Consider the following 72089-nt stretch of genomic DNA (forward strand, 5'->3'; position numbering starts at 1 on the left):
TTGTTGGCTGATACACTTTATTTGTTGGCTGATACGCTTCATTTGTTGGCTGATATATTCCTTCTGTTGGCTTATATGTATCATTTGTTGGCTGATATACTGCTCTTATTTGCTTATATGTATTTTTTTTAGCTGATAGATTTCTTTTGTTGGCTGATACTTTTTTATTAATATCTTATAAGTCCCTAATGTTGACTGATATAAGACATTAATTGGCTGATATGTTCATTTTAATGGCTAATTTATATAATTTGTTGGCTTATATGTATCATTAGCATTAGCTCCAATAACATAAATGTATAAGCCAACCCAAAATAAGCCTATACATCATTTTCATTTCATTCTCTCTCCTCTTTCCCCACTTCCTCTCTTTCTCTTTCACGTGAAAATGGAACAAATCATTTCACCAAAACTCCTCCTTTAATTCATTACTCACTCCCCCTAATTTCCTCCTCCACCGCACCCACCAACCATAGCACCACCGAACCCACAACCACCGTCCACCGAACCCACCTCTCGCCACCAATAAAAGCAGCCACCATCAGTCCAGTCACCAGCACCGAACCGCCACCACCAGTCCCACCCACCACCACACTCGATCTCGATCTCTTCTTCTCCTGCCGCAGCCCCTATCGACCACCACGCAGCCACGACCAGCCGCGCATCCAGGCAAACCAACAGCCACGGCCTTCGCGAATGCCATTACCACCAACGAATTTCGAAACGTAGCAAATCATCAATTTTAATTTGTTTCAATAGCAAATTTCGAAACAATACCCCTTTGGATTAATTATAATTGTTTATGCAATCGATGTAAAAAATCTGATTGTAATTTAGATCTAGAAAGGAGGAGGATAGGAGTGAGAAAGAGAGAAGGGAAGAGAAGAAGGAGAGAGAAAGAAAAAGCAAAATAACACTGGACGCACAAACACTTGGGTGCGGGTGTCCGCAACTAATAGTTTGTGTTCTTTTAAAATATTCAATTTGTCTTTACTTTTAATTTCTTATAACTACTTATGTTTTATAAGGTACTTTCTTATAATATTTTTTTAAAGTAATATTATCACAATTTTTTTTTTCTTTTTTTGTTTTTGGAAAATCAAAAGGTGCCTTATATTATTAATTTATCCATCAAAATGTATGGAGCAACCTCACATAGACTATGGTTCTCCCAAATCTAACCTACACCAAAAGACACAATACGGACTAAATTATGAGCAATAGTATTACCCTTCCGCATAATATGACACCAAGAGATAGAATCGAAATTAGAGCTAAAACAAAAAATCCTCAAGCAACAAATCTAAATCAGAGAAGTAGATGGTTCCCCTGAAAAGCCTATCCACTAGTACTTGGCAATCAGATTCAAGAATGATGTAAGTGATGTTGTAGCACTTAGCCAAGCGTAGAGCCATAGCAGCAGCCTTACACTCGGCAATAACAGGAGGCCAGTAGGCCTTCACTCTTCTAGAGGCAGCAAACACCACATCCCCTGACAGTCCCTCGCCACCACCCCTAGACCAACCCAGCCATCATCTCGCAGCGAGGCATATCACAAAAAAAAACTTTAAATTTAAGTATAAAAGCTTAACCAACATGTTAGCACTTAAAATTACAAATACATGTCGATTTATACTAGTCTTATGGTCATCAACATACTAGCAAATCTAAAAACCGCCCGCAAATTCAAACGTTGACAATTATTTAGAAAATGAGAAAGTCCTATTTCATTTTACTTGCAACACTTTTCATATCAATATATATCATGCCTATCATTGTACTATTTCAATCAACTTTTTTTTTTTAATCAATAAGTAAAAATTATAAAAATAAAAATTATAAAAATCTTATATTATGAAAGTATAAACCATATGAATCTAATAAGATTCATATATTTTTCCTTAAATGTAATTAACTAAAGCTAGTTAAAGTGAACTATGTGAATACTCCATAGTAATTAAAATTAAAGTGTTACAAGTAAAAAGAAAAGGATGAAGCAATTTGTATAAGATATTACAAAGAGAACCTAGTCGTACATCACGGCTGTTTTATCATAGGTTTTGTTCCTACTCGTCTAGTCATTTAGTATTTCTAATGGTTAGAGCCCGAGGTTTTGGGAGCCTAGTCAGCTAAGGGCATGTTCACATTTACTGAACTGAATTGATTGGAGTTGGACTGAACTGAACTGAACTGATTGGAGCTAAACTGAATAGAACTGAGCTGAAATGAATATTTTATAAAAGAGGGAAATTAGAAGCTAAATTGAACTGAATTGAAATTAAGTAAATGTGAACAGACCCTAAGTAATGAATGTTACTTTCAAGCAATTCAATGCCTATTGACTATCTTAATTTTTAGTGTTAATGGTATTTTGTTTTTGCAATAATTTCCAAGGAAGTGAAATTGAAAAGGAAAGGATGTTTGAATTATCAAATTATGCATAATTTAAGTGAATGGCTAGGAAAAAAAATAATGCAAGTTGTACTACATACAGAGTACGTTTGTATAATAAATATACTACCTCCGTTTTATGTTTTTTACAACTTTGAGGTATTATTTGTGAGACATGAAATATTCCAAAGTTGCAAAAAATATGAAACGGAGGTCGTATAAAATATGTAGATTTTTCAATTTTTCATATATGGTATTGATTTTAGTATTTTTTTTTTTTTACACAATTATTCGGTAGTTAGCTTGAATGAAAACCACAAAATGTATGACTAGACTAGAATTGTGTCTAATATGGGTTCAGAAACATGAAACAATCTATCAATTCTTCTCAAGGTTAAGAGTTTTGGGGTTGTTTTACTAAACAACAACAACAACAAAAAAACAAAATCAGGAGTTATTGCTTAAGAGAAAACAAATAATAAAGAATATGTTTCATAAAAAAATAATAATAAAAGAATAAATCATAGCATTATATTAAGGAACAAATTTTGATATCAAATACGATAGCTTTTAAATTCCAACACTTAGGTTAGTTGTTACTAACCTAAAGTGTTGGAATTTAAAATATTTAGACGAAATTTGGAAATTATATAAATCATAATACTCAAAATTTTTATTACATATAAGATAGAAAATTATTGATATCATTCTTTTTCCTCTCAGTTTCAAGCTCATAAAAATTCAATCTGAATTCTTTTCTTTGAGAGTTTGGGTCTTAGGGTATGTATTTATCATCAACTAGCTAATGCCTGACCTATGCTTTTGTTTGATTTTTTTTTTTTTTTTTTTTTTTTTTTTTTTTTTTTTTTTTTTTTTTGTTTTTGTTTTTGTGGAAGATCTATGATAATTTACTTAGTCAATCAAGAATATCTTACCCATTGCTTTTAATGGTTTGTTATAATACTTTAACTCTATCATTAGGTATACTTACTAATAGTCGATTGCTTTTTAGGTTTTAATATGCTTTCAAATAGATTAAATTAACAGATACATAAAATAAAATCAAATATTATTAGTTCAATTGTTTGTTTTTTTTATTTATGTATGTCGTCAGAAGCTAATGAGAACAAAATCTTCCTTAGGGTTGATACCTCATTTATGTATTTATTAATTTAGATTTCATTTCTACATGTTGTATGACTTTCTATTTTTAAATTGTTTTAGTTTTTAAAAAAATCCAAAACATATTATAAATAGCCATAAACTTATTTTGAAAGATAAATGTAAATGATAACTGCATTTCCCTTTGGGATTTCAATAAGGTCATACATTTTCTCTTTACAACACAGCACATTACACAGGCCTAGAAAACAAGCATATGTACGAGAAATATATATATGCATTTCCCTCAATTAGAGCTGGGCATGGGCCGGGTCAGCACGCGGGCGGCCCGGGCACGGCCCGAGGATGGCCCGGCACGGCACGGCCCGCTGAGTGGCCCGGCCCGGCACGACGGCACGCCCCTCGTGCCTCGTGCGGGCTGCGTTTAAAAAAAAGCAAAAAATGGCACGGCCCGGCACGAGCCCGTGAAATGGCCCGCCGGCACGGCCCGCCGGCACGGCCCGCAGGCACGGCCCACGGTGGAGGCAATATGTTATATTGTTATTTAATTTTTGTCTAATACTTATATAGTTATATGAATAATATGATATATAGTAAATTATGAATGAACAATAAATATTAATATAATTTAAACAATATTTAATATAACTTAACTCCATAAAAAATTTAATAATTATTAAATTCAAATATTAAATTGTATAATTATTCAATTCAATTTTTTCTTTCATAAAAAAAATTCAAGTTTTTTTAAAGTTTTTTTTAATTTTTTTTTTTAAAAAAAAAAAAGAAAAAAGGGTAAGCCGTGGGCCGGCACGGTGGCCGGCACGACGGGCGGCCCGGCACGGCACGACCGGCACGGTGGGCCGTGCCGTGCCGTGGACAGGGGAAGCTTGAAGGCCGGCACGGCACGGCACGGCCCGCCTCCACCGTGGGCCGGCACGGCCCGGCACGACACTGTTCATGGCCCGCCTAGGCACGGCCCACGGCAGGCCCGGCACGGCCCATGCCCACCACTACCCTCAATCTCTTTAAGATTGGGACACTTGGATAATTTACACACTATCCTTTAATAACGTTGTAAATCACTCCAAAGACATAATATAAGGAGTACAGATAAGTAAATGCTATCTATTTAGATTGGTCTCGATAACATGTTTTAAAAGTTAAACTTTTAATAAGTTTTATCAGAAAAAAAATTGTGTAATATGCAACAATAAACCAACCCCATTTTAAAAAAGGAAAAAATTGTTATGAACTACTTGCTTAACAAATTAATAAGTGACAACTACTCGCTAAAAAGTATATATATATAAAAAAAAATACCCTCAAATTTAAAAAGTTAACTTAGCACTACCTTTTTCATTTTCTGGCAACTAATTTCGATGAATGGACCCATTTGTAATTTTTCGTCCGAAAAAACATACTCACCCTCTTATATTTTAAACCAACCTTCTCTTAATTGCAAAAACTCAACCAAAAAACCAAATTTTTGTGAAAACCAAATCGTTTTTCCTTTTTAATTGGCAATTTTCACAAAAAATTGATTTTTTAGGTTGAGTTTTTGCAATGAAGAGGAGAGTTGGTTAATATACACAAGGATGATGATGTATTTTTTGAAAAAAAATAACAAATGGGCCCCATTCGCCGGAATTAGTTGCCGAAAAATGAAAAAGGATAGTGCTACCCAAACTTTTTAAATTTGAGGGTGGTTTTTTTTTATAAAACCTTTAAGCGAGTAGTTACAAATTAACATCTTAAGCAAGTAGTTCCTGACAATTTTACCTTTAAAAAATAGATAAATGATAAACAAAAATTATTCGAGCCCTAACAGATTGCAAACCTACCCATGAGCTAGTCATGAGAAATTGTTTTATACACTCGGGTGCACGGTATACCCAAGAGTATTTTTGCTCATTTTGATGATTATTACTTATTTTATCATCAAATGAACAAACAAGTACCCATGAATGTACCGTACTCCCGGGTGTGTATAACAATCTCTCATGAGTCATGACATGATTGGTATCTACTATGACATTATATTAAATATAACTAGCTTTTATATGCACGCGATGCGTACGTTACACAAATCAAATAATTTGCATCATTATTTTTTAAAAAAGAATATTAAAATACCAAAATCTAATTTGTTAAAAATAGAGATGGTCCAATATATAGAAAAATTTAAATAAAACAATAGATAAAATTAAACCAACTAATTGTATGATAATTATTATCAAATAGATCGATCCGAGTAAGATTCAATCGTCACAATATATATATATATATATATATATATATATATATATATATATAGTTAGTAACTGTTCAATTAAAATAACCAACAATAATGTTTGATCAATCTGTTATTATTTGGGGCTGTTAAACGATGCCCACATTTTACCATGTAGCACCCACATTTTAAACATTAATTAACGAACATACCCTCACGTGTTTTACATACTATTCACCCCTCTAACTCAATTTATCTTTCTCTTCTCCAAACCAACCACCACTGACCGAGGGAAAGATTATTGCAGGATTTAAAGACGTGTATAATCCTAAGGGGAAACGCCTCGAACTTTCCAAATTCCAAAAGAAAAATAATTATTCCAGACGTTTCTCTCAAAAGTTTTAGACGTTTCTTTTCAGTTTTTTGCGGTTTTTATTTTTATCGTGACTTTTTATCCCAAAATAGTGTAAGGGTGTCGGTTTTAGATCGAATTTTGTATTTTGACAATTATTTTTATCCTAAATTTTAAAATGATTTCAAATATTAAGCATTTACTTATTACTTCCATAATGTTGACTTTTGCTGATCACGAAAAGCATAAACTCTTAAATGGATCAGGTCTACAATAATTTATTGTGAACCACTAATATCAGAGACACTATAGTTGTTTTATTAATAAAAAAAAAGTCACTATATATATATATATATATATATATATATATATATATATATATATATATATATATATATATATATATATATATATTTATATATATATAATTTTGAAATAAAAGTCATTGTAATATTATAAAAGCTACATATAAGAGGTTATTTTATTTTTTAATGAAATTTTTATATAGTGATCAATAAAGGTTACTATCTTAAAATCTAGATCCATATGTTTAACACAACGTTGTAGTTTAACCTCACAACAATATTAAATGTTAAACAAGTTATAATTAAGGTTACTATATTAAAAATAGGGTTACTACGTTTCATATAACGTCAATTACAAGCATATAAACCTCGAGTTTACTACAATAATATTATACATCAGGTCCACATAAGATTTTTTGCACGAAAAGTAACAAATTGGGTTAATGCCCGAGATACAAAATAGCTGGAATTGGGATTATAAATAAATACAAAAGTACTGTATTGTTTTTCATCATTGCTTGGGCTTTTGCCCAAAGATCTTGGACCCTTCATGCCAAAAATAGTTACCCAATTCAACTAATTTTAGGTTGGGCTGGCTGGTTCGAGAATTTTGAGGCTAAGATGAAAAAAAAAAAAAAAAAAAAAAAAATATTGGGCTAAAAAATCATGCTTAACACGAATTATTTAATAACCCCAAACTTAATTAGGCGAAAGTTTATGCCCAAATCATGTCGGGCCAAGATGATGAGCTTTTAATTAGTTATTGTACAAATCTACTTCGTATATGATTATTGATTCAAGGACATATAATTTGGGCGATGCTGGCGCCATATCTGGTCTTCTTTGAGAGCTCTTTCGATTTAGTCTTCTACTTCTCTTGCTTGAACGCATTAGGACTTGTTCTCTTCACCTGAAAAAAAAGGAGATTTGGTCTGATTTTCATAGAGTCTGATATGGTCTGATCTGATTTAATAATTTGACTAAATTTTGACCGCATTTTAATACTAATCTATAAAGAAAAGAATTATCAAAACGGATCTTGTTAGATTCGTCTCATTATGAACTTTCAAATATCTAATTTTAATCTTTTGTAATACGCAATTAACGATATTTAGCAATAAGTAAATGATAATTAAAAGTTCTGATCTAGTCTATCTGATCTGGTCTGAATTTATTAAGGAATAAGTTATAAGTACCTAAAAACAGTTGAAGAGAACATGTCCTTAATCCACAAGTAAGGTCGGCTACATGAATCAACGAGAGGAATTTTCAAGAGGTCACTCATTCTAGTATTATTCTCAATCATGTTAAACAACGTGACAAAGTTTTACATTGATCGTCACTAGCCTACCGTAACTTTCCTCCTTTATGCATGCTTGAGACTGGTAGTAGGAAACCAACTGGCGGAGTTTTTTCGATTTAGTCTTATGTCACTAATTAAGTTGTTGGCAGTATTGATGAACAAAATTATGTGAACAAATATTTTTAAGGCCGGGCATATAGATGCTGACACATTTTTCTGAAAATTTCAAAAAAGAGGCATTACCATTAATGATGTCAAATAAGTAAATAAACATTTTAAAGGTATAATGGTTCAAACACTTATAAGAGTTATCTCAAACTTTTTAAAAGATAGGGATTTGATACTAATCTATTCCAATAAATACGAAGTGTCATTTTTTTGAACGAATGCATCTAATAAATTTAAAGCAACGTCATTATATTAAGATTAGAGGTGTCAATTCGAGTATCCGGATCAGGTTCAATGAGGTATTTCAATGTTGAGTGATGCTTAATTATTGTGTGATTGTGTCTATACGAGTCGAAATTTAAATTGATTTTTATTTTCGAATCAGACCTGATCGGGTTAGTTTTGGACACTTCATTCAAAATAATATACATTTGATTTATCCTATATATATTGATGCAAAATTTTACAAAAATATTGTATTAAAAATATTGTTGAACATTAACTTTCTAAATTTAATTTCGATCAAACTTACAATTCGAGACTTCGCCCGGCTAATAACTAGTTAAAAACAAAGGCACACCTATTTTTTCCTACAAATATCTCACATTCAATTCAATGATCTAGCCCGATCCCCATGGGTGCTCCCTCAAGACATCCTCCAGGGAGACAAAGCTAGGCACATGAGCAATGACCGGAAAGTCGAAAATCTTGACTGTCCGAATCCGCCTCTCCCGGAGATTATAAGCTTTCACAAAACGATTAGCACACAACATTAGTATCTCATCATTGTCAAGAATATTGATCACTTGAATACACCGGTACGGGTTGCACCAATCGATGAAAAAGTCCCTAATCGAGAGCCTTAGAGCCCATGATTCTGGCACGCCGTATTTCTCCATCACCCAAACTTGTATATCCGGCCTAAATGCCTTTGCATCAATCGCACATATTGAAAGGAAATTGCCTATGATCCCCAAATTTGACCAATGATAATTGTTTTTCGTGTGTAATGAAAATATTGGTGGTGCTTTAATCGCCTTGAAATTCTCCTCTACAAAGTCAAATCCACAAATAAGCTCATTTAGACTATCATTATTGTCAGCATTAACATCATTTTGTTTATTATTTTTGTCCAAATTCCAATGAAGTGTATTATTGATGAAAAAGCCAGGAATTGTTGAGGGGATTGTAATGAGAATCATGATCAAGATGATCGTGATGAGCTTACAGCAGAAGATCAAGATCATTCATTGCAGCATACAGTCTTTGATCAAGCTGAAGATGATACATCAGCATTTCCTTAAGAACAGAATTAATGAGCTGGCACCTTTCAGTTACAATTCTGTTACAAGTTGTATGAGCTGGCAATATTCTGTTATGATTAGATTCCCACGCTTTGGGTGATGCATAGAGTTTGTTAGAGATTCTTTTTCCTGATGTATGCTATATATATCAGCTAGCTTGTATGAGATCATCAGATTTTTTCTAATAAAAATTTCTCTCCTATCTACTCTATTTTCTCTGTAATTTTTCAGAGTTCTGAGTTCAAGAACTCGAATATGGTATCAGAGCAGAAGAATTCCTGCTAATTTTTCCGCATATTTTGTTTGATCAACAATCATCAAACACTTTTCCAGCATCAATTTCTATTTTCCAGCCAAAATTCAAGGAGTTTTGTGCTAAATTCTTACTCAGATTTCCATTTTTTTGATCAAATTGTTCCTATTTTTCGTCTGATTTTTTAAATTATGGGAGAATCAGTCAATTCTACTCCAAATGTTACTGCAGATCCAAGCTCAGTCTACTATATTCATCCGAGTGAAAATCCAACAGTTTCTCTAGTTTCTGAAAAATTCAATGGTGAAAACTATGCAGATTGGAAGAGAGGCATGGTTTTGGCTCTTTCTATGAAGAACAAGATGGCTTTCATTGATGGTTCTTTGCCTAAACCAGATTCTACTGCTGCAGAATTCAATGCTTGGACCAGATGCAACAACATGATTATTTCCTATCTGTTGAGATCTTTGGACAATACTCTTGCTAAGAGTGTTCTCTATTTTACCACAGCACATGAGATCTGGAAGGATCTGGAAGATAGGTATTCCATTATCTCATGACCTCAATTGTATTCTCTTCAGCAATCATTAGGTCAGATCAGTCAAGATAATTCATCAGTTGCAGAATATTTCACTAAAATCAAAGGTGTTTGGGATCAGATTAGTGCAGCAAATCCTATACCTGTATGTTCATGTAATGGTTGCTCCTGTAACTTGACTAAAAAGTTTTTGAAGACACAGCAGGATGAAAGGTTGATTCAATTTCTTATGAAACTGGATCCTAAGCATGCAAGTGTTAGAACTAACATCTTGATGATGAATCCTCTACCTACTATCTCAGCTGCTTACAATTTGTTGATTCAAGATGAAAGGCAGAAGGAGATCACTGATGTGTATAATAGACACTCAGGCATGGCTTTTGCAACCGGTGATAATCAGAGATTTCATACATCAGTTGGTTCTGATGTGAGACAGACTTATGCTGGAGGTTACAGGAAAGGCAATTTGTTTTGTGAACACTGTAAAATGACTAATCACACCATTGACAAGTGTTACAAACTGAAAGGCTATCCTCCTAGGCCAAATCAAGGAAGGTTCTCAAAAGGAAAAAGAGTAGCTGTTGTGGTTTATGGTGAGGATGGTTCAGATACTGAAGATTCTAATACAACTCACATCTCTAAGGAACAGTTTAATCAGTTCTTAAGTTTCATTAAGCAGAACAAAAATGATGATGCTGGAAATATAGCTGGAATGGCTAACATGGCAGGTAATAATACTTGTCTTATTACTTGTCTAGATTCTAAATGGATCATAGATAGTGGAGCTACTGATCATATATGCTCAAGCCTAGATCTCTTTGATTCATATGTTCCTTTTGATAAATTGCCTAATAAGATCACAGTAGCAGATGGCAAAAAGGTTGAGGTTCTTCATATTGGAACTGTTAGGTTTGGTAATGGCATAATATTGAAAAATGTTTTGCATGTTCCAAATTTACAGTTCAATTTAATTTCTACACATAAACTGTGTAAAGATATGAGTTGTGAAATTGTTTTTACTCATGACAAATGCATGATCCAGGATTCTCAGAAAAATTCCCTGGTTCTTGGTAACTTGGAATCTGGTCTTTATGCTGTTGATAAGGATAATGTGGAGAGCAGTTTGACTGTGAATATGGCAGTTGCTGAAGAAGCTAAACTCTTGCATCTAAGGCTAGGACATTTACCATTCAATAAGCTGCATTATTTGAATGCTAGTCTTCCCTCTAAGTGCTGTATAGATTCTGTTTGCCAGATTTGTCCAATGGCTAAACAAACTAGAAAATCCTTTCCTATTTCTAGTTCTAAGTGTAGTCAGTGCTTTGATTTGTTGCACATAGATGTTTGGGGGCCTTATAAGGCTATGACACATGACAGATGTACTTATTTTCTTACTGTAGTTGATGATATGTCAAGACATACTTGGACATTTTTAATGAAAAATAAAACTGATTTTGTTGACATTTTGGATTATTTGTTTGGAATTGTCCAAAATCAGTTTGAGGTGAAAGTCAAGTCTATAAGAACTGACAATGCCAAAGAATTGTGTGAGGGTAGAATTCTTTCAATTTATCAGAAGTATGGGATATTTCATCAATCAAGTTGTGTAGACACACCACAACAAAATGGTGTCGTGGAGAGGAAACATAGACACCTTTTGGAGACAGCTAGATCTTTGTTTTTCCAGTCCAAATTACCTATAAGGTATTGGGGGAATGTCTTTTGACAGCCACACATTTGATCAATAGAATGCCTTTGAGTAGCATTGGTTTTGTCACACCATATGAGAAGCTGCATTTGTCAAAGCCTAGTATTGATCATTTAAGAGTTTTTGGGTGCCTTGCTTATGCTAATACTTTGAAAACACATAGGTCTAAGTTTGACCCAAGGGCTTCACCTTGTGTTTTCATTGGCTACCCAACTGGACAGAAAGGTTACAAGTTACTCAATCTTGAAACAAACAAAATAATTGTTTCTAGGGATGTTACATTCCATGAGAAACATTTTCCCTTCCATTTCACATCTTCTACTCAACAACCTGATCCTATTTTCTTACCTGCTCACACACCCTTCAATTTTGCCACAGATCTTGAAATTCCTGATATTTTTGTCCAAAATACAGACAACAGCCCAGGAACAGGACAACACAATTATTCTGATCCAACTGTTCCTATTTCAGAATCTAGCACCCCAACTCAACAAAATGACCAAACACAAACCCAAACACATATCCAAATACCTAAACCCCAAACCAAAACACAAAAAACCCAGCCTGTTATACCAGAAAGACAGTCATCAAGACCTATAAAGAGACCTAGTTGGATGGATAACTTTGTTTGTGTTGTTACTGGTTCCCCACATTGGTGTAACTTGGTTAGTTTTGAGGAACTACCTACACCTTGTAAAGCTTTGATAAGTGGTCTTTGTTCTTACACTGAACCTGCAACATACTTTGAAGCTTCTCAACATCCAGAATGGATAGCTGCAATGAACAAAGAACTTGAAGCTTTGGCAGCAACTGGAACATGGGAAGTGACAGATTTACCTAAGGGTAAAAAGGCAATTGGCTGTAAATGGGTGTTCAAGATCAAGTTAAAAAAGGATGGGACAGTTGAAAGATTTAAGGCAAGACTTGTGGCAAAGGGATATACTCAGAAATATGGTTTAGATTATGATGAAACTTTTTCACCTATGGTTAAAATGGCTACAATCAGGTGTTTGTTAGCTGTTGCAGCAAGTAAAGGATGGCCATTGTTACAACTTGACATTAACAATGCTTTCCTACATGGCACTCTTGATGAAGAAATGTATATGAAGATGCCTCAAGGTCTTCCTAATCCTCAGAACAAGGTTTGCAGACTGCTGAAATCACTGTATGGGCTGAAACAAGCTAGCAGACAGTGGTTCTCAAGACTGAATTCAGAACTGCAGAAGAAAGGATTTGTCCAGAATAAGAATGATTACTCACTGTTTATTTACAAAACAGATGTTGATATATGCATTGCTGCAGTTTATGTTGATGACATCATTTTGACAGGCACAAATAGTTCTGTTTTGGATGATTTGAAGCTGCATTTACATAGTGTGTTCAACATCAAAGACTTGGGTGAACTTAGTTACTTCCTTGGTATTGAGATTGCTCGGGTTTCTAATGGACTCATTCTTTGCCAAAGAAAGTACACTAAAGAGTTACTAGAGAGCTGTGAGTTTGATGTCTCTAAGTCTGCTAAAACACCCTTGCCTGTCAACTTAAAGATGTTTGCTGAAGATGGTGATTTCTACAGTGATCCAAGCAAATACAGGTGTTTGGTTGGAAAATTAAATTTTCTAACACACACTAGACCTGATCTTTCATTTGCAGTATAATCTCTTAGTCAATTTTTACAGTCTCCAAGGCTTCAGCATGTTCAAGCTTTGATTCATGTTTTGAGATATGTAGCTGGTACTGTTGGTCAAGGAATTTTGTTAGCTTCTTCTCAACAGCTGACTCTACAAGGGTATTCAGATTCTGATTGGGCAGCTTGTCCCAATACAAGAAGATCTGTCACTGGATATCTCATGTTACTTGGCAAAAGTCCTGTTTCCTGGAAATCTAAGAAGTAGACTACTCTTTCTATGTCTTCTACAGAGGCTGAATATAGGGCTATGGCTGCTGCATCTTATGAGATCACTTGGCTTGTCAGGTTATTGGAAGATTTAGGGGTTACAGACCTCAAACCTGTTAAGCTGAATGTTGATAATCTTTCTGCTATTCACTTGGGCAAAAATCCTATTCAACATGAAAGAACCAAGCATATTGAGCTTGATTGTCATTTTACAAGGGATAAAGTGTTGCAGGGCCTTATTGAGCTTACTTATCTCCCTACTAAAGATCAGCTTGCAGATCTTTTCACTAAGTCTTTGCCTTCTCCTCATCTTCATGAGCTTTTGTCCAAGCTAGGGATGACTTTTTCTCAGCCACCTCCTAGCTTGAGGGGGGGTAATGAGAATCATGATCAAGATGATCGTGATGAGCTTACAGCAGAAGATCAAGATCATTCATTGCAGCATACAGTCTTTGATCAAGCTGAAGATGATACAGCAGCATTTCCTTAAGAACAGAATTAATGAGCTGGCACCTTTCAGTTACAATTCTGTTACAAGTTGTATGAGCTGGCAATATTCTGTTATGATTAGATTCCCACGCTTTGGGTGATGCATAGAGTTTGTTAGAGATTCTTTTTCCTGATGTATGCTATATATATCAGCTAGCTTGTATGAGATCATCAGATTTTTTCTAATAAAAATTTCTCTCCTATCTACTCTATTTTCTCTGTAATTTTTCAGAGTTCTGAGTTCAAGAACTCGAATAGATTGGAAATGGGGCATCCCCAATTTCTCTCCATTTATTCCCCGTTCCAAGATCATATATCTCGACCCGTCGTTTCGACGGCGGGTCTCTTTTCTTGTGAAAGATGCGGAGCACTTTGTAACGATTGGTACGCCCGCAGAGCCCGAAACCCGCCACCACGTTATTATCGTCTGCAGTGGTGGCGGGTTTCGGGACGACAATCACTTGACGCGTGATTGGATTCCAAATCAAACTCGGCTCTCCGGTTTTCACCCCCCTCAAACAGATCAACCCATTACACCCATTTCCGAGTTGAATGTTCATATTTCGAATACCAACCATATGATCACGAGAATTCGTTGTAAGCTGCATCTTAGCAATGCCACAACTTTGCCGATCGATTACAGAAATTTTTTCTAGTTTTTGCAGCGAAGATGACGTTTCTTTAACTTTAAGGAATACAGTTGTTGGCATATGATGAGAATATACTTGGTAGAAATAAGAATCCGAGATTAAAGATCGCCATGATTTGCAGACAAACTTGCAATTGATTACCGTTTTTAGGGGTAATCTTCCCAAGATGTTGATCAATATGCTACCTGGTAGATCTGATACTTTTGCAACCCCAGAATTTGATGATGATGATTCTAACATCAGAAATTTGAATTCTGAATCTTGTTTTTGTTTTTTATTTGGAAACATATGATAAAAATATATATATATACGACTGTGTTTATTTACAATCTATTAATCTGATGATAAAGTAAAGGTGTTATAACAAATCACTTTTTAATTTTATGTCTATGTATTCATAAACGGCTAGTGTATGATACAATTTGAAAAATATTTTTTTAAATTGGATGAAATACTAAGATATACAAAGTACATACTAGGAGACTCTTATAAGTTATATAGCCTTGGTAATTTTATATATGTAAGACAGTTTAATTTCTTAACTAAACACCAACTCATAATTAGACAATAGTAAAATAGGAAACTTACACAGTTTTAATACGATTACAAGTCGTAGTCCTGATATGTTGCAAAGTCCCAAAAGATAAAATAATGAACTAATTTAAGAGAGAATTTATATATATATATATTTTTATATATATATATTTTTAAAAAAAAAAAAATCTTATATACTAATGTACTATGTATTAATAAACTGTACTAATGTATTAGATTTTAGGTAACAATCAACCACTTTTTATGATTCAATTTGAAAAATAGTTTTTTAAATGGGATGTAATACTAAGATATACGAAGTACATACTAGGAGAGTCTTATAAGTTATAGCCTTGATAATTTTATATATCTAAGATGTTTAATTTCTTGACTAAAGACGAACTCATAATTAGTACAGTAATAGGAAACTAACACAATTCTAATACGATTACAAGTCGTATTCCTGATATGTTGCAAAGTACCAAAAGATAAAATAATGAGGATTTTGAGGAATTAATTTAAGAGAGAATTTTTTTATATTTTTTTTTTTAAAAAAAATTCTTTTGGTTGGTTGATGGATGAAGAGACAATCTTCCGATTTATTTGTATCACATATTTTTAAAATTTATTAAATTAACTTTAAATTCTTAACTTACAAACATATTTTTAAATTAATCCATTAAAATTAAATAAAATTTTAAATTTATCTACTAAAGGAATTTTTTATTAATTAAATTAATTAGGATAATAAAAAAATAAACCCTCATAAAAATAAAAATAAAAATAAAAAGACCAAATTATTATCACTCGTATTATTATTTTATTATTTTTTTTTGACAAGAAACCAAATTATAATTAAATACACACGAAGAGATATATAATACAGGATAATATACTACTATAGATTAAGTAATGCGTAGTAATTACCAAATTAGAGGATAAAGTTACAGGCAAAATAGAATTCTATGTTGATGTTTTATCTAGTTGGATAAATTATCCAGGTTTATATGCTAATAAAAGTAGATAGATATTAAGGATAATATTTATAAAAAAAATCTTATGATATCTAACTGCCTATAAATATTAGCTCAAAATTCCTTATTCTTCATCGTTCAATCATCAATTTTACGTGTGTTTTCTCATCAAAAGAAAAAGATGAAGATTCATACGATTTCTCTTCTCTTAGCAATTGTCACGATTTTTAGTGTTACACCTTCAGCATTAGGTACGGTTGTTTCTCATGACGGTCGCGCTCTTCTCATCAATGGAGAGCGTAAGATCATACTCTCGGGTTCCATCCATTATCCTCGAAGTACTCCTGAGGTACACTATCAACGTGACAATTAATTTTCTTTTATATATATATATATATATATATATATATATATATATATATATATATATATATATATATATATATATATATTTTATAAAGCTATTTTATGATGATTTTATTGATGTTTTTTTGGGATAGATGTGGCCGGATTTAATCAGAAAAGCAAAAGAGGGAGGTCTTGATGCCATCGAAACGTATGTGTTTTGGAATGCACATGAACCAGTTCGAAGGCAGTACGATTTCACTGGTAGGAACGACCTTATAAGGTTCCTAAAGACCATTAAAGAGGCTGGACTATATGCTATTCTTCGTATTGGTCCATACGCTTGTGCTGAATGGAATTACGGGTAAATACATATCTATAAATATTAGGATATATAGACATACATTGTTTTTACTATTAGAACTAGTAATGCGACAACTAAATCTTATTAATAGGAGTATTGAATAATTTATATTACGACTCTAATATATGTTACATGTCTTGTTTTAAATAGAGGGTTTCCCGTATGGTTGCACAACTTGCCTGGGATCCAGCTTCGAACTGATAACAAAGTGTTTATGGTAAACCTTAATTAGTCAATTTATCATGCATATTCTTTTTTAGACATGCAAATATTCTTTTCTTTGGCTATAATTATCACAAATTTTAACAGGATGAAATGCAAACTTTCACAACATTGATTGTTGATATGGTGAAAAAGGAGAACCTTTTAGCCCCTGAAGGTGGCCCGATTATCCTAACCCAGGTTCGTTTATCTATGGACTAACCCGAATTTATTAAAGGATAAAACATGGTCTCAATTAGTATATATCCTTGTTAGACCGTCTAATATAAGAATTTGTAGATTTTACATGCTAAAGAATTGTTTTATTTCTCTTTTAATGACGATAGATTGAGAATGAATACGGCAATATTATGGATCCTTATGGAGATGCCGGAAAAAGATACATCAATTGGTGTGCAAAGATGGCCGTAGCTCAAAACGTTGGAGTCCCATGGATTATGTGCCAACAAAGTGACGCACCCCAACCAATGGTACACATTATAAAATCTTACCAAATCAACAAATTTATTATTTCCAATTTAATAGTATGATTAGCATCTAATCTCATAATCACATTACATTTATTTCTCTAAAATCAGATTAATACTTGCAATGGATGGTATTGTCACGATTTCACTCCAAACAATCCCAACAGTCCCAAGATATGGACCGAAAATTGGACCGGCTGGTTAGTTGATTATATAACTTATTATAATGTTTAATTATGTTATATACTATACTAAATAATGTTCAAAATTAAAATATGAATTATATTTTTATGTTAATTTAACGTGAAATTATAGGTTCAAAAATTGGGGAGGTAAACTTCCACACAGGACAGCTGAAGATGTTGCCTATGCAGTTGCACGGTTCTTCCAAACAGGAGGCACTGTACAAAATTACTACATGGTAAATAAACGATTTCTCGAAAATTCGTACGTGCTCGAAAATTTAATGAATTGTTACCATATATAGCTAATAACTTGTGATTCTAATTTTAGTACCATGGTGGAACAAACTTTGGAAGAACTACCGGTGGTCCGTACATCACTACGAGCTACGACTATGATGCACCCCTCGATGAATACGGTATCTAACCCTAATTCATGAACAACATAATACATGTCTAGTAATTCTAAGAAATCAATTGAAGAATTAACAATTTTATGTGTTTAATTTGTATGATTCGTAATGTAGGAAATTTGAATCAACCTAAGTGGGGTCATCTCAAGGAACTTCATGAAGTGTTGCACTCGATTGAAAAAGTTCTCACTTATGGAGATATTACCAAAACTGATTTGGGCAACAATGTTACGGTACACAAATAATTAAACCTAAAGTTTACTAATATGAATTGCATTAGAAATTAGACCTATATATTTAACTTTGTTGTAATTTTAATATGTTTAGGTGACAACTTACAAGACTAGTGTGATCTCGAGTTGTTTTATTAACAACGATAACACATCCAATGATGCAACAATAACATACAACGGCAAAAACTTCACAATTCCTGCTTGGTCCGTTAGTATCCTTCCTGATTGCAAGAATGAAGTGTACAATACCGCTAAGGTGAGACTTTACTAACGTGCACATTCACATATAGCGCGAATTTTATAACTATTAGGTCAAATTAGTTAATTAACATCGATTTGATTGATTATAGGTGAATACACAAACTAACATCGTGGCAAAAATACCTAATGGAGCTGAAAAAGAACCAAGTGCTCTTACTTGGAGTTGGACGCATGAAAGAATTGGTAAGTTTGCCAAAGGCGGTAAAGGTGACTTTGCCAGGGATGTTCTCCTTGAACAAAAGGCGGTTACTAACGACTCAAGTGACTACTTGTGGTACATTACGACGTAAGTATTGTACAAAAATTAAATTTCGTTGTGATATTATCTAGATCTATCGATATATATTGGAACTAATATATGCTTTTGTGGTTCGAATTGTGATTGCTTAGTTTCCACCTTGAGAAAAATGATCCACTTTTGAGTAATGGCGACGTGAAGCTTAATATCAATTCAAGTGCTCATGTTCTACATGTTTATGTTAATGGCCACGAACTAGGTAAAAATTGATACTAATTTCGTTACATGATGATTATATTCACTTGATTTTAAGCCGATATAACTATGTAATGCAATCTAATTGTTTCTTTTCTAATTTTCGTGTAGGATACGAATATGTTAACACTTCTAACTATGTCTACACTTTTGAGAAGAAGGTCAATTTGAGAAGTGGGAAGAACATAATTGCACTCCTTAGTGCCACGGTTGGACTTAAGGTGTAGTACACATTTTATTAGCATACAAAATTGCAAATATATATAGGTTGTTGCATGTAAATTAAACCTAAGTTTGTAAATCTTTTGCTTGTAGAACTATGGTTCATTCTATGACTTGACACCAGTCGGAATAACCGGTCCAGTGAAGTTAGTAGGAAAGCAAGGGGCTGTGCTCAAGGACTTATCTAACCATGCTTGGACATACCACACTGGTTTGGAAGGCCTCGATCATGATCATCTCTATAGCGAAAAATCACTTTATGTCAATAAGTGGAGGACTAGCCATGGCATGCCCATTAACACTCGAATGATATGGTACAAGGTAATAATAACACGCGCAATCCTTTAATTAATTAATTCGTCTTATCTATTCTAATTATTATTGTTACATGTATGTAACTTGTCATGTGAAATATAACTAATTGTGCTTGATGATCGTGTTTAATTAGACGACATTCAAGCCACCATTGGGAACAGACCCCGTCGTGGTGGACTTAAGTGGCATGGGCAAGGGAGAAGCTTGGGTGAACGGATTGAGCATTGGGAGGTATTGGCCTAGCTATGTATCGGACAATGACGGTTGTACACTCGAACCTTGTGACTACCGCGGTGAATATGATAACAACAAGTGCCTCACCAATTGTGGAAAACCCATCCAAACAGAGTAAATTTGCGTCTTTCTATCTAGTATACCACTTATGTATAGACGTTCATTATGTTAATTGTTTTATTTGTTACATATATGTAGGTACCATGTACCACGGTCTTTCCTAAGGGGTGACGTGAACACCCTTGTTCTATTCGAGGAACTCGGAGGTAACCCAACAGGAGTTAACTTCAAGACCGTCCGTGCAGGAGGAGCTTGCGCGAATGCATACGAGGGAAATTTGCTAGCGTTGTCGTGTGAAGGCAGGCCAATTTCTGGTATAAAATTCGCTAGTTTTGGTGCACCTCAAGGACTTTGTGGCTCTTTTGAGAAAGGTTCTTGTGAAAGTGCCAATGATGCTAAGAGCATCCTTACTAAGGTACAAATATTTTTCACGTTACATATCATAATACGAATTAGAATTATTATTATTATTATTAATTATTATACGAGTTTTAACTTCGGTTTTTAATTTTGATAGGCTTGCGTTGGCAAAGAGTTTTGTCTAGTGGATGTCTCTGAGAAGACTTTTGGTGTGGCTTCAAGTTGTGGAGACAAAACCAAGAGACTTGCCGTGGAGCTCGTTTGTTAATTATAATTTTTGCCAATTATTTTTAGTTTTTAGGAGTTACAAATTATTCTTTAAGCAATTATAAGTATGAACCATATTAGTATTTACTTTCGTCATTGTTATTAGAGATATTAGCGGGTTAATTATATTTTTATAGAATGTTATTGTCTTTTATTTAACATCATCAAGCTTATTTTCGTTAATTTCTTGATTTGTCATATTTACGATGCTTTCCTATAGCCTTGAGTACAAGCAATTACATAACTCCAATACTCGTATTAGAGTTTCACTCAAAATAACTAAGTTGTATAAACATCCTTTAGAATGTTCTTTGTGGAAAATCTTTGGAAGATATCAAAAAAATAAAAATAATAATAAAAAAATAAATCATCTAAGGTGTACGATTTTGAGAAGATATCTATGATAAAAGTTTAAAAACTTAGAATAAGATAGAACAAACCACATCTCTAATATAAGATGAGATCAAAGGCCTAACTATTGGTTGGAAATCGGCAGCAAAAAGGATAAATTTGATCAAAGGCCTAATCATTTCTCTAAAATTACTCCGATCCCTTTAACCTAAATAAAAGTCTTAGGCCCTTTTCAGTAAAAGTAAGTTCAATTCAATAAAATTCAGTTTTCTTAAAGAATAATTATAATAGAAAACAAAAATAATTTAAGTTCTTCATATAAGGTGAAGTGAACAGGGCCTTACTCTAATTTTCTTTTAAAAACTTTGTTCTTAAATAAAATTGTCATTTCACATATATCTATTTAATTTCTTTTTTACTTTTAAAAAAATCAATTCCTACTCCTTGTAATGTTAACTCAAATAAAATTTTATCGAACCTGTTATTAGTCAAGCCTATACAAATCTAGGTGAACTCGTAATTTCTTTATTCAAACTTGACATAGACCCCTAGACTTTTGAGATTCCGACCTTGATTCAAAGACGAGGCTTTTTTCAATCTTTAAGTTTATTTATAAACATACTCTCACAGCCTCGGCCGTTCAAATTCGATCTAACTTAAGACACGCTACCTAGAGTGACTCAAAGTACTCTAGTCATGCAATCAGAACTTGATACTCAACCGATCCGAATTCGACCCAAATCCTAAAAAAAAACTTGGCCCAACTGATGCAGACTCAAACCAAACTAAGATTAACCCCCTAACATAACATGAGTTGAAACCGACTCTAACCAAAATATAATTAAAAATTTTATCTTTTTACACCGAATATGAACTGACTCGAAATCTCAAACCAATCCGATTCGATGTAGACCAATCATTACACAAATCCGATGTGACCGATCCATCCATAACCAATCCAAACCCGACCAATTCACTATATTTTCGTATGATGTGCCCGTACAACCATACCTCCAATGGATGTTAAATAAAATAAACAATAAGTTGAGAATTGGACAAGAAATGCAAGCCCATCCAAAGACCAATTAACATTAACCCATCTATTAAAACCATTCAACCCACCCACCCAACGTTACAATTCTAGAACTCTCTTCTTTAACCAATTTTAAAACATAAAAACAAAACAATCTCCTTGAAACTTCTAGGGTTTCATTCATTATCCTTCCATCATCTAATCTATCACACTCTCTCTCCTTCTCAACTCACTCACTTCGCTCTTTCACATCTCTGTTCATCAATTAAAGAGGTTTTTAATCATTCATTATATATCAATTACATGTTTAATCATCTGTTTTTCTCTTGGATGAAATTGTTGCACAATATGCATGAATTTCTATGCTTGTTTTTGTTAATTGATTAATGAGGATTTTTTAATCAGCTATGTTTGAATTCTGGGTGTCATTGTATAGTATGTGCTCACTAATGTGTATTATTTGAGCTAATTTCAATTTTTTCTGCTCATTCTTGCTAATGGGTTAATGGGGTTTTTAGGCAATTTTATGTTGTGGGTAGTATTGTTCGATTACAAAGTATTTGCTACCTATTATTGTTAGTGGGTTAATGGAATTTTAATTTACTAATTTCAGAATTGTGGGTTGTATTGTATTGTATTGTATAGTAATTCTCTTCAATTTTTTTGCTAGTGGGATGGTGTGTTTATGCTGAATTTCAATTTTATCTGCACATTATTGCTAATGGGGTTTCTTTTTTGGTAAAATTGAATTGTGGATTGTATTGTATTGTATATGCTCTGCATTATTGTTGGTGGAATAATGTTTTTTGTTGCTATTTTTGAATTATGGAAGCAGGAAAATGGCAGCAGCCCAGCTTACAGCAGCAACTGTTTCAAGCAGGAGTTTACCCACTTTTGAACGGTTTAGGCCTTCATCACTTAAAGTTGCCGCCTTTGTTCCGTTGAGACAAGGGCTTAGCCAGAGGTCTTTCCGCCCTCTCGTTGTTAAAGCTGCTACTGTTGTTGCCCCTAAGGTACTTTGCTTCATTTAATTTGGCTGATTTTCATATTTTGGTAAGTTAGTTTTGCATGTGATTTGTCGTCCAAGAACTGTTATAATTACTGGAATGTTACTTGACATTTTCCTGTTAAGGATTCTAGGTGTGATTGTGGCATGATTATATATGTTGGTTGTCGTTGTCGTTGTCGTTGTCAAGCTAGCAATGATGTTGAATTGAATAGGTTGAGTATTTTGTATTTGTGATTTCATTGGATGAAGGAATTATTGCAACTAAGTAGACAATTTGATGTTTGATAGAAACAATAACGAAGTTTGATAATTGTTGACTTGAATGTTCTAAATTGGTGATTACATTTGATGGAGGATAATTGGGGAATAAGTATTCAATTTGATGTTTTCTAGAGGCAATGATGAAGTGTAGAAATATTTGTTTTAATTGTTCAACATTATTGAATGCATTGGATGGTAGTATAATTGAGGATGAAGCGTTATGATTTTAAAGTCTGTTGTTTCCATGCATTCATTTTTTTCTTTCCTACGAGGTTGGTGCAAGCTGATGTGATTCTAGGCGTCTAGCCGTGCATTAGGGTGTGTTGGTAGACGATGATTTTAAAGTTTAAATTGTTGAGCTGCAAAAGCAATCCCCCAATTAGAGCTGTTTGATTGTGACGTTTTAGGAGGAGAGACTTCCTGTCATTCTTTTTAGTGAAGAGTTGTTTTAAGGTCTCTAAAGTAGTAAATTATTGTAATTTGTAGATGTTTTGTCAACTGAGTTTTGTTAATTTTAGGGGCAGTCTAGATTTTGGGTGCTCTGGTATAGTATATATGCCTTTTTTTTTTTTTTTTTTTTTTTTGGTTGTTGAAGTTTAAGATACATATATTTTCATCGTCTATTCTGTGTAAATCTCTGATCAGTTGTATAATATACTGCTCTGCATTAAGAGGTGCCTTGGCTTCTCGCTTTGTGACTTGTTGATAGCTTGTGTTGAGTCTGTTGACTACTATCCATTATTGATGTTATTGGCCCCAAAGTTTTCTATCTTTGAACGTATAATTATAGTTGTCCATGAAATTATAAACGTTCTTTGTTGGTGTTTAATAGCTGAATTCTAATTTTAGACCATTATTTGCTGAAACTATGAATGGAGTATATTTATAAATGATAGTGTAAATTTATATTTGCTAGAATTAGGTTATTAGCTGCTGTTAAGTTTGTACTAAGTACTAACCCCATTCCTTGGCATAATTGTACAAGGCTTCCATGTAATTTGAGGTTGAATGTTAGGTGCTATTTATTATTATTTTTTTTCTTTCAAAAAATACACTAATATTGATATAAACAAGAAAGATTGATCATGAACTTTTGGTGTAAGTTTTGTTCTTGGATACTACATAGTCGGGTAGTGACACTTGTAGGCATGTAGCACTTTTGGATGTCAAAAAGTGTCCTTAAGTATTGTGTAGATTGTTATTGCCTAATGAAAAACAAGTTTTCTACTAAAGTTTGATAAATTACTGATCTACTCATTGTGTTGATCAAATTGAACAGTATACTGAAATTAAGCCTCTGGCTGATAGAGTGTTAATCAAGATCAAAGAAGCAGAGGAGAAGACCTCTGGTGGAATATTGCTACCCTCAACAGCTGTGACTAAGCCCCAATCTGGCGAAGTGGTAGCTGTTGGAGAGGGCAGGACTATTGGGAAGAACAAAGTAGAAATCGGTGTCAAGGTAACTACTTATATGACTAACAAATGTTTTTTTGGTGCTAATACATTTTGTTTGCTGGTTGACAAATGTTTTCTTATCTTCTTCACTTGGTGCAGACCGGTACCCAGGTAGTATATTCCAAGTATGCAGGGACTGAGCTGGAGTTTAATGGGACAAACCATCTGCTATTGAAGGAAGACGACATTATTGGCATTCTTGAGACAGATGAAATAAAGGATCTTAAGCCTCTGAATGAGAGAGTTCTCATTAAGGTCAGTGTTTGAGTACCGTATTATCAATTTTTATACAAGTACTACTTATTTGTGAAATCTCCCCTTGGGTGATTTATCTCATCACTATCACCTGCCATGTTTTGTTATGTTTCTTTTTTTAATCATTTGATTAGATGTATGAGCAATACAAGAAAATTGCATGTATTTAGTTTTGGCACAATCAGATGGTGACTTTATTACCTGAAAAACTATTGGATTCAACGGTGCAGTATCTAATGTTATCAATAGTCCGATGATTTAGAAAATAGACTTAAAAGGGGTTTATTACTTTTGGTCTGTGCCTATATGATAATCCAAAGGGATTTGGAATGAAGCAATTGCTTGACTCCATCATCCTTGGATTTACATGTTTGCAAATATTCCATCTTTTTCTAACCGTTGTGAGATTTAATTGAATGGAGCATGCATTTTTCTTTATAATTCTCGTACTTTTGATGGAAGCTGAATGTTTTATTGAATACTATTGGTGCCTAAACTTATAGGTTGCTGAGGCTGAAGAGAAAACTGCAGGAGGTTTATTGTTGACGGAGGCATCGAAGGAGAGGCCCTCAATTGGCACTGTAATTATCTCCAATCTCACTTGTGTTTGTTTATGTCTTCCTTTCTTTAGGAGTTTAGGGGTGGCCCGGTGAGGGTGTTAGTCCCACCTATTTCTTAATGGTTACAAATTTTTTGTGGAACAGGTGATTTCCGTTGGGTCTGGTCCCTTGGATGAGGAGGGAAACAGAAAACCATTGTCAGTTTCACCAGGAAACACAGTGATGTATTCCAAGTATGCAGGAAGTGAGTTCAAGGGCAAAGAAGGTTCTGACTACATAGTGCTTCGGGCATCTGATGTTATGGCTGTGCTCTCATCTTAATCTCGGATCCCGATATGTAAAAGGAACGTTTAGGTGGTAATGATTTTTGTAGCAGCTTGCAGGATAATTATGAATCATGAAGTGTCCATATAGTTATGCTTGCAATTTTGATTGTTGAGTTTCACATTTCACTTTAATTATGTATTCTTGAACCCAAAAACGGAATCAATAGAAATACAAAAGGGTTCTGAATGTGAAGATTGGGATTTGGGGCTCAAATATTTTTGAATAATTAGCCATGTTTGTTATATTCGTACTTCGCTAGTTGGGACTCTTGGGAGAGGACTCTTTGAAAATAAGGTTAAACATGCTGTAGTAGTACAGTTAAAACATGAGCTGAAGAAGGCTGATTTCGAATTTCAATATTTTTATTTTTGGTCTATCAATTAATTTCCCTAACACAAATCTTATATTACCTCAATTCTTGAAAATTTGACACACTATTCACATGGGGCAAATAACTTAACTTTGACTAGGTTGTACTAGTATGATTAATATGTACGTAGTGTTAAATTTGGAGTGAGATATTGTTAGAAATTTTAACTTTTTATGATTTTTAAAATATATTAAAAGTTAGAAATACGCATGGTAGAAAATGCAAAATCAAATGAGTTCAATTTTTAAAACATATGGAGTATTATTTCAATAAAAAATGTTACAACTACAATCTACAAGAGTGCGTTTTATTCATTTCACTTATTAGAATTTACTTTACTTGAACTTATTAAATATCGATAACATTATAGAATTCGTTTTAGAGATTAATCTTGGAAGCTTATATGATTATAAAAATTCATATGAACTTAATAACTCTTATGTACTCCATCGAGTTAAATTAATATACATTTTTTATAACTGTCCTTTGTTATTATTTTTGGAACAGGTTCCGCGGGAGACCGTGAACGGCATGGTGAGGACTATTCGTGCTTTCCGAGCTACTTATCGGAGAGCCCTCGTGGCTTAAAGAATGATCGAGCAATTGGAGAGCATAATAATAACCTGAACATGATCTAAGATGTTGTCATTTAAAGTGTACTTGTTTTTTCAACGAACTACTACAAGATTATAGTTGGGTCATTTCCAAATTCACCCAAAGAATGATGGGCTTTATTGAGTAGTAAGGGGCACTATGAAATTCAATAGTAATATCAAAGAGACCTATACAGGCATAAGAACAATATCAATGCAAAGCAAGCAAATAAGAGGGTAGCTAATATGGTATCACTCGGCGCTATAGTAAAGGGTAGAATGGGTACTCCCCTCACCGACCTCGGAAAAGACTCGGCTAAGTGGTCACGTATGCCCTTATATTGGTTTTTCCGAATTCAATATTATAAAGTACTGTTTGAGGCAAATTGCTTGCTAACAAGTTTTTTTTCTCTTCGTGCTAGTTTATTGACATGTAGATATACGATCTAAACAAGCTATCAAAATGTCATAGCATCTCTAAACTTCACCATGATTCAATTAATGAAATAAGAACCAATAATTAACAAAAAAAGGAATTTTTGTAAAAGTGAAAAATTAACCCTAAAATTTGAATAAAGAAGCTAGTTTTTTAAAATAAAAATGGTATAAGTGAAGAATTACCTTCTATTTCAAATTGATCCTCTATAATTAGCAAATTCTGACGAAGTATTGTCCAACTTCCAATTTACTGACGAGATCAAATGTTCAAAAAATTTAATGAAAATAAGAAAGAGAAAGAAGAACATGAAAAATTAAAGAAACAATGATTTTACAGGTGCTTGTCTGAGTCCAGCGGAGTATATTGGACTAGTTTTACACAAAGTTATTTCAAGTTTAATAAGTTCAAATAAGTTCTATTTAAACAAAAAAATAAATAAATAAATAAAATTCAACTAAGGGTCTGTTCACATTTACTAAACTGAGCTAAAATGAACTGATTGGAGCTGAACTTAACTGATTGGAGCTGAACTGAACTGGATAGAGCTGAAATGAATATTTTATGAGAGAAGGAAATTAGGAGCTGAGCTGAACTAATTGAAGCTGAACTGAACTGAACTTAACTGATTGGAGATGAACTTAACTTAACTTAACTTAACTTAACTGAACTGAAATTAAGCTGAAGTGAACAAGCCCTTAAGTTAATTACTAATGCCTACACCACCTCCCTCCCACCACCACCACCACCACCACCAATTTACCTCCCTCCCAAATAAATACATATTATATGTATATTACCATTGTTATCTTCTAAAAAGTTTCATTTTATGATTTCTCTCTTCAAAAAACCATCATCCTTTTTATGTTTTTTCTCCAAAAAATTTCATCATATTTATTTTTTCTCTCCAAAAACTTCATCCTTAATTTTCTCTCTCTAAAGACCTTCATATTTTTCATCATAGAAATTTAATCATCATCTATTCATGTAACTTCTTATGGTAGCTTCATTTTTAACGCAAATCATTGATGAGGTACTAATTAAATCTCTCCTTTTTTCATTTCATTGATTTGATATAAGTGTTAAATATTGATTTGATCTAATTTTTTCCCCTAAATTGATTATCAAATCTTAGAAAAAAAAATTAATATATTGATTGAATTATATCAATATTTGATGCACTCTTGTGTTGAATTAGTTTATGGTGTGTTATTATATTATATAATTATTAGACATAAATAATTGAAAACAGAGTGTTGTTGTCTTAATTTTTCTAGATAGTTATATATATTTCGTCAGATTATTGAGATGTAAATTTAGTTTAGTGTGCAAAATAATTGTTGAAGGATGTTCACTTTCTTTATGATATATATTCATTAGCATATTAGTAAATGATCATTCACATATTAATATACGAGCATTAAATTTCTGATATATGTTCATATATTGTCATCTCCATCAATTTTTTTCTCTGGAATAATTAAAGATTTTGAGTAAGAATTTGTGACTTCTTACACTTTTTTTGTGGAAGTAAGTGAGTCTTATAATTGTAGTTGAATTACGTTATTGTTTGATATTCTCTAATTTTGTGTTAAGGCATGATTTTATATTATTAATTGTTAGCCTAAGATTTTAAAATTTGTGTACAACTTGTTTTAGTTCTTATAATTGTTATGACTAATAATGGAAATTTCTTTTTTATATCATTCATTCTCATATTGATAAATGTTCATTCACATATTAATTGGTGATCATTCCAATTTTTTATAAATGTTCAATTGGATTGTTATATAAGTAAATTCTCATATTGAAAAATAGTCACTTAGATTTAAATTCACGTTCATTTCATTCTCTTATTTAGAAATGCTCATGAGTCTCATTTGGATATTGCTACTACATGCATGAAAATTGTTTATTGATAGATGTTTATTCAAATATTAATACATAAATGGTTCATCCTTGCTTGGATATATGTATATTCACATATTTATATAATGCTCATATGTAAAAATCATAAGGAATAATAATGAAATTATTTGCCACTGAAATATAGAGTATAATTGTGCTAATTTTCATAATTAGTTGAGCTTTCGTAGAATTATTGATATTTGAATTAGTTTATAATGAAAATGATTTTTGGATAAAGGTTCATTTTCATTTTGATATATGTTCATTATGATATTAGTATATGATCATTCGCATTCTTACCTTAGATAAGATCAACTAGGGTTTAGTCTTGAGAGAACACTACCCTAGTTTTGTTTATGATAATTCAGATATTAATGAATGTATAATGGGATTTAAACAATTGTTCATTTAGATTTAAATACGTACATGTTCATTCTCATAATGAAAATAGTCACATAGACTATAATAATACATGTTCAACTTCATATTAAATTAATATATACATACATTTTAACTTTAATATTGACAAATGTTTATTCGAATATTGATACATAGATGTTCATTTGGATATGTGTATATTCACACATATATTAATGTATATTTACACATATATTAATGTACATTCACAGATCAAAAAATGTTCAAAAATCATCACATGTTCATTCATCGTACAAAATGTATTATTAATTTATTACTTTACAGTTTGTTCATTTTCAAATTCGTTATTGTTATTCATTTGTAAATGTTCAATTTTGAATCCTTACACGTACTTTTGTTTGGAATGTGTTCATGGTTGTAATTATTTTTTAAAAAAAAACGTGATATCTTATTGTACAGAATAATCAAGAAAGGAAGTTGATCTGAAGGCGGCAAATATACCGTGCTCATCGGATTATATTTTTCATGGAAAACACATAAATTTCATATGATTAGAGGTGGCAACAAGGAGGATATATCAACACTTTATTATACCAAATGTAATAATTAATAATGTTCATTTAACAAGACACATATGTACATTTAGGATTGAATGGTTCACTTTCATGTTTATGAAGCAATTACATGAAATAGAATAGAAATGTGTTATTATTGTAATTAAATTAAATTTATTTTATATGGGAGATTATTTTTTAACAACATTTTATTTAAATAAATAGAATTCTTAGATGTATGTATTTGCATACAACTTATTATATTACTTACACAGTTACACATAGCTCTTGAAATGAATATTTGATGATATAAAAAAGAATATATGTTGTAACATAAAAAAAAAATTGAACGTTTGATGATGTAATACTTCTTATAATAAAAATGATTTGAGTGCAGTAATCCTTATAAATAAACTTGTTCTCAGGTTTATCTATAATAAATTCTAAAAATATACGAAGTATTAAATAGAATAAAAAACTCCTTGCTAAAAAATGAACATTTAATAATACAAAAATGAACATGTTATAAAAATGTACAGGAAAATTCATAAATGAAAAGGGAAGAGCGGGACACGCGCGGAGGATGTGGGGGTGTCGGTTGTGTTCCCTACCCCAGGGTGTAGGTAAAAATTTGTACCCGTAAGTTCTATTTTTTAAAAAAAAAAAAGTTTAAATGAATTCAGTTTAGTTCTGATAAGTTCAAATAAGTCAAGTTTTGGAAAAATAAGTTCTGATAAGGGTAATCTAAGTTTAAATTACAACTAAAATAAGTTTTAATAAGATCTAATAAGTTTAGATAAGTTTAAATATTTAAAAATTAGGTGAATAAAAACACAGCCTTTGTGCTTCCAGAATTAAATTGAATTCTCCTTGGTAATTTTTTTATATGATTAACGCCCTGTTCTCATCAGATTATTTTCAATTCATTTCAGCTCTAATAAGTTCAGTTCAGTTCACTTCAGCTCCTAATTCCTTCTCTCGTAAAACATTCATTTCAGTTCAGCTCTAATAATTCAGTTCAGTTCAGTTCAGCTCATTTCAGTCAATGAGAACAGGCCCTAAGCATATCTATGATCAAGCCAATTGTAAATTTTTAGTAAGATCTTTTTCTATATACAAAAGCAAGTAATGTGAGACATTAATCTTTCCATTTTACTTTAATATCATCACTAAAAAATCTCTAGATCAAATACGAATCAAAATAAGCAGAATCATTAAAGTATAATTATCTCAATTCCAATCTCTGCTGTAGACAAATCCTATCCTTTCCATTGACAAATTCTATGTAACTCAATATATGAATTATTAGTATCATCATGAGAAAATTAAAATGGGTCACTCAAGTTAAATTTGTCTTATTTCGAAAAAAAAAATTATATAAATTCGGTATTATACTCACCCATTGAATTAGTTAAATAGTAACTTTGCGTTTATTTGATGAAATGATCATTCTTCCCGTTCTCAATATTTATCATGATGTGGAGTAAGGATGATAACAACATATTTACGTTAAATTTGTTGAAAAACAAAATAAACCTTATATCATCATTTTCATTTTCATGATTATATCTTAAATATTATAAAATATATTAAGGAAAACATAAAATTATTTAAAATTTTCAATTTCTATCAATTCATAAACTTATATTGATTTATTAAAGGGTAACATTGAAAATTGATACAGTTTCAATTATGTTGGATTCTGCTCAATAAAACCCTACTCATACTATTTAGGTAACAACATAATTTGGAATAACAATAAATTGAGAAAAATTATTAATTAGGGTTTGTTTACTTAGCTGAACTAAACTGAAATGATTGAAGCTGAACTGAACTGAACTGAATGGAGCTGAAGTGAATATTTTATGAGAGAAGGAAATTAGGAGCTGAATTGAACTTAACTTAACTGAACTGATTGGAGCTGAGTTGAAATGAACTGAACTGAAATTAAGCTGAAGTGAACAGGCCCTTACATGGTTGCTATAAAGAAAATCCGTTTTTAAGTGGATTATATCTTTGCTCCTATAATATTTTTAATTATTAACTATTAAAATTATTTATATCTTAAGTATAAATTATTAATCATTAACATCAATTACTACCTCCGATTTTTTTTTAGTTGTAACTTTGGGGTATTATTTGTGAGATATAAAATATTCCAATGTTGCAACTAAAAAAATCGGAGGTAGTAAAATAGATTAGACGAATAGTGCAAAAACAAAATGCGTTACTAAAAAAAATATTATTTGCAACCTAAACACCTACATCATGTACGTAAAACAATTCATGAGTCATAAACTACAATTTATAATTGATGAACTTAAACTTCTCATTTGGTGCATCATGCTCACCCATCTTAAACTGTAAGGGCACAAACTCTTATTTCAGTATATAAACACCGTATCTATCGATTTACGAATATTGGACATAATTTGCGAGTTAAACGGCAGATAATGTACCAACCAGGGCAGAAAAAAAGGTGTTGCAATGTAGCATTCTTCTTCAAATCACTTTTGTACACTAATCTGAATATTAATTTTCTGGCTAAAACATTGTGCCTAATATCTCATTTTTTCCCAGAAGGAAAAAAACTACCTACCTCAAACTCTAGATTTTCTTAATTAATAGCATTTACATTGCCATATCATATGCGATACAACTACAAGGGGTGACATGAATTTCAGCCATTGCCTTTGCATATGGAGTTAGTAACTACTACAACACTACATCTATTACAACCCTAGCTTTACAGATAGGTTGCATGAAAACAAATGTCGGTGCCAGAAGATAAACCAGGTCCGTTCTCTCCTATAACCTAATGACCGATAGTTTAACTTCTCGCCCCTAGCTCCATATGGATATGTAGTGGAAGAAGAGGGAGATTGAGCTTAATGGCATAAAAATGATACTCTAAGTTACATTGATGTGTTCGGGTTATGGGTGTTGAGAAGCCAGGGCATAATTAAGATCCAGCAGCCTACCCAAGAATAATTTACCTTCTGTTTTTGAACTGTTACAAGTGCAAGCTCAAACATTTTGCCTGTGATCCATCAATTTCTGAGTATTAATCAGGCAAAGTATTGCATGCATGTTTGTTGGGAATTCAGTCAAAAAAATCAATCTGAGCTTGTAACCCTTAACGATTGAATGAAGCAGCAGAGTGATCATCGAATGGCCCTCTCCATGCATTATTACCACTGTCAGTACCACTAGAGGCTTGATTAGGGATCGGTCCACTACCCAAATCTCCGTCCAAACTCATCTGTTGCACTTCGACAGATGATAATATCTTTATGCTAAGAACACAGTTTACAAATTCACTGCAATTGAACAAAGAGAAAGTTAAGGACAAGGAAAGGGAACAAGTACATGTGCAAATTCATTGGAAAAATAAATCATCTACTTACTCCCACGGATCATCTCCCACAAGTAGGATATCATTTTCATGATCTACATAGACCAGTTTCCAATCCGTTCTTTGAGGATCTTCCAGTTGCCCTTCAATGCCAAACATGCGAGCAAGATCGCGTCTGAGATCTTCATAACCCTTGTAACGGGTAACATCAATGGATCTACCAACTGAGCCACGCTTTTGCACCTTTTGAAATCAAAGAGGAACCACACATAAGTTCTCTCTTAGCCGTTGTGATCACAAATTAATAAAGAGATCCAGCAAACCAATCCATATAAGATATAACAGTATGATCAATAAAACTGGAAGTATCATACAGACAAGAATTAACAAATGCAGACAAAGGAGAGATGAAAACCATCTCTTCCATACAAACTATACACAGCATAAAACAAACACAATTACTTCAACCATGAAGTTGCATCCTTTCTCCGTTTCTCAAAACATGCAACATTATCCCTTCTAGGATGTTAAACAAATACATGTCATATCCAATTCACAAATAATAAGATGCTTGCATTCCACAACCAATTACCACAAGAACATACAAACCAAGCAGGACAACTAACCTTTGTATATGTCCTCATACGTGGAGCCTGGCTTGGCCAAATCCCACCACCCAATCCAGCAGGGTCATTAATTGCTGCTACATCATTTGAACATCCCGACTTGAAAGGCATATTTGGAACCCCGAATGACTGGGGGCTCATACCAGCAGCAGACAGTTCTGTTTCAATATCCCTAGGAGCACCATTGTAACCAGAAAGCAAGTTGTGGAGCTCCTTCCCTGAGTCAAAACCCCTTGACAAAAAAGTATCAGGTGTCAGATCATCCATGGCGGTTGATATAGGATGATTATTCCTTGGATGAGACTGCACATCACCATCTAACCCAAAGCTCGGAAGTGAGAGATTCTGATGAAGTCCACTAGCATCCAAGCCATATGAAGTAACAGAAGAGGATGCTTCCAGTGGATCAGTGATGATGCCATTTATACGAGATGTTTCTATTACTTTTGAGTTGGGAATTTCATTCTTGATTCTAGTATCAGACTTTTCTTGGAGATCCTGTACCATATTACTGTTGGGCTCAACCGAATGTTCAACTAGCATATTCCGAGCTGGTTGGTTGCGGTTCAAGAAGTTTGATTGGGGAATCTGGCAATTATTTGTAGATGGTGATGTAGAACATGATGGAGCATCTCCGTCCGTTGGACAAGATAGTGATCTTACTATCCCACTTGTTTTCTGCATTCCCTGAAGTTGCACTGCTGAAACTGCAGGAGAATTCATAAGTGGAGATGTGGACATAGTGCTGACACCCACTTGTGGCAGCTGATACTGAGATGTGGAACGCTGCAGCAAATGTTGGTTTGGTTGGGGAGCATGTTGTTGTGCTGTTACTTGAGGCTGAACTTGAGAACTAGTAGGAGACAGCATAGGATGTGACTGATGAGGATGTTGTTGATGTTGCTGCTGTGCCTGAGGTTGCTGTTGTAATTTTTGCAGAAGCTGGAGTTGAAGTTGATGCTCTGAGAGGCTCTGCAAAACAGGCGGCCTCTGTGAGAGGCTCTCTTGAAGTAATTGTTGGGAGGACTGTTGCATTTGTGACTGCTGCTGCTGTTGAAGCCTCTGTAGAGCACTATTTTGCTGTTCTGTTTGCTGCTGAAACTGCATATCTGGAGCTAAGGATGTTGAATGAACAGAATCTTTGTTAGATTGAATATTTGGTGTGCCCTGGGTATTTCCTCCCTGCAGTTGCTGGTGATGAAGCTGAGAATACATTGGAGACTGCGACACATTCTGATTTATGTTCTGGTTAGGAGAAATGAGGCCACTATTTACAAATGTTGATTGAGGCATTTGCTGCTTTTGTGGTGCAGGAGGCAGTGGTGGTTGTGCTTGCTGTTGTTGGTGCTGTTGTTGTTGTTGTTGGTGCTGTTGTTGTTGTTGCTGCTGCTGTTGTTGGTTTTGCTGCTGCTGTAAATGTTGCTGGTGCTGTTGATGCTGCTGTAACTGTTGTTGCTGCTGCTGCTGCTGTTGCTGTAATTGTTGATGTTGATGTTGTTGTTGTTGTTGTTGATGCTGCTGTAACTGTTGTTTCTGTAGCTGTTGTTGCAGTGACTGCTGCTGCGGCTGCTGTTGTTGCAGAGACTGCTGCTGCTGTGGCTGCTGTTGTTGTTGTTGCTGCAGCAATTGCTGCAACTGTTGCTGTTGCTGTTGAGACCACGCTGCAGATTGTTGCTGGAATTGACCTACTTGATTGTGTTGGCCAGCTTTGTTGAATTGAAGATTTGGCATAGACATAGATGGGGTTTGGAAGTTCAACAGCTTAGAAGGATCATCGGTACCAAGGCCACCATGCAAGGCAGATGCTGAAAGCATAGATGGAAAAATCCCTGATTGTGCACCAGGAACCTGATTATTTTGTTGCATGTTCATCCACTGTACTAGACTTAAGCCAGGAAATATTGAGCTGGCAGCATCTTTCATGCCAAAATCATCACCAAGCCAGGGCATACCCCTCTTAAACATGCTATCCATATCAGTGTCGTCATCTGTAAAATTCCACAACCAAATTTGATAAATAGCAAGAATTTCAGATTAAGCCCTTTAAAGATAAAAGGCTGGAATCATGTTCATCAACCAAACAACCACTTTATGTAAGCAAGTGATTGTAGAAGAAGCATAGCTTGAGATTAACAAAGCTCCTATCATCTAAAAGCATACCTGGCATCCCTGGCTGTTTAGGAAACTTTGGTCTGAAAAATGGAGGAGGACATATGTAGAAGGGAGTGACAACAGGCTCTATATCCCAAATGGAGACCCGACTTGGTCGTTCCCCGGCTGTTGATTCATCCCAGCCAACCTAAACAAAACAAATGCTGGTGAACAAGGACCATGACGATTCAAGCTAATATGAAATGATGACTATAAGATGAAGCAGAGCCTGACAATATAAATGATATAAGTCATGAGAGGCATCACAAGTATTCAACATGAAGCATTTCCTCAAGAATGTATGATGTGAATTTTACACATACCAATAGCTCCATGGAAAAAAAAAATTGATATTTTTTTTTTTTGGGAGATATTGTATAAAAATTGACAGGAGGTAAAGGGGCAAGACTTGTTCAATAAGATTAAAAATATAGATACTGCCAGAATGATGCAAATCAGGCATATTTGTGCAATTGTATCTCAGGAAGGTTGACAATTAATAAAATACAACTATACTTTGACAGCTTTGTTTCAAGAAAAAAATGTCGCTCAAGAAATTCAGAAGCAGACTTATAGCAGAGCAGTACCTGTAGATTACGCCACTGAGAGTTTTTCCATCGCACCGGATCAAGGTCACTGATCCCAGTTATAGTGCCCATATATCTACGTACGCCACACTCCTCAGTTTCAAACATCATCCTAAATCGCATGCCAAGAGAAACTTGGGTATACATCGCTTTATTATACTTGGCCAAGGGAACTACAAACTCTGCTGGACTAGCCCTGTCATAATCAATTCAGTTTGAGATAATGCTAGTCAGACACAATTTGATGAAAGGTGAAATTAATTCAAGCCTTATAAGCAGCAAACTACCTTGGATTATAAAAAATGGTAAATGGACTATTATTTGTAGCAGCATGAGCTGCAGCAGCAAGAATTCCAATATGCATGCTGTCACTGGATATAACAGATGAAGCAAGGGCAGGCTGCTGTCTGTTTGCTCGCCGTATTCCTAAAAGAAGATGTGATTTCTCGTCTCTACAAGCATAGTCATTGAATCAGCTAGGAGGCTAGTACACTAAGTTTATCACAATACACAAATTTAAAAAAATATACATCATCGTGAATAAATGTCAAACATTATACCTTATAAAGAGAACAGAATCACCAGCAAACAATCTTTTTGAGCTAACGAAAACACTCCATCCGGTAGTCAGCAAGTGCCTTTTTGGCTGGCCTAAAATTAAGAAGATTTACATGATGAAATTAGATCATTGCACATTATGGTGGAACAAAATCTGAAAGAACGCTTTGGCAAGGAGCTAGGCAGAGTATTACTTAGTGTCTATGTTCATGTTCAAGCTCATTTTACTTATTCAAGCATGATATCTAAGTCTATTCAAGCTTGGTGTTTAGGAATTTTCATGTTCAAGCTCATTTATTATTATATTCATATATTGAACCGAGCTCATAAAAAGCTCTATGCCTTAATAATAAAATTTATCACAAGCTTAAGGCATACAGTGGTTTCGAGAGAAGAGTTTACAAGCAAAACTAGTAATGATTTAAATGAGTTTCAGATAGAATAAATGAGCTTGTTTGTGGTCATATTTTTCAAAGTTGTCCATTATATGAATACATATTCTTTAGATTCAAAATTTGTTCAAGCTTAGCTGAAAACCACGAGAAACTCACAACATTTTTGGGCTACTTAGAAGTGTTCACTCTCATGGCACTTTAAGAGTCAAAAGCTATTAAACAGCCAAAACCAGCAATATTAAGACATGACCTTAAGTATCAAGCAACAAAGCTCATTAGACATAAAACACGGAGAGGAGGAGATAGAACAAGGAATAATCATATGCTATTTTCTGAAAGTCTATGGCTTTTGCATGGAATAAGTTCTCTCATTCAACAAGGATGTTAAATGGCCACGCAGAAAATGAACTAGAAGAGAATTACAATAAGATAACATTGGCCATAGTATATGATGAGATGGAATTTTCTAGACTAAAGCTTACCTCGATAAATATGTCTGAACGTCCATGTTTGATTATGTAAATCTTTAGCCATCAGCTCTTGGCAAGGAGGTTGCATAGAAAAATCCTATCAAATATCTTCCAGGTAAGCACAATAATAAGGTGATGAAAAAAAATGACAAACAAATATAAAATGGATTTGTTTAAACTTAAACTCACCAGAGGCGGGAATATCTTCTCAGCAGCCCGACGAGGTACAGAAAACCCTCCGTGTGTGCTAGTGTCACTAGCTGTGAGAGTTTTGCAGAAGAATTCTGCAGGCTGCCTGCTTTGTTTAAGGGCCATCTCTGATGCAAGCAGAGCATCCCTGTCATACTGTGAGAAAGACATGAAAGGAACATCACATAAATAAGTAAGATTACAAACCAAAAATAAAATCTTTACCTTGATCTTAGATTCTAATTAAATGACGGCTTACCTTATTAACAGGTTGAAGAGTCATTTGTGCATACACCTCATCTGTCTCAGGATCAGCCTGGTATCATGAAAAAAGCATAAAACATGAGGTATAAAACATGTAAACTGGAAAATGACAAGCAAAGCATCAATATAACATATACTTCAGCATTCAGTTCCAATCCAAGAATATTGTGTAAGTCAAATTTCATACAACATCTACTTGCGTCAGCATAATAAATTCATGTTAAATCATCCAAAGAGGTTAGATAAAATCAATCCTAATCCAAAAACCATTTTATAGTATCATCAGAATCCAAGGAGGCATACATGTAGCGTGACACTGTGGAGCATACAAATCAACTTAGATGGAAGATTCGGATAGCTCGGGATGCCATCGGTCTCCTTTTGCATAGAGGCTGCCACCTGCAACACAACAAGATTGCAGTAAACTCCATTAGAAAGAAAGAACACGGCATTCATTCACAACAGATCTTGCATATGTGTAAACTATCGTACTTGCTCGCTGTGGCCTTGTGGGAAGTAAACCACAAGGCTTCCAACAGGAGGCACAGCAACCAATGGTCCAGCACAGGCATGCCACAACTCTGAATTTATGGCTCTTCCTTCTGTCATACATACCAAACCAATTGAGTTCAGTTACACAAAATAAGAGACATATTCAATCCACAGTAAACAAAGTAAAAACAAAAAAACAGGAGATCATCAAGCTAACACATAAATCATTCTATTCAGTATCCATTGTACACCGGCATCCCCGGTCCCCGGCCACTCGGGTGCACCTAACTCTAGGTACGCGGAAACTGGTAAAATAAGGTAAATAATCTGACTCAAAGAACAATAATTCAGACACATCCCAGAAAAAGAATTCACATCACAGATTTATCTAAACAATTAATTAACATAATAAATAGCCTAATTATACCCATTATTTATGAAGTGGAATAAATCAGAGTTGTTGATGCACATATTTACTAGCAAATATTAAATGGCAGGAGCATTGAAGAAGAATATATGAATACAGGAGTTTCAGTGCTCTTTCTTATGTTGCAAGGGGAAGATAAATGTCAACTTCAATCTTTTTCCTGATATTCATTATGCTTCTTTTTTTTTTTTTTTTCTTTTTTTATTATTTTGGATTGATTATGTTTCCTACTTCTTCAGGTAAGTGGATTATATGTAAACAACAAAACAGCCCCAGATATCAAAAAATTAATTGCCAAATCCCCAAAATAAGATAAAAATTTGTTAATCAAAAATTAAGAGTAGCTTAATAATTTGAACTTATAACAAATAAATGTCAACTATAAGTTTTTCAAGATCATTATAAATCTTTTCCAGATCATAAATTTCACCCAACATCAAATTTGGAAATTAAAAAAAAAAAAATTCAGAAAAATATACTTGTATATTATTTTATTTTTTTTCAAATAATAACAAGATTAAAAACCAACTTAATTAAAAAATTAAGAACATCCATCACCTTCTCCAGGATTAGCCATGAGACCATTTGATGGAGCTTTCATGATTAACAAACCCACTTTCTATTTTCCAAAAAAATAAAATTTCTTTTTTGGGGGGCTCTTTACTACAACTTTAAACCCAGAACAATCATCTTCAACATTGTCTTCAAGACTAAAACCACATTCATCAAATCAACCCAAAAAATAATTATATCAGCAACAATCTTGCTGATATTATATCACCATTTTTACAATACAATTTCTTCAAAAAATCAATCTTGCTCATATTAACCTGCCATTTACAGTTCAATTTCTTCAAAAAAAATAAATAATAAACCCAGAAAAGCGTCGATTAAAGATGGGATTTCGCTCCTTCTTCAAACTAATCAAATTGAAGTAATACCCACTTCCTCAAATGATATAATTTTCCCAGAACAAAAGTACTTTCTTCGAAATATTGCGCTGAATTAGTTGAGCTAATTGTGTCGAAAAGAGCTCTTTAGGCGTCGAAAAATGGAGGTATGCCTATAGTAGAGAGAGAAAGTAGAGAGAGAAAAGTGTCGAGAAAGGAAGAGAGAGAAAGAGAGGAGCAAAGGAAAGCAGCTTTTGAAGGAGAAGAAGAAGGAAGAAGCCGACATTCAACAGACTGGAGCAGGTCCCTCTACTCTTACTCTTTTTTTTTCATGGGATTTATTTTTTTTTCTATTTTATTTTTAAAATATAAATTGGGATTTTAATTTTATTTTAACTTTTGCAATAAAAAAATTACTCCGTTGTAAAAATTTACAAGTATAAAAATTTATGCCTCTTTATAAAGGTTGTATTTTTTGACATTATTACCTTTTTTTATGAGTTGTCATCTTTTTTCTTTTACTTTTTTGTAATTTTAATATCAATTGCCAACACTTTCTCTCTCTATCTCTTTAATTATTCCCAACTACTTTTTTTTTTTCTCTATCTCTCTCTAACCTCACATCCACATATGTACTTTTAATCATTAGTTTTACAAAATTTACAACTTTCTTAATTTCCGCATTAAAACCAAAAAAGGCTTTGTATTAAGGGACGAAGGGAGTAAGTAATAATTGGGCCCTGTTCTCATCAAATTATTTAAGTTCAGTTCAGTTCAGTTCAGTCAATGAGAACAGGCCATTGGGGTTTTAATTTATTTAATAAATGGGATTTTAGTTTTCTTTTTGTTTTTTTAATGAAGTTAAATTGAAATTTTTTTTAGAGTGTATTGTGTGCGGCTGGCCACACCATGTGACCGCTTGTAAAAGAACAAAGTATCCCATAAAACACTAACCAATTAACTCTACAATACTAAAAAACACTGACGAAGTAACCCCTAATTCCATATAACATTAGTGAAATAATTCCTATAATAGTTGGTCACATGGTGTAGCCAGCCACATATACAAATTTGTGTTTTTACTCTTTTATATAAATAAAAAAAAATACACGAGTATAATATAATAAAGTAACCTTTACAACCCTCTTTTATATAAAAAAAAAAAATACACGAGTATAATATAATAAAGTAACCTTTATAATACTAATCAAGTAACCCTCTAGATATAAAAGTCACTCTATAGATCACATAATTGACATTTTTACTTTTTTTATTTTTAAACAATAATTAAAAATAAAAAATTGGGATTTTTAAAATTTTTTTTTTATTAATTTGCTTCCCCCCACCTTCCAACTTTCTCCTTTCTCAATCCTAAGCATGCTTAGCTCATATGCTTGGTTCCTCTCACTTTTTTGTGATATGATTTTATATGTTTTTCACTTCCTGAAATTCCTCCTACATTTACATTACTTTAATTATCCACCTATGTGCTTCTTGTTGGGTTAGGTTGTCACTCGTATGAATTATTATAAAAAGAAATTCAAATCTGCTTCAAGTTACGAGTAGTTATCAAAGAATTTTAATTGGCCGAAAATAATACTATCGAGTATTATTAGATTTAGTATTCAATATGCTGTAAATAATTTTGACTTTCTGAAACTATCTCTATTACGGAGTATAAATATAAGAGAATTTATGATTTACTTTTGGCCTATTTCATATTAGTGGTAATTTAAAGATCGGCAAAAGTTAACATGCAACTTTAGTGCGCTCGATAAGAGAAGTAAAAGTGAAAATATTAAGGTAAAATAAATATTAATTACATTGATCAACGCGTGATTTTAACATGTATTTTAAAATGGAAAATTGGCTTAAAATAATACCAACTTTTAACGGTGTGTGTATTATGAACTCAACTATTTGCTATTAATGGTACCACCTTTTATTCTATATGTGCAAAATAGTACACTGAAAAAGTATTTCGAGGAGTATTCCGTCTATATTTATTAATTTTCTGTTTTCTTTTCAAACTACATATTATATTGATAATTTCCTTTAACATCCAAATTGATAATGCCCTACCCTAGTCTTTTTTTTTTTTAAAAAAAAAAAAAAAAATTGTTATTATGTATTTAAATATATTTTTTTTTTCAAAATACCTATAGTACTTTCTACTACCACACAATAGAAAAAATGGTATTTAAATTTTAAATGTGTTATTATTTTGATATAATTAGTTTTAAAAATTGTTTAAATAAATTAAAAAAACTCCCCTCTTTATTTTGGTTGATGAATTTGGGGAAATTTTGGATTTTTGAACTAATTAGATCAACATGATAATGCATTTAAATACCCTATTTACTATTGCATGATATTAGAAATTACTACATGTATTTTTTTTATTAAAAAATATTTAAATTTATATTGGAAAAAAAACAAAGGGGTGGGTAGGGCATTATTAATTTGGATTGTAAATAAAAATTGTTAACATAATATGTATTTTGAAAATAAATAGAAAATTAATAAAAATAACATAAAGTAATAATAAATACAGACAAAATATTCCTCAAAATACTTTTTCATTAACCAGAGTACTATTTTGCACATATAGTGTAAAAGGTGGTACTGCTAATAGCAAATAGTTGTGTTCTTATTATTTTGCACACACCGTTGATAGTTGGTATTATTTTAAGCCAATTTTCCTTTCAAAATTAACACTATTTTAAGCTATACTAACGCCTTGAGACTCCATTAAAAAGATCATTCAAAGATTTCACAGAATTAGAATTCAGTGACAAATTATCAACTTGAGATAAAAAAGATTAAAATAAAAATAAAAAGGGTTGACGCGGGTAGACCTCAATTTGTATAAGGTTTACTTGGAAATTTGTGAAGTTAATATCATTTGGTGCAATTTCTTGAATTGAAAGTATCTAAAAGCTTTGATTTATTCACCTTATTTTTCATTCGTTTCAAGAAAAATAAGCTCATCTAAACCAATTATTGTTTGGTATAGTGAAAATGATAGCAAATTTCAACCTTGAATACTTTACGGGATAATAAAAATAATAGCAAATTTCAACCAATGGGGATCTCATACCTTTTCCCTTCACTTTCATAGTATTTGACCCACAAATACTAGTCTAAAAAGACCGTGAGGGTTGAGGTTTGATCACAGTAGTCAGTTAGATTATGGTAAAATAATAATATTATTGTCCCTCAAATTTTCCAATCATGACTCGAATCTCATCCCTCTCAACCTTTAAAGGAACAATGTTGTCTTTTAAATATTTTCATTCTTACTATTTAAAAAAAAATATGTGTCATTTAGAAATAATGCAATTATATATATTGAAAATGGAGGGAAGTATATGTCTACCATTTGACTGTAATAGTGAATTTAGTAATTTTATCTCCGAAAAAATTAAATTTATTATTGTATGAAGTTTTTAAATGCTCACGACAAGAAAGCAAGGAAAGTCGCACGGGGCAAGGGTGAAGAACAAAAAAGAAAGGTATAACATATTTTGGTTTCTGTTTTTGCAGGTCAAAGAAGCATAAAGGATTAAGTTCGAAATATCTTATGGCTCATAATGTTCATGATTGTCAATCTCCTATTTTCTATTGTCAAGTAGACTATGAATGTTGTATCCCCTATCCCCAATCCTCAATTTAAAACTTGTGTTAGTATAGCTAAGAGAGCTAAACCCTCTCCTTCTTTGTTTGTAGTGTCAAGTCAATTGGGAGTTAGCTTTCTTTTTGGACCGTTGTAAAAAAAAAAAAAAAAGTCCTCATGAATTTAACTATAATTGTGGGTTGCTTTACTTGGAGCTAATCAGCTAATGATCTGAAAAAACATTTTGTGTAACCTTAAAGATATGTTGTTTTGTGAACAACTACTCGTTTTTTCATAATTTGTTTAGAACTACCCGTAAGTTAGCAAATATTTGTCTAGCATTATCCAATAACGTTTTCCGTTCAAATTAGACGTTAGTGGGGCCCACTTCTTCTCTTTCCCACCCGATTAACTCCCCTAAGCAAAACCTTCAAACGAATTGAAGCCATAAACCATAAATAAGCAAAACCCTCAATTCAATTCCACCCCTAAACCCTAGAAATCAAATTCTCCAAAATGAATTGAAGCCACAAACCCTAAATTGAATTCCTAATTAAGCTGCTATAAATTAAAACCTTAAAATGAATTCAACAAACCATGAACTAAAAATTAGGTTAAAACATTACTTGAATTAGTGAGTAATTGCGTTAAATAGTTAAAATTTTCTTCATCTTTGATTTTTGGATGAGTTTGGAGGGGGGGGGGGGAGAAGGGGAGTTAATTGGGTGGGAAAGTGAAGAAGTGGGCCCCACTAATGCTAAAATTGGACGGAAAACGTTATTGGGTAGTGATAAACAAACGTTTGTTAACTTACGAATAAAAAAAATCGGATGGTTGTTCACAAAACATTCTATATTTAGGATATTTCTGCACCAAATTCTCTCACAAGAAATGACAAAAATTATCAAGGGGTTTCTCTTTTAATTATTCAAAATTTAGACAACTATATAAATTTACTAGTGCATCCACACAAATAAAGTGTTGATCATAAGTATAGATATAGACACCAATAAGTTACATAAAGAGGTTAAATTAGGGATTCCAAAAATAAAAAGCTTAGGTTATAAGATATGCATTACGAATATATAAAACAAAAAAATTTCTTAATTAGACCTAAATTTTCTATGCAAGTTTTATATGGGAACACACCCAAATTAAACACAACTTCCTTAGCTTGGTTTTTATCCCAAATTTCCCACCTACGAGTACAACTTTTAAAAGAACCCAAATCAATAATAGGGAAAGATTTACCATAATAATTATGATATGTACGTAATGTAGTTTTTTTTTTTTTTTTTTTTTTTTTCTTTTTGTGTGTGTTCCATCTGGTTCATCCTTAGGGCTAATCCGGATTCCAGGATCAGTTTTGGGTGGTTAGGTTTCAGTCCCCTCCCAATTGTTGTTGTGCGAGATCGAACACGAGTCCTCACTACCAAGTGTAGTCCCAATCACCACTACACCAACATCCAATTGATATGTAATGTAGATTTTAAAGGTGAAAAGGAATGGTTTAATTATTTGTTGGAAGTGTGAACTTGTAACTCGATCTCTCTATTTCAAAGAGCTTTTTCCATTTAATAGTGACTACTCTGTATTTTAAGAAGACGAAACAAGAAATTCTTGATTAATGATGTACTCATATCATAATTTTTGAAGGATATTTATAATGAATCAAGTACTCATGTTTTAATAAGCACAAATTGAGAAGAAGCATTGTTATATTGAACTAAAGGGAGGTGATACACATCTATAACTATTACTAAAGTTAAAATTGTTGACATTATGTCTGTACACGTCATTTTTTAATTAAAAATTTTTCCTCCAAAATTGAGTATGACATCATCATTTTTTTTCAATCATCTTTTTTTTCTCAAATTTTTTTTTTTATCTTTCCAACAAATAAATTCAAATATTAGGAAGATTATTTTTTTAAAAAATAAATAAAAGTATGAGTATCAATTATTACTAAATACGCATTAATGACCTTTTTCTTCTTAAAATTACTCTTTCATATGATTTGTTGCAAAAGCAACCAATTAATTAATAATATAATATTAATAAAAATTTCTCCAATCGTGCATCAACACAAGTAGTAATCTAGTACAACTACTAGATTAACCCCGTGCGATGCACGGCTTTAAAATAAGAATTGAATTATAGACTTTTAACACGTATTGAAAGAAAACAACTTCCTCATTTTTCATAACTAATTTCTAACTAAATAAGAATATACAATTCCCGAAAGTGCATAATTTTCATATTTAATTAAGAAATTTCAATTAAATTATATTATTAACTATTGTTGATAACTCGTAAATAACTAAATAGCATAATATGTGTAGAAAACCCAAAATTTAAAAATTCAAATGGAATATATTTTCAAAGCTATGTCAAATAGGGTAGCTTAAAAAGGAAAAAAAAATGACATCATCCTTATTTTAGAGGAAAAAATTAAATAAAAAAGTAACACGTAAACAATGGTGACATCATCGGTTGTTATTTTAGTGTGTGTGTGTATATATATATATATATATATATATATATATATATATATATATATATATATATATATATATATATATATATATATATATATATATATATATATATATAGAGAGAGAGAGAGAGAGAGAGAGAGAGAGAGAGAGAGAGAGAGAGAGAGAGAGAGATTGTTTGTTATCCCTACAAACAACACCACTAGAAATTTGACACATCATCAAAAGAGTAAAGAAAATTAGAAGTCAAATATAAATTTAATTTTAATGGAACTTGGGCCCATTATTGTAACCAATAAAAATATGACAAATTAAAGTTGTATGTAGTCACCTCCTCCAATTCAGTGTGTTTTGTCATCCTTTTTCTCTTAAAATGATTTATGCAACAATATTTATGTACGTTATCAATCGTTAATTCTCATGATATTGCGATGATATATACTTGTACTCCCTCTGTTCCTAAGAGTTTTTCTTTCCCATTTTAACTATGCATATTTATTTGTCATTAAATTACTTTGAATATAAATATCTTTAGTTCCATATTAGTTGATAAAGTATATAAACCGATCATGGGATTCAAGAACCAACGTGACAAGAAGGCCATGGGATCAAATCTCATCCACCCTCCTTTCAAGTGGATATTTTGCGCTAGTTATGAGGAGATCAATGCTGATTGTTGCATCCATATTTCAAGCTCAAAGCCTCTCATGTGAGAGAGCATGATACAACATATAAACCGATCATAAGCATCATCCATCACCTTATAGTGTCAAATTTTCAAATAAGAAATCGAAAATCTAAAAAGAATGAATGTGTATATGCCAACATTTAAAAAGTGTAATTTTGTAAAGTTAATTTTATTTCAATTTTAATTTACTTGTACATCACAAACATTAATTTTTCACTGACAATATTTATAATTTGTGAAGTTTTTGAATATTCTTCATATCCATATATTTTAACCAAAATAATCATAAATCAACCGTTATCTTTTTTTTTTTAACGGAATTTCATTACCATTATCATTACCTTTACCTAACTCGGAGGTCACGTAAACCCAATTTACAATCAAAGTTGTCAAGTCACAAAAACCTACCACACGACCTTTATTGATTATCCACGTGGTATTAACTATTAAACCATGAGAAGCCGAAATTTTTTTGTGAATTACCCCTCATTCTACACGAGTAGAAAACCGAAAATAATAAAAATAAAAAACTTTTCTTACTAGAGTGGTCTTATTCAAATATTCTTATTATGTCACCTTATTATTATTTTTAATATTTCATAAGTAAAAGTAATCCACTAGCTTTATCACAACCAATATATTTTTAACTTTTTCCTCACAAACTAATTAAATTATAATTTCTTTTATAAAGTTTTTGATGACACAATGTAAAAGGGCACTAGCCGCAATAACCGGAGATTGAGAAAGATATTATACGTATGTCATAATATAAATTTATATTCCTACTTTATTAATCATTTAATTAATTATAAAGCTTTTTACATTTTTTATAAAGCTTCGTATTTGGATTAATAAAAATTGTTACATTTTTTTCGTCGAGCTATGAGTAATTGAGTATACACTTAACTTGCACTTAATTAATGAGTGCGGATTATTCTCCTTCCACGGAACACGGCAAACCTAGACGGCTAGACCATAACATAATGGGATATTGGCCTGAAATGGATTCTACCACCCTTAATTAAACGGTAAAGTTTTGGGTGAGACGGACTCACGTGAGTCCACTATCATGTTTTTGGTGTTGCGGGTCTCGCGATCGGGTTTAGTTAGCCCGCGCCTTTTTATTGGACTTTTGTTATTGAGCCCGGTCTCACGTGAGTCCGGTCTCACACAAAACTTTTTGTAATTAAACTCTCGAGTATATTAGTAAATACGTTAATTCAATATATAGAGAATATTAATAAATATTTAATTTGTCATAAGTTTTGAAAATTTACATTGAAATGAATCCAACTTTACATTACATATACAACCGTTAAGCGTCAACATATATAAGTTCTAACACCTTTATTGAATTCAATTGTCGGCTCTGGTTTATACAAAACAAGTTCTAACACCCCCACATATATAAGTTCTAGTACAACATAATATAAGTAATTAAAGTAATATTTCGTACTTGTATTTAATTAGATTGTACGAGTAATTGAACACACTCCACCTCAAATTTACATGCACCAATTTTTTTTTTTTTTTTTTTTTGGGTAATTAAACTACTATCATTAGGGGTGAGCGTAGCAGGGTTCCCTGTGAAAATATCAAGACCCAGAACCGGAACCTGTTGCAACAGGTTCCTAAAAATAGGAACCGGAACCGGAACCTGTTGCAACAGGTTCCTAAGAATTGGGAACCGGAACCGGAACCGGAACCTGCAGGTTCCGGTTCTTAAACAAGGTACCCTGTTTGTCAAAGTAAGCTTAATATTTACTTGATAAATTGTGACAAATTTATTTTTTTTAAAATAGATGATCACAATAACTGCTTACAACTTTAGTATAGTACTTCAAATATAACAAACCAACACTAATTGTCTAGAATATTTAATATCATATAGGTTCCGATTTCATGTATCCTATAGGGAACCTGTACTAACAGGGTACCCTACAGGTTCTAGATCTAAAATTTTATTACCCGGAACCGGAACCTGTTGCAACAGGTTCCTAATTTTATTACCCGGAACCGGAACCTGATCAACAGGTTCCGGGTTTGGAACCTGCGGTTCCAAACAGGTTCCGGTTCCATATCAGGGTACCCTGAATTTTTGCTCACCCCTAACTACTATCAACTCCTTTATTGAATTGAAAGCTTTTCCATTATACTTTACACACACTCATTTTTCCCCTCTATTTTTTTGAACCTTACTGATAAACATGTCAATATCTTTTGGTAAATATCTTTCACATGACATTATTTCTCACAAGTGTGTCAATATTGTATGGTGCAATTGATTTGAAATGAAGAGATATAGAAGAATTCCGTCAATATATTTGGTAAATATCTTTCACATGACATTACCCACAACTCACAAGCGTGTTAATATTCTATGGTGGGATTATTATTTTTAATTTTTCCTTCTTTATTTATTTATTTTCTTTTTAGAATATTTTACATTAATTTGAACATGAAAGAATTTCTTCAATCTTTATTTTTAATATTCCTATTATGCAAGCAATAATATCCAAGAAATTGAAATAATAAATCCAAAGTTGGACATGCATGAACAGTAATTAATCAATTATATGATAGGAAGGTTGGATATCGGCATGTCATGTGTGTGCCAAAATTATTTGGCATTATAAAAGACGGCAAATTATTATTTGTAAAATTGTAGCTTTATAACAACTTTATAATTACATACTTCAAATAGTAATTAAATATAATTAGATTAATATAATAATATCTGTAGAAAAATTAATTAAGTAATAGAGCAAAGCTAAGAGTCCGTATTCCGTACCAAGAGACAGGTCAAGTCTGAAAGAAAACACGTTGCTACGACATTGTTGTGGGCTCTCTCATTAATTGATTATCAATATAAATCTATGGCTACCCATTCATTTTATTCATTTTTTTTTAATTCAATTTTTAAATAGCTTAAAGAATGGAATTTGATTTTATAACCATAGAAGGCATTTGGGGGCCAACAGTCACATGGACAACGATTTTTTTTTTAAAAAATAAAATTATTTTTTGCATCCATTTTTTTTTTTTTTTTTTTTTTATTGATCTCTTTATATAAATCCATTCGTAAAGATTTTAATATATGTAGTAGTTATTCTATTTTATAAAAATATAATTCATCATTGACTATTTTCCCTAAATTTTTTTTTACACTAGCTTTGGCACTACTACAAGTAACATATAGTATAATTATTCAAAAAAAAAAAAAGTAACATACAAACGATACAATATATAAATAAATGCAATTAATTTTTTTATTGTAAATGGGTTTAATCACAATGCATATTTTCATAATGCATACATTTATTTATATATAATTTTAATAAAAGATAATGTACTAATGGTCAAAATATTAGACAATAATGCATCAATTAGGAAACAGAGGGATTATTGGAGTATAAATGAGTTTTCAAGAAAATGTAATGCACTGAATTTATTTAGATGACTTGTTTGTTTGTTGTGACATAGGCTATGTATGGTAAGATTGGTAACACATTTTAGGTGCCTTAGCTGATAAGGGGGCAAAACTTTAAGTTCAATCACTACGGGATGAAACTTATATTAAAATATTCCGTAAAATGATTTAACAATGTAGCTCAAGTAGAGAAATGAAAAATTGAAAACTAATAATCCCACCTTTGTCTTTTCTTCTCAAAACAATCTCACCTTTTCGTATTCCCGCAATAATCCCACCTTTAACCCATATATTCTCAAAACAGGTCTTTTACCGGTTTGTGAAATTGGTAAATTATGTGTCACCTTCTAAGTGGTCTACTATTTTATTTTATTTTTGTTAATTAAAAAAACAAATCATTTTTTTTTTTAAAAAAAAAAAATTAACCTCCTTCAATCCTTCCAGAATCCCGACCACCCAACATCAACCATCCTTGCCGGCGAACGGTAGCCCTCATGCCCCCTCACCGATGAACAGAAGCCCCTTCCCCGACTAACTGAACCTAATCCCCCCCCTCCACCCCCATTAACGGTAAAAAAAAAAAAAAAAAGTACCTAAGCATGAGTTTGAGTATTTTTGTTATTGAATTCAATAAAACTACAATATTTGAACATAATAAGTATCTATATACACTTATACACTGAGTTTGAGTGTAGTAAGTTCCCATATAATATTGGGCTTTTTTCCATTTTGTTTTTTTAGTTTAATATTATACAAGTTGTTTCACCAGTAAAGATTTTTGCAGGATCGAAAAAGAGGTTAATCCTTCGATTACACTAAAATGAATCAAACGAAAAAAAAATTCTTCACGGCTGCAACAGATCGATAGATCTCCTCATTGAAGAAAGTGGTAAATCATAGTTATATGAAAGAGGATATGAAAGATGTACAATTTGCTACAACAATTATAGCTGTGCTGAAGTATGTTTTTATTTGATTTAATTGTCGTGTATTTTTTAGATTTAAATCTGTTTGTAGTTGTCATATGACTTTTTATTTGTGTATCAATCTTTATTCAAAAAAAAAAAAAAAAAGTTCATCTCACTTTATTTACACTTACTTTACACCCACGAAATTCTTATAAGTTTGTGGATAAGATAAGTTCAAATAAGTTTTATCACTAGCTTGATTGATTTTATTTCAAAGAAAAAATTAGACTAAAAAGTTATTCTTAATAAGCTTAGATAGATAATAATTACTTCCTATATACTTCGTAGCTTGCAAGTTTCAACAAAAAGAGAATATAAGTATACTTAATTATCAACAGTGAGCGCGAAAATTGAGGCAGAAATGAGGAGAAGAAAATCGACTAACTTAGAAAATCAAATGATACATATATAATCAAGGTAGGTTTAAAGGTAATGAACTAATGATAGATGTCATTAATGGATTAATACTAGTACTAAGTAACCTATTACTTAAAGGGAGAAAGTGGGTGTAACGTTTTCATGCATTACCACGTCAAAGGATAGACTAGATAGTAGATATGACTTAATTGAATTCTTTAGTCATTCCTTTATCATCAAAATGTTGATGTATGTATCTTATTAACTTTTGTCACTTCAAAGATTTAGGTAAAGTGATGCAAATATCATGTGTATAGTTCAAGATTTCATCACTCAATTATTATATGAAAGTTCATTTGTTTTTTCTAGATCAAATTGATCAATCAATCATCACTACACTATTAGTTTCCAGTTTTATATGCTATATAATTAATTACTGGCAGTTAGTAGAGATATCATCTATGTCACTAATTACTATACCCATTGTATATCTACAAAAAAAAATTCTGGACATATTATTCATTCAAATATACTTACTTTACACCGCCATAATTAAGAAAATCAATAAGAAATGAAATAACCAGTACAATAATTTTGAACAACAAAGCGAGTGACATATATATTGTTAAAAAATTTCAACTTTACTTGTTTGAACATTCCAACATGAGTCTGTCGATCTAGTACTTGATACTTGATCGAAGTAATTAAAATTTGTTAGATCATCACAACTATATATGACATACAATACACCTGAACACATAAAGATGTCCGATGACACGACTATTAAAATCCAATCAACCTAGGCCCTTGCAAAACAAAATCTATATTACAAATGGAATATAGCATATTGGATACTTATCATCACAACATTAGCCAATATATGAGAGACATACTCAACCAACAAAGGAACATTATGCGAATAATTAACTTTCAATCTCCAAAGATGATTAGTAATGGTGAGACAAAATTAAAAACCTTAATCAATATTTTTCACCTTAATTAATTTGCATGGAAAGGGGTCACGTGGCGGTGGACACGCCAACCAAATGATACCATGTTAGGCTTGCACATGGGACTCCCAAGAGATTCAAAGCAAAGGAATAGGGAAACAAAAGTTAAACAACTAACCTATCTTTTGTTATCTTGTTTAATTTCTTTTTAACGTCCTTCTTAAGCTAATCATGAGATTATTCCCCACATAATTAAGATTCCTAATTATTTTCTTTATTTTTTGTGAATCTAAACTAAATTCTAGGGGTTTTTTAGGGATTAATTAAGAATTTTAATCCATGTGGTAGTGGTCCCACACATAAAAACATTTAGAGACATACATAAATAGATGTTTTTAGGTAGTCAAATTAGATTAAAAAGCTAATAATACTTGATCTAGGTTACATCACTCAATCTCCTAGAAAATTATACTCTTTCTCTAGGTTTAATCCATTGTTAAGGTGACAATAGTGCTTTGTGTCAATTCATGTTTGTGCTCTAATTGACCAAAAGATTCATCTATTGATCGATAACCACACATAATTGTCCACTTCTCAACTTTTAACTTATTAATATAATCCCAATTATTTTTAATGTCAGCATGTTTGCTCTAAATTTTAAATTCTACCCCTATATTCATAGAAAGTTGTCACATTTCATGAATTAAATTAGTGTTGTTATAATCAAATAAAGTTGTCGTTATTTTTTAGTATAACTAGTTCAAGTAGATTAGGATTCAATAATTCATATTGTTTTGATGAGTTTCTAATAGGTACACAGTCTATAGAACCATATTCTCAATAGCATAAAAGTCCTTTATAATTTGATTCGCGTTATTAAGTTTTGATAAGGTTTTCTATCTGTTCACATTCAAAATTGACAAGTTGTAGTTTTTTAAACAAGAGAAGAATGGAATTATGATCCGCACCCTACAAAAATATCATAGACATGCAATTGTTATGCTTAGTACTTCGTGTATCTTATGTGGCGCAACTAAACGTTAGTGTGTAGCTTGCAACCCCTAACACTTTAGCTAGAGGCTACAAATATACCAATATTCGTATCTAACAAAAAAATTGGGAGGTATAATTTGTTGGTGGAGCCTGGCCTCTACCACTGCACAGTCTACTAGCTAAGAAAACTCCAATACGTTCTTGTAGGCTAATCCATATTAGTTGAAATCATTGCTAGCTACGTAACTCCATAATAAGGTGATAAGTAACTTGATTTGTACCAGTATAACTTATACAAGTATATGAAGTATTACCCTCCAATGAATTTAATTATCTTTAATAATTATGTTAACTTTTTCACAATATACAGAAAATTACATAATTAATAAAAACAAATTTAAGTACAATACAGTATTGCTCAGACCCATATATAACTGAGCAAAATGCTATGTTCAAAAAAAAAAAAAAGCAAAATGCTACTTTTTTTTTGAAAAGTAAGATACATGAAAGAGATTAGGTACATCTTCTCGCAAGATCGTGACCTAATCTATCAAGGAGTAAAAAATAAGAAAATTTACTATCTAGAAATGGATCTATATCTTGATGAGTCGGAGTTGAATAGCCGAGAGAGGCAACCTAATCTGCTGCCCGATTCCCTTCCTGATAGATATGTGTCTTGTTTGAAAGCTCAAGAAAGAATCCAAAATAGCCTTGATATCTACCATAATAAGATGAAGTTTCCATGAATAGTTAAAATGACTCTGCAAAATATTAATAACTGTTAGATCATCTCCTTCAATAAAAATATCAGAAATATTATATTCCTTAGCACAAGAAGGAGTCCGTTGCGAAGGGCAATAGCTTCTGCAAGGAAAATCGAACAAAAGCCTAAATTATAGGTACGACTGGTCACATGATTACCTAGGTTATCTCGAATGACCGCTGCACTTGCAGTAGCAAAATTTTGATTGGCTGAGCCATCAAAATTAAGTTTACAAAAACCTAATGGGGGAGGAGCCCAAGAGATGATGGGAGAAGGGGTAAGAGGAGGTGGTGGAGGACCGGAGGTGATGCGATGGTAGGACTATGGATGGCATCAAGAAGTGAGCGAGATTCCCATTATTCCTTAAACAAAGAGAAAGTTCGTATAAAAACACTATAAATATTAGAAGAAGTATTCTTAAAAATAACTGCACTACGATGTTTCCAAATACTCCAAAACAAGATAGCCATCTTAGGAAAATGCTACATTGTACTCATATAATGGTGTCTTTCCTAATATATAATTCGTATTAATGGTATGTTGGTCACTTTAGTTAGGATAGAACCCCGCCGCCGGAGTGAAAAATTTAAGAACTCCACATTGAATAATTGGGTGACTAATGTGAATAGGCGATTATTTATAATTTTTCATTCAACAAGTTTTTTAACATGATGTGAAATTGTGAATGCACAATATTTTTTAATAGGTAAGAACTAAGAAGAAATTTGATAGGGGAGTCGCGTACCTAACAAAAATAACCAAACTAACTCTACTATGTAGCTGAGCAAGTAAGGGTCGAATCCCAAGAGACTAAGGACTAACTAATTAAACTGACTCAAATCAATACTAAGCAAGTAACCAATCAATATCGAGAAATCTATACTAGAACAATTACGAACTATCAAGCAACGAAAATTATAATAATGAATTAATCAAAAACTAAAGACATCTAAGATTAAGTATCCCCACTAATATGAATCAATGCAATAGAATAATCCCTTTCCCTCAATTAAATCAATAAATATTCCACAGGACAGATACTCCCTAAAACAATACTAAGAGTTTCTTTCGATTAACTATTAAATTAGCTTCCCTAACATGCAATCATACCTATTTTCATGGAATCATACATATTAAAGACATTGAGAATGACATCCTTAAGTCATAGCAAGAACAATTAGCTATTTTCATGTATAAAAACTCTTACTTTTGATTAGGGTTCTAAAATCAATTAAGAATCAACTTTCATTGTAAACCTAATCACATTCAATAATACTATTTCTAGTTAATCATTGACAATAAAACCAACCCTAATAAAGAGGAATTATAAATTAATTAAATTGGAAATTGAGAATTAAATAACACATTAATCCATATTAAGGTTCAACTTAACCCTAGATTATGAAACTACTCACACATGATGATAGAAATAACAAGACAAATAATTAAAGAAAACATAATAACAATAGAAAATTAAAGAGATTAGAGATGAAAGAGAAAGACTTGAAATTGAATTAAGATGAATGCTTCAATGGAATTCTATATGTTCTCTCACAAAACAACATAGAATAGAAAAAGCTATAATAAAAATTAGATGTTTTAAAATAGGGTTAAACCCCTTTTTATACTTTCTTAAAAATAAACATTAAATAATAAAAATAAAATTATCTTTTGCGCACACGTACATGGCCGTGTGCTGATGGGTACATGACTGTGTAGCTAGCCTATACTTGATATCAGATTTCATCATGTACGTACACGGTTGTGTAGCTAAGGGGAACATGATCTTGTAGGCAGAGCACATGGAGATGGCATTACACGACCTTGTAGCCCATGGTACACGGTCATGTAGCATGAAAGCTTGGATGGAAGAGTCACACGACAATGTAGTATATGGTACACGGCCATGTAGCGTTATCATCATCTAGCACTCCGATACATAACTTCTCATGACTTGAAAATCTTCTTATGAAGTTCACCAATCTATCTCAAAATGTCGTAGCATGTTCATCGTCACTCCAAATGCTCTACTTCATCCTGAAATCACAACATACAACCAAACAACCAGAAAAAGAAGAAATCGAGTCCAACTTGGATAATACATACAGAAACACGAACTATATGTTTTTTAAGCACATAATTAAAAAGAAATACTTGATTAATTAAGGAAGGTGCCACGTGGCATCTAAAATTATTTAGAAAAGCCTTTTAATATATAGTATAGATTGTTTACTAATTAAGCTCGAGTATTAAAGTGTGAAAATTGTAAATTAGCCGGGAGGGTAAATCACTAGATCGCATTGTAGATTGGTGTTAGACGAAGCAATAGGCAATACGTACGTAACTTGGCCCAAGGCCGACAAAGTAAAACACTTTTCTGTGACGTTTACAATGGTCCAAGCCACTTTTATTTTTATAAAATTAAAATTTGTTCTAGTTCAAACATGTTTATATTTTTGGAGACAACTATATATGAGGATAGTAGACAAACTCTTCTACTTGTATACTTGTATACCTTTTTCTTAAGTTTTATTCTAAGATCATCATTTTCATAAAGATTTATATAAGTGCAACTTCATTTATCATGGGTGAATCAAAGATCAATGTTGCCAAGACCTTTTTTATGCTGCCTAGGAAAATATAGAGGATTTTTAATTTATATTTTGTATTATTCACAGCAGTTGTCTTCAATATGTTATGTTGGTTAAATTTGTACGGACTACCCTATATTGTGGAAATTATCTCTCATAAAAATTGTGATGCTAGATGTTTAATTTTATACTTGTAATTTAAGATTATAATATAGGAAAATACGATTATACTTGCTTATTTTAAAGTATCTAGCCTGGAAATAAGGTAAATAAAAAGGGATAAAAAGTCAAGATTATTTTAAGAAATGAGACTATTTAAACCATGTATTACATTACGTGTCTACGGAGTATGTATTAAACATCCCATCTAAGTTTTTTTTTTTTTTTTTTTTTTTTTTTTTGCAATCCATCTAAGGAAATTAATACAAGGCATAGTGCTTATCTATAATGGCTGTGGCTAACATAATTCATATGTATTTTTTTTAAAAAAATGTAGAAGTGGCATTTAAAATTTTTCCATTGGATACTTGACACTACTTATTCCAAAAATGCAAAAAGTTTAATAAAAGGAATTCTACAAACATATTAATGGATAACTATATAGGATTAAATTGTTGATTGATATGTTAGGTCATTAATTTAAATAAATAATTTAGAAGTAGTATAAAACATAAATCCAAAAAATAGTGAAGGGAATAATGGACCACTAAAGTCTACATCCAGGTGATTCAACTATATCTTTGTGGGGAGAAAGGCAGGGGTTCTCATGTAATGTGTGTATCCACTTGGATTAATACAATCAATTTTCGTAGGTCCTTTGGAGACATTTTTACGTGCACCATTATTAATTGTGGGGTCTAATCAGTCATTTCTTATTTTTCAATTTTTCCAACTTTAAAAGGTATAGTGCTAATGTTAATTGGAAATTATATTTGGTTCACTAGTGGATCACCATCACAAGAGAGTGTGAAAAAAAAGGTGACAAAAAAACAATAATTAATTAGAGATAACAAAATGTTAGTAGAAAAGCAATTTTTGTACTTGGTAATTGCTTTACTATCTATTATGTTCAAATAAAAAAAAAATTGAGTTCAAATAAATTTTAATGAAGTTACAAAAAATGTTAACGATTATAAACCTCATTATACGATTACATGCTTAGCTTGTAGTATGTTAATGCGGGCTTTACATCACTTAAATTTTGTATAAAATAGTTTAAGGCCCCGTTCACTTTATCTTATTTTTGCTGAATAGAAATTATTTTTAATGAACTGAAATTATTTTTGCTGAACTTAAATTATATTTACTGAACTTAAATTAATTTTACTGAATTGAAGTGGAATTATTTTTGCTAAACTGAAATTATTTTTACTTTGTCAAATGTTATTTTATAACAAACCACAACTCTATGTTCTTATGTGTTTGTTATTTTTTTAATTTTGAATCTTTTATTTTTTTTACTATATGTAATATAAATATACTCTATGACCATTTAGCATAGAGTGTGTTAGTTTAGATGAACTACTATGAGAGGGGGGGTGAATAGTAGTAGGTTCCAATCAGGTAAACTTTTGCGGAATTTAAAGACTGAACATAAAAGGAACTTAAAGAACACAACAAGATTTTAAGAGGAAACCTTCCAGGGCCCAACTGGAAGTAAAACCTCGACCCTTCTCGGGATTTTCAAACAAACTCCACTATAATAGAGCAACACCTAGTTACAACCTATTAGCACAGACCTTTCTCACAAGTTCCACCACGGTGCCTATACTCGGCTTCCCACCTGAAGCTAACTCACTGTGCTCTCACAGCTACCACTCGAATTTTAGAGACTTTCAAACTCCTAAACACATACGAATTTTAGAGAATTCAAACTCCTAACTCAAACGTGAATTGTCAAGAATTCACAAACACCCCAAAATCAATTACAACACAAAGACTCACTCTAATATATAAATGGAAAGCTACACATGAAACCCGAAATCAAAATGATAAAGCTTAAACCTTTTAGCAAACTTACTCTTAAGCACTAAGTGGTTTTCACGCCTAGAACTCTCACTTTGCTTCGATGTATCACTTCTATATTTATAGAAGCTCATCAGCTAACAAAGTAATTTTTCCAGAAAAATGATAAGTTAAACAGAAGTTCATTCTTATCATTTCAAAACTGAAACAAACTTAATCTCGATTTTAAAAAATTTGTTTTATTAAAAGATAAAGTTTTATGAAAAGATAAAACCAAGTAAACCAGATTTTAAAAGATAAAATCAAATAAAATACTTTTTCATAAACTCAAACTTATCTTTTACGAATTACCTAGTTTGCCAAGCTTTATCCGATTTCTAATAAGTTTCATGTATATCAACCAGATATATATTTACATCAACCTAAAACAAACTTATCTTTAATACAACCTAGGTTATGAAGTTCATCTTTTTCGATTGATATCTAGAGCTCTGTACTAATCCTTGATTGTTGAGGTTGTGTTCCAACATTACACCGGAACCAGGTCGTTACAACTCGTTGATAAGTTCCTGTTAGGGAACTCCTTGTAGTTCCATCCAGCTATGTTCAGAGAACTTCTTTCTGGAACTCTTCTTCTAACTTTACTTGTCATCCTAAATCTTCTAAACTTCCTCTATTTCAGTTCCTACTTCAACTCCCAGAGTTTACTTGTCCTGCAAACATCACAACACTAGAAAATCCTTATTAGACAGAAGTTTGCTCAATCATAGACATCATCATCAAAATCTCATAAGGGTCAACATAGTGTAAGATCTAAGCATTGTAAAACAATGATCACATCTTGACCAAAAAACCCTAAGTCAACAACAAGCAATCAGTCCAACCGAGTTACATTGTCAAGAGACAATGGAGAATTAACAAATAAGAACTCGAATCTCTTCAGTTGATTATTTACTGAAGTAAAATTATTCTCAAAATGTGTAACATAGAATATTCTGATCCGAGAAGGAGGAGGAAAAAAAAGAAAAAAAAAAAAAAAAAAAAAAAAAAAAAAAAAAAAAAAAAACTCTCAAATGATTATTATTGAAAACCATGTTCATTTACATCTCCACCTTCGAGGGAACGAACGCACGGTGTTGACAACCTTTAAATGAGCACAAAATCCTTCCATAATGATCCTATTTTTTGAATGATTAATTCCTTTAATTAAAGTACTCTCAATTGCATATCCCGAATTATCCCTCCACTATTACAATTATTAATCTCCAACTGGTAGAGACCACCAAAACCATAAAACATAAAAAAACCATTAATTAATGTTAATACAATAATTAAATTAATTAAATAGAACATTATCATGGTTAGAGGGAGCAACAAACCGAGATTCACGGCTTGAACTAGGGTTAGAGGGAACCTTCCTTTGTACTTTGTCTTCTCTCATTCATTTCCTTAAAAGTTGTTTACAACATTATTATTACGTATTGTATTAGGGTAATAATATATACGATTCATAACTCTTAGCTTGTAAGCTTTAACGTAAGCATTTACTATATTATTTAAAATTGGTGTTGTATTAATTTAGAAATGCTTGAGAAAATTACACATTGATCGGCGTTATTAATGCTTAATTGTGTTAGAATCCTCTCAATACACAATTTTAAAATATCAGTGTTTTTTTAACTCCGTATAATCACAAGGAAAAAAAACGCATAATCATGTAATCAAAGGTCTTATCTGCTTCGTCTCAATGACCACTTTAGGTGTACTATTAGACTATTAGTCAATGATTTATATTGACTATTATGTACATTCAACAGGAACATAAAAAACCGTTGGATTATTAATCTTTGATGTCTATTATATCCACTGTGGCAGTCAGGAGTTGTAATTCCACCAGCACCTCCACACGCTTCCTCTGTCCATCTAATTAATTAACTCCTATGTACTTAAATTAATTAGCTTGCCTTACCATGTACAGTACTTGGCTTCCTAGCTAGCTAGTTGCTACTATATTATTATAATTATTACTAGCTTTTTGATGCATGTATTTTATACACCGACTATGTATACAAAATGAAATCATTCTCAAGCGTAAAAGTCTAAACCTTAATTAAATAACTAATTCACTAATTATGTAGTAATTCAACATTTACGACAGAAAATCTTTTGACACTTTCTCTCTATTTTGCAGGGAAATGTGGAAGCTAACCGGAAACACAATTTCCAAACTATTATAATATGCCAAAACTTGATCATACGCCGTATCATAAAGATTTTGTTATGTTTTTCTTATTTTCATATACGTCATACGATATTAAAAAGAGCGAGTTTGCTGGTTATCCAATAAAGATGAATTGAACCGAGAAACACAACCTCTATAAGAATTATTCCGTGTATCATGTTTTAACGAGATGAATGAGATGAAATTAATTTTTGGCCAATAAAATAATTTTTTAAGGCTAGAATGCATTTATGTAACGTATTATTGAAGCTCACATGGGAAGCCGTATAATATTTATTGGAAAAGGGCTAATAATAATAATATAATTAGTTGTTGTTGCTTGTAATTGTATAAATAAATCCAGTTGTACTAAAAAGGGAAAGGGGGAGGTTTATCATTTATGGGTGGGACTCAAACTTCTGTTATTTTTTCGGTTGGTCGATTAACTCATATCATAGTGGTACAGCTGAATTGAAGGTCATAGGTTGACAATTTGGTGATCACGAATATATTATTTCTTTTATTCATTTGTTTTATATACACTTTGTTGTTTTACAAAATATATAGTAATGGATTACCCCAATACACCAAAATATTGACCCCTTAGCTTCATGGGTAGCAAATTTTCTTACTACTGTATTACTTTTTATTTCTTAATAGATTAGATTTCGGTCTTGCGAGAAGATAAACCTAATGTTCCATTGTTTCTTACCTTAAAAAAAAAAAGAAAAAAAAAACCTGCAATTTTTTAGGGGCAAGTTGAGAGATATAGCTAGGTATATATCTAGATTTGGCTTCGAAACTTTAAGGATTTATAATTAAAATTTTTTATTTATTTGATTATTGTAAGTGTGTCACGTATTAATGTATAACTTTGATCATAAACATATATATATATATATTAATAAATGTTAAAAATATAACTATTTTTCAATACGGAGTAATATTTTACTTTGAAAAACTATTTAGGACGAAATAAAGTGAGATATAAATCAAACTTTGATGAATGATGTACTTCATATGATGAGTAAACTTGATTAATCGCCTTAGGGATTTTAATCTTCTCGAAATTCGTTAGCATGGAATAGTAATAATAGTAAAATCAAAAAAAGTTTGTTAATTGCTATCTTTTTAATACGAGTACATCAATTATCAACTTATAACCTTATCAAAAAATAGTTTCTACTTCTTCAAATTCGTTTTTTTCTAATGAAATTACTTTGGAGTACGTATGTACTAAGCGGGATTGCGTAGTTCAAATTAAGGCTTAATTCAACCATCGATCAAGGTTTCAAGTTCTATCAAGTTGGGTTCAACACTATTGTTATAACATACGTAGTAATATTACGGAGTAAATCACGAATGAAAGCACCAAAATCCGGTCATGAATGGAATATATATCATTTCAAAAGATAGTAATTTTCCAAAATAAAATTCAACAAAGTATGTAAGTGACAAAAAAAAAAAAAAAAAAAAAAAAAAAATTTAATCAACAAACACAAATTGTCCACATAGATTAGGTCGGTATTATTACGTAGATTTGATGCCACAATTTTGTTTAAAATAATTCAATCCCAACGACATAATCTGGTTATAATTTGAGAATTATACATGACATTATTATATTAATGATCATATATTTCGTGCATCTAGATTTTAGGACCGTTTGTACATCAAAAAATTCAAGAAGAAAAAAAAGAAGAAGGAATTTTAGGACCGTACCTTCCGTGGTACAATCTGATTATTTATTTTTTATTTATTTATTTATTTATTTTTTTTTTTTTTTGAGAAAATACAATCTGATTATTTAAAGAGCTATTTTCTCATTAATCTAAAATAATAATTAATGCATCAAAGATTCAATTAAGGTACCACAAGTGTTGATGTCTTTTTTCTATGACATACCAAAATAAATTACAATATTATTTGAGAGAAAAAAAACACATACTCCATAAACAACTATATAGTTAAGAACTTGTCACAGGGTAGCTCAAGTAGAGTGTACTCCTTAACTAATTTCTACAAGAGATTGAATTGTTCTCATTTTGATAATTGTGTTTCATTTAATCATCAAATGAAGAGCAAAAACTAACTTTGTGTTAATTGGATGCACAGTACATCAAAGTGAGTATAAATTATTTTAAGCTTCCATGGTCACGAGTTTAAACCATATATTACACATTTTTGCGATAGAAGCATAGAACAACCCGAACAAGGTAACAATCATAGAGTAAAGTGGTTATGTACGTACTTATATGTAATATGCGTTAACAAAAATGAAGTTTAATTTATTTATTAGTAAAAACCGAAAATTAGGAAAAGGAAGGGGAAAAAAGGACAGAAGAAAAAGAAGAAGCAGGCTAGAATGATGAAAATGCTAATTAATAATTTCCATAGTCGTTAGTGGCTTACCGGCCATCATTAGTGTGCACTACAATCATACCCCAAATCAATCCTAACTCCCCCTTTTTCTTTTTCTTTTTTTTCTTTTTAATTTAATACAATAGACCCACATTTTAGGGAATATCTTTTGTTTCTCTGTAAATTTTTAATGAATTTAGTTATTTGTTTACTAATCCATATGAAGTTAGCTAATATGCATTTAAATTTTTTTATTATTATTATTATTTTAATTCTAGGGTAACAATTAAGTCCTTTTACCTCATTTGCCCGCATTTGTTAATATTTTGTGATGGTTGATGAATGTAAATAAGTAATGCATGTGGATGTCCTGCATGCATGGCTACATCTGCATGGTTACATACATGGACAGTACGTGAGGGTTATTGTCATCCAAAGTTCTAGAAGTAGTACAAGAAGGAAGTATATAATACAATGGAAGAGAATATTTAATACAAGTATATATAATCAATGCTCCTATTATGTTATCCTTCCATATTCTTTTCTTGACAAATCTATCCTCATACGTAAGAAGAGAGCCGCCTAATAGGACTTGACTCACTTGGTAAAATTTTTACTTTAGAACTCAATGGCTAAGGTACGATTCTTATTAAGTGAGGGTGTTTGGAGGTTGGAATTTCCTTACCCTTTTTCCTTTACTTTCAAGTGCTTAGCTCGCAAATACTATACTAAAAATCCACGAAGTTAATTAAGTTGAAGTTTGGTTAATTAGGGCCTTCGTTACGTGAAAATTTAGTTGATAAAGTTTTGATGTTCAAGCGGATTCATTTCCCGTCATTCGCCCGTAGTGATTAAGATATGAAATCAAAATCCACTTACACCACTATTGTTTGTAATTATTTATACGTAGTACCAAAAATGAAATGACAAAGACTTCCATTTTCCTTCCCCTTAAAGCTCAATTCCATTCAACTTGTTTTGCTTGGACTTGTATTATATATATGAACTTTGCTAAGCTAGTAACAATATCACAACTTGTATAACCCGAACTATTCAATTCTCTTTTTTGCCTATAATAAGTCAAATAGGCCGAATAAAACACGGCAAAATATGGACATATACCCCAATAATTACAATTTTTTTTTAAAAAAAAAATTAATAATTATAATACAAGTATATTAATTATATTTCAATAATATTTGTAAAGGAAACTTAGATAATCTTGTCATGGTAACACTATTTTAGACTATTATTTACATACAATTAGTTGACAGAAAAACATAATTTTCAAAGACAATAAGCTAGAAAATGAGGCAAACACTGACAAGCTGTTCCGACAGAGTTGTACTTAAAAATTTAGGCCCATGGGCCCACTATTAGTAAATTTTACATCAAAAAAATCCACATTTTACCAAATTTATATCCTAACACATTTTGGGCCTCAGAAGCCCAAATTAATTTTCTGACGTGGAAATTTCCACGCCATATTATTTTTAAAAAAAATAAAAATAGAAAATATTTTTAGTGGTCTTTTACCCGTCAACGCGTATGATATTCTTGACGTCCTTTTTAACGCCCGAATTTAGACGTTGATGGGCCTTGGGCCCACTTATTGGCCCACACATGTTATGACTCCTGAGAGTTTGGTTTAGGTCGATATTATTATTATTATTATTATTATCATTACCTATTTTAGGAGCCATTATTCAAATTGGGGAAAAAAAAACAAATGATTGTATAAAGACATTTAAAAGAAAATAAATATAAATAATAATGTACCCTACAATTTCCCTTCTGTTAAGAATGTAGGATAGCAACTACTCGTAATTGTGTTGTACATTTGTACTCGTCTATTTAATCTACTGTTTAGGTGTGTATTATTCGTTTGATGATGGGTCGTGTTTAATTATATCGACCAACCATGTTAATAGAGTTTGATATTTTAGGATTAATATAGGGTAGGAATATTGTATTATTGAGGGGTGGATTTGGTGACGATTGGAGGTGTGATAGGCCCTGCATTGTGTACGGATCTTTATAGATACGGATATTTTATGGTATATGTAGATGTATTTTAAGTGGGATACATAAAGATGTGCATGGTTTCCAAAGTTGTGGGATCATGTAGTTCATATCTATTATGGTGTACCTATACTAAGGTACACTATGTTCAGCTTAAGTTTAGTTCACTTCAGTTGAGCTCTAATCAGCTCAATTCAGTTCAGTTTAATTCAACTCCAATCAGTTCAGTTCAGTTCAGTTTATTTCACTTCCTAAATTCCTTTTCTCATAAACAATTCATTTCATCTCTATTTAGTCCAGTTCAGATCCAATCAGTTCAATTCAGTTTCAATTCATTCAGTCAGTTCAAATCACTTAAGTTATTTTCAAAGGAAGAAATCACACCATGCACATATATTGTTAGGGTAAACATCTATAAGCAGCAGAAATTAATTTGTTTGATTGAAAATAGTTTTTTCGAATGGGAAATAAGTTAACCTTAACAAATTATTTAGGACAGCCACAAGTTGTTTCTCCTCTCCTCATCTTAGTCATCTCCTTTCCTCTTTTTTTTGGGCAAAAATTTTCTATTAAATGAATTTTATAAGTAAATTAATGTTATAATGCACTTTCCATAGAACAAAGGGAAAGAGAACAACAATCCAAAATATCTTCTTTGGAATCAAACACAATCGGAACTTCGGAAGGTGTTGCCAAAAAAACCAAAAAAACCAAAAAAAAAAAAACACAATCGGAAGGTCGATTATGATTTATGACGACTATGCGTTAATGTAAAAGATAAGTTATAAAATATACTCCGTAGATGTTAATTAGATGATCAAGTTGAAGATTGTGAATGCTTTAGATTTCGTTCTGAATAGGGTTTGAACTAGTGGTAATGTAATATTTGATGTGTTAAATACTACTCCCTTCGTCTCAAATTACTTGCAATGTTTTGACTTTTTGGACTATTCACACATTTTTTTTGAACATCTTTTTTTGCTATTATAGGAAAGTCAATGTAGTCATATAAGATGTTGTTGGATCTATTTTAATGTATAGTTTCTGAATATAAACTTTTTATACCTTATATAAGTACATAATAAAAGATATTAACGATCAATCTTGTGCATCGACAAGTGTGTTTAGTCAAAAGGTTGCAAGTAAACCGGGACAGAGGGAGTAATATATCTTATGAGGATATTATTCATAGTACAACCAAAATTGAAAATTTTGGGCCCCATTCACTTCACCTTATTTTTGCTGAAGTGAAATTAATTTTGCTGAATTTAAATTATTTTTGCTGAATTGAAATTAAGTTTACTGAACTAAAATTATTTTTGCTGAATTGAAATTATTTTTATTGATTCCCTTATATATTTCTTCTCTGCTGTTACTGATTTTAACTGAACTAAAGTTATTTTTACTGATATGAACTTATTTTTACTAAACATAACTTATTTGTACTACATTGAAATTATTTTTACGAAACTAAAATTATTTTTACTGAATATTATTATTTTAAGGTGGAGTGAATCGAGCCTCACTTTGTAGTCTATTTTAATATAATTATTTATAAGTATATGTTTTGTTCATTTGAAGTTCCCCATGAGCAAAAAAATAACCTTAATTGTAAAGATACAACCAATTGAACAATGAATATTTCCCCCTAAATCCGTTATGGATATTCTTGCCTCGAATGAACTAATTTCATAAGTTATAATTATATTTATTAAAATCACTTGGAAACTAAAAAACACTTATGTGGTTTATGTGTGTGTCGTATGGACATGATATATATTAATTAATATATGCAAGTAGCTTTCTTAGTTGTAAACATACTAAACCCTAATGTCACCAAACGGCTAGTCTCGTCCAATTCCTAGTCTACTTTTAAAAGTCACATTATTAAATCTCACTAAAAAAAACAATTTTATAAAGTGAAGTTAATTGAAAATTTATCAATAACATCTCATTAGGGTTGATATTTGACAACCATCTTTGTTGGGTCCTATTCATGTACTGTAATTTTGTACTACATTTTGTTTATGTCCTAATCTACTTTTAGGAGTCATAATTGATCACTAAAACCAAAATTAGGGTTTTAATGACAAAAGTTATGTTCTTGAGAAAGACAATTAGGTCTTAGGAAAAATTGTTAAAATAATACAACCTTTAGCCCATTCTTTTTTAATAATATAACCTTTTGATTTTTTTGTAATAATACAATCTTTAGGGGGTGTTCATTTTTAAATAAGACAAAATTAAGTTTTCGATGGGTTTTGAGGTGGGAGAAGAGGAGGGGATATTCCCCACTTCCCCAATCCCCACCACCAAAAACTCATCCCTTCTTCTTTCCTAGCCTCAAAATCAAACGAAAATTCAATTTTGTTTTGTTTAAAATGAACACCCCTAAAAGGTTGTATTATTACAAATAATCCAAAGATTGTACTATTAAAAAAGAATGGGTCAAATGTTGTATTATTTTTGGCAATTTTTCCTAAATTTTATTCTTGTACATGCTTATGTACTAATAATCTCAATTATAAACAATCATAGGGATATTATAAAATAAGAGGAAAGGGTGTATTAGAGAGAGATGTAGATGATAATTGTGTTGTATTCATCTATTTCATTAGGCCATTTATATATACATGATGTGAACAATATAACCAATATGGACAATAAAGAGTCCATTCATGAGGGGGTTATAATGTGAACTAACGGCATATGGAGATTATAAAGGAGGTTACAAAGACACTTAAGATAGTCATATTGATGAGAGAATTACAAGTTATAATGGGCATACAATATTATTTGTAACAACGGAGTTCTTTTTATAACATCCAATCTATTTTATTTTTTTTAATTTTTATTATTTTGTTTATTGATTAATTAAATGTATAAAGTTAGTAATAATTATTCTTTAATGAGAAGGATTGATTAAACCGGAGATAGGGAAAGAGTACAAAATAAAAAAGATAGGTCATATTAATGACGTTTATGATTAATTGATTAGTGCTAAGTGTAGAATAGATGGCCAAATTGACCGTTCTAAAGTTTTTTATTCTAGTTGTATCAACGTGTTGAAAATAACTATCATGTAACAATTTTCTTCGTTAGAGTAACATGATTGAAAATAATAGTTGTTTTATTAGTATTATCATGTTTATGTTTAATTTTTTAATGTGTATTTTTATAAAATCAACAAACTAAGGATATTAATGGAAAGATTATGGGCGTGTTCGGCGCTAGTTTTTGAGTAGCTTTTAGTGACTTGATCAAGTCAAATCACTATTTGACAAAAAATGTGAGTGTTTGGCAAATTAGTGGTTAGGATAGCTTTTAGTGGTGGAGGTAGCTTTTATGAAAAGTTAGAAAGATTAGCTTTTGAAATTGGAGGTAGCTGTTGAAAATTTAATCTATAGTTTTAAAAATAAAATGTTGATTTTTATATGTAACAGCTAGTCAACCGCTACTTTACCGAACACTCATATCTAAATTATTTATCTTCACAACTAACAGCTACATACACAGCTCACAACTACCTCCACATCTACAGCTTCATTCACAGCTATATTTTGTCGAACATGCCCTATACTTAAAAAGCTGCATATAATATAAATGAAAAATATATTTAAAAATGAAGGGAATGAGTATTTTTACTACATGTATATTTTTCTTAACTAAACCTCTTAAGATTTTTTAAAAGAAAGAATATGTTTTAGCATAAGATTTATTCTCTTTCAATATATTTTCTCCAATGATGGGACTCTAGAAGTCCCAAGAAGGATCTTGTTAAAATATCAAGTCATCATCATTATCACTTACTCCTTATGTTCCACAAAAATCTTCCAATTAATGTAGATTCATGAACCTAGAAATATGCATGAGTAATACTTATTTACTGGTCATTTTTGGCAATTTTTACGGGAATTAATAAACATAAATGACAAGTAACAAAAGTACATTGAAAAAGTAAATTTACATTGGATATGCAAAAAAGTAAAGAGAAAAAGTAATTAAAGTACATGGGAAAACAAAATTTACAAGAGAAAGTTAAATTTGCACAAATATTTTTACGAGATAATTTTGATAAAAAATTAATATTAATGGTACTTGAAAAAAGCAAATGTAACTAACATTTTGGGGCACCAAAAATAGTATAACTGAATATAAGTGACTATCAAATAGGGACGGAGATTAATCCCTCCACTCTGAAATTATTGCCTAATTGCTTTTAACTTTATTTTCCACTAATATGTACTTCCTGTGTTTTTCGTAATAGTTGCAACACTTTTTTTTTTCACGTTTGTCGATGCATATATTCAATCGATAATATATTTAATTATCAATATGTAAAAATTATAAACATTTGATATTAAAATTGTATAAATCGAGACATATCTAACAAGATCCCACATAACTATATTTTTACTTAAGTAGGTATAAACTATCAAAGCTAGTTAAAATAAAACACATGAATAGTGTAAAGTCAAACTGTTGCAACTACTAAAAAAACGGAGAAAGTACTTCGCACATATCAAATGAGATATCTTGTTGGAATCTTGTTAATAATTTATGTATTGACAAACGTGTTAAAAACGCGTGTCCTCTAATTTAAAACAAAGGAAGTATAATAACATAGATATAATAATATACGCATAAGATCTTGTTAGAATCCTATTAACGTGTACTCAAAATATCAAATTTTTATATTTTCTTACTTAGGGTCTGTTCTTTTCAGCTTTATTTCAGTTTACTCCAGTTCAGCTCAGTTCCGTTCCTAATTTCCTTCTTTCATAAACAGTTCAGTTCAGTTCAACTCAATTCAGCTCAACTCAGTAAATGAGAACATGCCCTTATTGGTAAAACTATACGTATTACTATATATTTAATGTGTCAAATAGTGAAGGATAGCTCAAGTGATTAGAGCTTTTATTCCTTCTCGATTATAGGAAATCTTGGGATCGATTCTCACCCTCACTTTTGTGGCTCAATCATATTGATTAATGTGAATTTTTTTTTTTTTTACTAATAATAATAAATGGTCAATCCCATGGTGTCATTTTTTGTGAAATGAATAACATAAGTTTTAGGAAGAGCTATAGAACAAAAAAATTAAGGGAAAAAATTTTGTAATCACTAATTCACTACAAAATTAATTTACTCACAATTGAATATCGCGGTTGTGAGTAATTGTTTGTATAAACAGCAACTCGATGAAAAATACTCACAAAATTCGAATCAAAGTCCTAAAGATTTAGTGAATTACACATAAAATCAACTATTCATCTTGTATATTCATATACAAAGTATGTCTTCTACAAGAAATTTTTGAATATATATAAAATAATTCAATGAAATTCCTATGTAAAACAAATTCCATTATACCCCTATAGTTGAATGTATATGAAAAAATAGAAAATTAAATGAAAATATTTATCCCAGCTTTAGCTTCAGTCGTAATAATAAAAAAAGACGTATATATTACGACATAATAGGATTGCAAAAAAAAAAATAAAGTAAAATGAATAGATTTTTTCAAATCCCAGGAAATAAAAAAGTTAGTCGAAATTTAAAACTTGAAGGGAATACTTCAAACTTATGTAAAGGAAGCCACAAGATTAATAATCCTGAATAACCAAATGGGCAAATGGTGGTGCAGCCTTAGGCCAAACCCAAAATCCTTAGCCCTACTGTCATTAAATCCAATCCAAGTAAATTACAGCAACTTTAATGGTAATTATGGACTTTATGTTAACACACCTATTAAACCAAATATAGTTCTTTCCTATGATAAAATATAAGCATAGTATTAAATTAAATGATTTGATGATCATAAAGACTGTCAACATATGCAGTAAAATAAAATTGGCAGAAACATTCCACACAATCATTTAGTATGTGATACAATTTGTGACCACATTTCCTATTTTTCTGTTACCCTTTTAAGAAGTGGACCAAAACCCTGGGAAGTAGGGTTTCAATCTCAGATTTGTTACCAATAACGACAGACAATGAGAGCTCCAGAAAAAAGAAATAAAAAATGTAGGGTTCAATAAAAATAAACACACCATTAGGAAGATAAGCGAAATAATAAATAGATGTTTAAAGACTTTTCCCCTGCGTATGTG

The 72089-nt window shown here is 31.7% G+C and overlaps 5 protein-coding genes across 5 annotated transcripts in view; 2 read left to right on the forward strand and 3 right to left on the reverse strand.

Annotated features, from left to right (window-relative positions):
* Positions 1–14305: 14305 nt before the first annotated feature.
* Positions 14306–14953, reverse strand: LOC145577707 (F-box protein At3g07870-like). Its single transcript, XM_081635173.1, has one exon. It carries the CDS (start codon positions 14951–14953, stop codon positions 14306–14308), a length of 648 nt encoding a protein of 215 aa, XP_081491299.1.
* Positions 14954–16402: 1449 nt separating this feature from the next.
* On the forward strand, positions 16403–20660 carry LOC145577708 (beta-galactosidase 15-like). Its single transcript, XM_081635174.1, has 17 exons — positions 16403–16570; positions 16722–16930; positions 17081–17147; positions 17240–17332; positions 17479–17622; positions 17731–17819; positions 17935–18040; positions 18133–18220; positions 18329–18447; positions 18542–18703; positions 18798–18994; positions 19099–19205; positions 19313–19422; positions 19517–19744; positions 19872–20086; positions 20171–20447; positions 20550–20660. The coding sequence occupies exons 1-17, from the start codon at positions 16403–16405 to the stop codon at positions 20658–20660; spliced, it is 2490 nt and encodes an 829-aa protein (XP_081491300.1).
* Positions 20661–22159: 1499 nt separating this feature from the next.
* LOC145580011 (20 kDa chaperonin, chloroplastic-like) lies at positions 22160–26102 on the forward strand. The gene is made up of 6 exons (XM_081637327.1): positions 22160–22316; positions 22879–23056; positions 24593–24772; positions 24868–25023; positions 25527–25604; positions 25728–26102. Exons 2-6 carry the CDS (start codon positions 22883–22885, stop codon positions 25902–25904), a joined length of 765 nt encoding a protein of 254 aa, XP_081493453.1. The 5' UTR covers positions 22160–22316; positions 22879–22882; the 3' UTR covers positions 25905–26102.
* Positions 26103–32626: 6524 nt separating this feature from the next.
* LOC145580012 (auxin response factor 19-like) lies at positions 32627–40770 on the reverse strand. The gene is made up of 13 exons (XM_081637329.1): positions 40222–40770; positions 39237–39346; positions 39048–39143; positions 38740–38796; positions 38481–38636; positions 38304–38388; positions 37429–37519; positions 37156–37320; positions 36869–37064; positions 36291–36429; positions 34131–36118; positions 33557–33747; positions 32627–33469 (listed from the first exon to the last, which is right to left on the reverse strand). Exons 1-13 carry the CDS (start codon positions 40262–40264, stop codon positions 33286–33288), a joined length of 3501 nt encoding a protein of 1166 aa, XP_081493455.1. The 5' UTR covers positions 40265–40770; the 3' UTR covers positions 32627–33285.
* Positions 40771–71796: 31026 nt separating this feature from the next.
* The window catches only part of LOC145580013 (DEAD-box ATP-dependent RNA helicase 17-like), an 8755-nt gene continuing 8462 nt past the window's right edge, over positions 71797–72089 (reverse strand). Inside the window, exon 10 of the mRNA XM_081637330.1 lies at positions 71797–72089. This exon is cut by the window's right edge and continues 766 nt beyond it. The gene's annotated coding sequence lies outside the window, so the exon portion shown is untranslated.

The sequence above is a fragment of the Chenopodium album genome, chromosome 14 (genome assembly GCF_948465745.1).
Source record: "Chenopodium album chromosome 14, dcCheAlbu1.1, whole genome shotgun sequence".
NCBI classification, from domain to species: Eukaryota; Viridiplantae; Streptophyta; class Magnoliopsida; order Caryophyllales; family Amaranthaceae; genus Chenopodium; species Chenopodium album.

Coding starts and splice junctions, on each gene's coding strand:
- LOC145577707 (XM_081635173.1), bottom strand. CDS start 14,953: ATGTTAGAATCATCATCATCAAATTCTGGGGTTGCAAAAGTATCAGAT.
- LOC145577708 (XM_081635174.1), top strand. CDS start 16,403: ATGAAGATTCATACGATTTCTCTTCTCTTAGCAATTGTCACGATTTTT. Junction 17,333..17,478: donor GCCCGATTATCCTAACCCAG/GTTCGTTTATCT, acceptor TAATGACGATAG/ATTGAGAATGAATACGGCAA. Junction 20,087..20,170: donor GGAAAACCCATCCAAACAGA/GTAAATTTGCGT, acceptor ACATATATGTAG/GTACCATGTACCACGGTCTT.
- LOC145580011 (XM_081637327.1), top strand. CDS start 22,883: ATGGCAGCAGCCCAGCTTACAGCAGCAACTGTTTCAAGCAGGAGTTTA. Junction 24,773..24,867: donor AAGTAGAAATCGGTGTCAAG/GTAACTACTTAT, acceptor CACTTGGTGCAG/ACCGGTACCCAGGTAGTATA. Junction 25,605..25,727: donor AGAGGCCCTCAATTGGCACT/GTAATTATCTCC, acceptor TTTGTGGAACAG/GTGATTTCCGTTGGGTCTGG.
- LOC145580012 (XM_081637329.1), bottom strand. CDS start 40,264: ATGAAAGCTCCATCAAATGGTCTCATGGCTAATCCTGGAGAAG. Junction 39,144..39,236: donor CACAAGGCCACAGCGAGCAA/GTACGATAGTTT, acceptor GTTGTGTTGCAG/GTGGCAGCCTCTATGCAAAA. Junction 36,430..36,868: donor CTCAGTGGCGTAATCTACAG/GTACTGCTCTGC, acceptor TGTTTTGTTTAG/GTTGGCTGGGATGAATCAAC.